At 40.1% G+C, this 72,089-nt stretch overlaps 1 protein-coding gene and 1 pseudogene across 1 annotated transcript; both read right to left on the bottom strand.

The window, feature by feature from the left end:
- Window positions 1–38,895: 38,895 nt before the first annotated feature.
- Window positions 38,896–46,308, bottom strand: LOC131257735 (probable glycosyltransferase At3g07620). The gene is made up of 5 exons (XM_058258561.1): window positions 46,221–46,308; window positions 44,835–45,932; window positions 44,570–44,700; window positions 41,147–41,495; window positions 38,896–40,193 (listed from the first exon to the last, which is right to left on the bottom strand). Exons 2-5 carry the CDS (start codon window positions 45,861–45,863, stop codon window positions 39,528–39,530), a joined length of 2,175 nt encoding a protein of 724 aa, XP_058114544.1. The 5' UTR covers window positions 45,864–45,932; window positions 46,221–46,308; the 3' UTR covers window positions 38,896–39,527.
- A 3,538-nt stretch (window positions 46,309–49,846) lies between these two features.
- On the bottom strand, window positions 49,847–52,695 carry LOC131257754 (probable glycosyltransferase At5g03795; annotated as a pseudogene).
- Between the last annotated feature and the right edge of the window lie 19,394 nt (window positions 52,696–72,089).

Raw genomic sequence — 72,089 nt, 5'->3', positions numbered from 1 at the left:
CCTGATTATCCAAACAAGCTCTAAACTACTCGTTAGTGGGCCACTAAACCCGAGGACTCGTGAGTCACGTGATATGGATAAAGACTCGTAATATAACATTGGTATCCTGGCTTCGCCAATCAATTGTATGATTGAAATTAATAATCACTAGGTTAATCATACATACCCTAGGATAAGTTGCGATTTGGCATTGGAGTCGCTGGTGAGGGAGTGTTAAAATTTACAAAATAGGCGTTGAAGTCACTTCTGAGAGAGTGTTGGATTGTAAGGCGCATGCATCATTTCGTAATCTCAGTTGTACATTTAACAAGAGTATTTAGGAAATGCTTGAGTGGTTGTTTATCGTTAACTGTGTTAATTTAGTCAATAACATGTGTAACTTAGAACTAATAGAACCACTAGGTTAGCTACTCACTCCCACCCGGGATGGTGTTTTAAAACACCAAACAGGCATTGTTGTTAATGTAGGTTCTATCGAGGCCTCCGGTAGGTATGCTTGTATTGGCTTGTACTTTCGCCGTTATACCTTGGGAGCGTTGGGCGAAGGTAGAAGACTTTGCTTTTATTCTTATTTCGTGCATGTATATGTTAGAGTCCCCGATTAGGCATGCTTTATATGTAAATTTTGTTTTATGTTTATCGTGACTTGTATAATCTCCATTTTGGGCAATCCCCACTATTGGAATTGTATTTTTGTCTCTTAGTCCTATATTTATAGATTTTTGTTATCTCTAATTCGCTTTGGATATGCTAAATTAAATTGTAGTTCTCTGATTATTTATGTGTGGAATAAATATGAATTTGAATGATGACACATGTGCATTTTATTACGTTAACACCCGAGAACTCGTGATTAGAGTCTATGTACTCGGGTGTTGATTTTCAGGATGTTATAACATGTAATACGATGCCACCGTGTATAAAAAATATACTCATTTTTCAAGTGTCCAACCTTGGACATGGACAATACATCACAACCACTGATCTCCTTGATGGATTCCACTAAATTTGCCTCTTTGGGAGAAGTATTTGATTTATCCTCTTTCTGGGTTTTAGGGTTTGCGAAGTCCTTTACGTTACTCATTCTACTATAATTCCAATACCTCAACTTTCCTTTACCCTTTGACTTGGACCTCGATCGCGATTTCCCTTTCTCTCGCTTAGACGCTTTTCCCCTTACAACTAGTGCATCCGTAGATGTACCTTCCCCACCGTTCTTCAAAATTAATTGCTTCAACTACAGCAATGAGATAACAATGTCTAGGTCCAAGGTATCTCTACTATAACATAGTAGCCACCGGATTTTCATAGGAATCTGGAAGGGACACTAACACGATCAGGGCTTTATCTTCTTCATCAATCTTCACCTCCACGTTCATCAGTTTGCAAATTATTTTGTTGAAGGCACTGATGTGCTCATTGAGATTCGATCCTTACACCACCTTAAGAGTATGCAATTGTCTCTTCAGATATAGGTGATTAGAGAGTGATTTCATCATATAGATACTCTTCGACCTTGCCCATAAGCCTACAACGGTCATCTCATTGATCACATTGTATATGACATCATTGGCTAAACACAATTGAATCACGATCATCACATTCTCATTTAAGTCTTCCAATTATCCTCCTTCATATTTTCAGGGCATCTCGCTTTCACAAGGAGTGCCTTTGGTAGTCCTTGCTGAATTAGGATGGTTTTCATCTTCAACCTCCATAATTAAAAGTTATTATTTTCTATAAATTATTTCATATTGTATTTAACATTTGATCCCTTAGAAGTCATGTCTCAGATTTGATCTAAAATCCCAATATAATAGCCTATGCCTTGATACCACTTGTTGTGCATAACCACCACACGTTAGGCGCAGAAGCAACTTTAGAACGATACAAACATGCAATAGAGTAACAAAAATAGGAGCAAGATAATACAATAATTTACAAGGAAAAACCTTTTTGAAAAAAAAAATCATGGCACTAAGCGACAAAACAATATACTATTAATGAAGAATTACAAGAGATAGACAACTTACAAATTCTTGAAACCCTCGCCTTTCAAGACAAAATTCTCTTTCAAAACCTTAGAAACTCTTTAGGACTCTCACATGTTTGTTTCTTAACCCTAATCCCGTATTACACATGTTTAGATAAGGCTATGTACATGCTACATATAGAATTAGAAACAAATCATGCACTTACGTAGAAGTTACGTAAACAGTTGATCGAACCTTTAATTGATCGACGTCTTAATGTTCGATCAATCAAACATGCTCAAAGTATCTAGAAAACAAACATGTATTTTTCAAATAATCTCAATCAATCTAGCCCTGATCTTCGATCAATTGAACATGTCCAAAATTGTCCAAAGAGTTAACTGAAAAATTTGAAATTTCCTTGATTGATTGAGGCTAGCGTTGATCAATCGAAATCCCATGTTTTTCACCAGATTAAAGGCATCAATTTTAACAGTGACCACCGATGAAACATTCGTAATGCCACATAAATTTTACATCAGGCTAAGTTTTTTGTGTTTTCAATTCATCCTAGTGGGAATGACCTTATAAATGGTTTGGATGGCATATAAACATCAAGGTGGGCCCAGGAAGGCTCATGCTCTAAAATGAGAGAGCCTATGGATGAACGACATGGGTATACAACACAGTAGGCCCGCGGTGCACCCATTCGCCACATCAACACGGCCTCAACCTAGGTGATGTGAGCGGGGATGGATCCTACCCCCACATAGCGAGAGATAAACGGTCCTATCAGAGACTCTGTGAGCCCCACCGTGATATGTGAGTTTTATCCAAGCCGTCCATCCATTTTGAAAGACCATTTTAGGTCATGATGCCTAAAAGGAGGCGGATCAAATCATCAAATATAGCACACCACTGGAAACAATGGGGATTGAATGGCCACTACTAAAAATCTCTTGGGGCCACGGGAGTTTTGGATTAAGATGATGTTGAAGGTTTCCCTTCATCTAGATCTATGTGACCTTATGAATGGGTATATGTCAAATAAAAATCATGGCGGACCCTTAGAAGGTTTCAACGATGGGGTCTTTAATTATATCCATTGCTTTCATTGTTCTGGTCTGATCAAGCCTTCTATCTTCCTCATTGTCATCATGCCCTAAAATGATTTTTCAAAACAGAACTCATATATCACTATGGACTCAACATAGCCCTGGCAGGACAATCCGTCTCCAACTAGGTCGTGGTGGGACACAAATTAGATACTGACCTAGATACTGACAAGGTCAGTAGCCCAATCATTACTGAAGTGACGCCACCAAGCTCTGTGGACCCCACCATGATGTATGTGGTGTATCCATACTATCCAACCATTTGTAGAGATCGTTTATGGTATGAGAAAAAAAAATGAGATACATCTAAAGTTCAAGTGGACCCACCACTTTCTGTGGGAGCAGTCACACCCACTGTTGGTCTGTTTGGGAGCATGGATTTGGAACCCCCTGGATTCGAAAACCTAGGGATTGGAAACCCCCTGGATTTGAAATCCTCCCAATGTGTTTGGCATCTTGGAATGTGAATCAACTTTAATACAAAAGTACCTGTGCATGGTATATTTATAACGATTTGAATTTAATTACCAAATCAACTTTAACATCTCTAATTAGTGAGATATGTAATTTTTGACATAATGGTTGTGATAAGCATGCTGAAATATATGCTTTGCCTAAAAATGATGAAATTCCAAGTCTCAGATGGGCCACAAGCAAGATCATGTCTGAGTGACTAGCCAACGATTTTTAATCGTTGATTTACATGGACAATGTTTGGACGGTGCTGGACAATGTTTGGATGATGCTGACTTACATGGACAATGTTTGGACGGTGTTGATCATTATCAATGGGCCACGTGCCCAATAAAATGATAGTGTATAGTGACACAGTTACACCTGCAACTATTGAAATGATTTTAGGTGTAATCCAAGCTCTTGCCGTGGATTGCAAACCCCTTCAAAGAGGGGATTTGAAACCCCCGGTTACTTTGACCTACCAAACAACCGGGAGTTTTGAAACCCCCTCCAATCCACGGTGCCAAACGACCCCTGCCCAGCATGATGTAATTTTGAGATCCAACCTATCATAAGTTAACATAGAGATAGATGAAATGAAAATAAAAATATCAGCTTGATCGGAAACTTCTATGGCTAGTAAGAAGTTTTGAACGAAGGATGTCACTATCCCCGTTGTTTTCTATGGTGGGGTCCACTTGAACTTTAGATCTACCTCATTCTTTTTCTAATGCCATAAAACGATCTCTCCAAAAGGATGGACAGTATGGATACAACACACGCATCATGGTGGGGTCCACAGAGCTTGGGGACGTCACTTCAGTAGCCCTTGTCAGTATCTAATCCGCGTCCGTCGTGGTGGGGTAGTAACCAATCTGCACCAGGTGATGTTGTCTACGCTGGACGCGAATTTCCTACGAAATCCTTCCACAGGAAGTTCCTGTGATGGAAACCTAGGTGGGGCACACCCTGATGTTTGTCCCCGTTCATTCGTTTTGTGAGTGTATTTCAAGTGGGCCGCACAAAGCAAACGGTGGGTAGGGAAATTCCTACCGTTGAAATATCCCCGGGGTTGATGTTTAACTTCCATCCATACCGTTCATAACGTCATTACTACTGGGATAAACTAAAAACACAAATATTACACTGATTCAAAACTTCTAAGGCCCCACGAATATCTCAACTGTGGACGTTCAATCCTCATGTTCTAGGCTCACTTGAGACTTGGATCCGGTTCATTTTTTTGGTCCGATGCCTTAAAATCATCTCAAACAACGGATGAACAGAGTGGATTTCTCACAAACATCATAGTGGACTCCACCTAAGTTTCTAGTGCAGGTACTTCCTACAAAAGCCTTTAGCAGGAAATCCGCGTCTTACGCAGTGCGAGTACGACAGGAGCAGAATAGGAAGCAGATTTGCTGGCGTACCACACACCAGCTGTATAGCTGCTTTAGGTACATGTCGTGCGAAGACGAGCACTGATGCTCCTCGAGCTCTGAGTTGTACGAACGGTTCAAAGGAGATCAAAGTTACATGGACCCATACTAATGTATTTAAAATAAATAAAAAAATTTTAAAAAAAATTTGATTTCATTAGAAGAGAAAATACTTACGGAACCTGCTTTTGGAAAACCCAGGAAAAAAGAACCTAGAGAAACCTATCGTATGACAAAAACAGAAAGGAAAACTCGGCGAAGGACAACCGAGCTGCAGAAAAAAGGAAACCAGAACCTCACTGAGCGGCTCTGATTGACCTGAGCCCCACCTTGTCCAAGAAGAGAAGCCCGCAAACACAAAGAGGGAGATTGGCGTATCTGTTAAATGAAGGGGAGATCTGACCTTCGCTCCCAAGCCGAGCAAGAGCGTCCGCTGGAGCGTTTCCTTCCCTGAACAAATGTGCGAATTCAATGCGACCTCTACTCTTCAGCCTTTTTATTCGGTCCAACCAGTAGCACCATTTCCAGCTCGGGCGGGACAGCCCATTCAGTAGCTTGATCGTCTATAAAGAGTCAGACTCGGCGATGATCTGGGTGTAACTACTAGCAAGGCCAAAAGAAGGCCTTCGTAAATCACTCGCAGCTCCACATACGAGTTGGAGCTAACACCGTATCCCGAAGAAAAGGCGCAAATGAACTTACCTGAAGTATCCCTGCAGACTCCTCCGCCACCTGCTAGACCCGCGTTTCCTCTAGAGGATCCGTCTACGTTTACTTTGATCCAGCTAAAGCACGGTCGAACACTAGTACTGGCCTTTGGAGGGGAGGCCTGAGAAGGTGAAGGCCAACACCGCTGGTCTCTGCTGATGCACTCTACTCTGCTGAACCGTTCATCCATTTTTAGAGATCATTTTAGAGCATTAGCCAAAAAATGAATCATATCCAAAGATAATCTGGACCACACTATAAATAACAGCAGAGATAATGATTTTCACCGTTAAAACATTTTTAAGGCCTACCATAACGTTTATTTACCATCCAATATGTTCATAAGGTCAAAAAGACCTGAATGAAGAGGAAAAATAAATTTCATATTGATCCAAAACTTCTGTGACTCCAAAAAGGGTTTCACTGGTAGATGTTCAATCTCCCACTATTTTTTACAGTGTGGTCCACTTAATAGTTAGATCGGTCTTATTTTTAGTCTCAAGCCTTAAGACAAGCTCTCCAAATGGATGAACGTTTGGATATAATACATACCTCATGATCAGACCCACAGAACTTGCTGACTACAGCCAATCCGCTTCCAGCGGAATAGGTGAAGACAGCGGAAACGGACTGGCTAGTCCCCGTGCTACCAGCCAATGGCTGGTAGTCGGTGCTCTATGAGCCCCACAATGATGTATGTGTTTCATCCATGACGTCCATCTATTTTTCTAGATCATTTTATGACATTTTACTAAAAATTATGTATATTCCAATCTCAAGTGGAGCGCATTACAGGAAACAATGTTGAATGAACTTCGACCATTAAAAACTTTATGGAGGCCATAAAAGTTTTGGATAAAGTTGATCTTTGTTTTTCCTTTCATCTGGGTCCGTATAACCTAATCAAGAGATTTGATGTCAAATAAACAGTACAGTGAGCCTTAGGAGGATTTTAATGGTGGATATCCAATCACTATTGTTTTCCTATGGTGTGGTCCACCTGAGATCTATATCCCTCTCATTTTTGGGATCAAGCCCTAAAATGATCTGTAAAAATGGACGAACGTAATGAATGAAACACATACATAATGGTGGGGCCCACAGAGCACCGACCATCAGCCACCGGGCTTGTGGCAGAAGGAGTAGCCAATCCGTTTCCGCAGCCAGCGGGCGCGGCTTCGGTGGATCCCCGATTGTAGGCCCATCTCAATGTATATGCCTTACATCAACAACATCCATCTTTTTTGACAGCTCATTCTACAGTGTGATTAAAAAATGAAGCAAATCCAAATTTCAGGTGGACCACACCACTGGGAACAGTGGTGGTATTGGCCATTAGAAACTTTCGGTGGGCTACAAAAGTTTTGGATCAAGATGATATGTGTGTGGTCCTTCATCCATGCCTTTGTGACTTTATCAACTGGTTGGATGACAAATAAACATTCCGTTGGCCTTTAAGAAGTTTTTAAGGGTGGGTATTTAATCACCACAGTTTCCTGTAACAAGAATCCAGGTGGGCCCCTCCGTAATTTTCGTGAGAAATCTTTCTGTCCATCTGATTTTTTCAGATCATTTAGGTCGTAAGATTTAAAAAATAATAATAATAATAATTTAAAAATAAATAGAGAGAGAGAGAGAGAGAGAGAGAGAGAGAGAGAGAGAGAGAAGAAGAAGAAGAAGAAGAAGAAAGAAAAAAAGTGAATCCAGAACTGAAGTAGGCCACACAAGAAACAATGGGGATCAAACGACCACTATTGGTACATTTGCATGACCACCGGAGTTTTGCATCAGGCTAATTTTTCCGTCATTTTGGATGGCATGTAAACATCAAGGTGAGCACTTCAATGGTAGGCATTTCTTTTTCCACTTTTCCATCTAGTTTCTCCGGTAGGAACTTCGTAGGAATGCCTTTGCAGGTAACCTGCGGTGCAGCTAGCCTTTGGGCTGAAAGTCGGGCGGCTTCAACCTGACCGATCGGACATTGGGTTGGGCTAAGGGATGATGTATCAGGTTTGGTCTCGAGGTTGGGCTATATAAACACCAATTCAATAAAACTTGGGCCATGCTCAGGTTGCCTTACCCAACCCAAACCCGATCGATATATAAGTTACTATAAATTATAATTGAGTGTGGATTGTCTATGTTGAAGGCACGGGAAATTCAACCCAAACCCGATCGATACATAAGTTACTTATAAATTATAATTGAGTATGGATTATCTGTGTTGAAGGCACATGAAATTCAACCCGACCCGATATATAAGTTACTTATAAATTATAATTGAGTGTGGATTGTCTATGTTGAAGGCACAACAAATTCCAGCACCGTCAAGTCTCATTGGTCCACACAATTTCCGATGACTCAAGCTAACATGATATGCTAGACTTCTATCTCCCAAATAGATTGCGTGCTACACCACGACTTTTAAAGGAGTAGTTGTCAAGTTCTTTAAGATAAATAACTGCAAATATAATTAATAAAATATAGATACAAAGATAAGACCGGTATTGAAATATTATAGACTAATGTAATAACGAAAATATTAGCATGTATCCACCCAACCAACCTGACCAAGCCCGCTTAGGTTGAGAATTCCCAACCCGAAGTTGGGTTGGGTTAAGGTTGAGGTATAGGAACTTATGTTGGGCTAAGGTTGATCATCACCAACCCAGCCCAACCCGCCCGACTTTCAGCCCTAGCCAGCCTCACCCAAGACGGGGAAGCCCTTACCGTGGGGCCCACCTTGATACATGTATTATATATATCCATGCTGTTCATATGTTTCTTCATATTGATTTAGGGCATGGGACTAAAAACAAAGCAAATCCAAATCTCAAGTGAAAAATCTCATAGGAAACAATAGTTATTTGCCATTAAAACTTATATATCATAGACAACAAGTTTAGGATTTTCCCATCATCCAGTTTCATGTGCCCTCTTCAGTAGGTTGGATGGTTGGCAAATAAACATTACAGTGAGCCCATCGATCGTTTCTTGTGTTGTGATTGAGATTTGGATATGCTTCATTGTTGGCCTCATGGGAGCTACTTCGATAGTTTATCATAATGTTTAAAATAGTGGTGGGCTTGTACATAGGAGTTGTGTTACATGAATATATGTAATCCAAGCTATGACTTGCCTCAACATACAAAGGTTAACAAGATTATTGAGCTAATACATGGAGATTAAAATCATTCAATCATTATCAATTCATATTACAACATATGGCAATCATAAAAGATGATTATTAAAAAAAAACAACCTTAGTGTGGGCATGGACAATCCACGGTTGATCTGAATTGTTCATCAGGTCCACACGCATTTCAGGTTAGTTGGGTCCATTCATGGATTGCTTGTGTCTGAAGAACTGTTGTTTAATTTAGGCAATCATAACCATCTCTGATCCATGGCTTGGAAAAAGGATGGCTACAGAAAATAAGGCACAATGATGGATGGATTAGATCGTTTGATTAGTGTGATATTTTCAAGGTAGCCCACAAAATATGTCCTGAACTTAATGGACAATTTGGATCCATCGATTAGAGTGTCCAATTATACAGATTCAACTAGGAGCACTATAACGTACCCTGCGTTTATCCACTAAATGTGTTTGGTTAGATTACAAACCTAGTTAATTACTTATCAAGCGCGCTCCAATGGTACCTGTGGTACCGGGCAGATCCTATGCATCCCCTCAGGTTAACCCCACTGCCTGAAAATCAGCTCAATCCAAGGAACAAAGTGGGAGGGTAAGCCCACCCTTGATTTTCACTAGGACCCGCTTGAAATGGGAAACAACATGTTTTATGTCTGACCCTTTGTATATTAATAAATGAAGGGTCTCCTGATTTATGTCTGACCCTTCTTATATTAATAGATGAAGGGTTATGATGACATGGATTCTGTAAACACAACATGTTGGGCCCCACGCAAATCAATGATGGGCATGCCATCTCAAGTTGTCCCCTCTTTTGTGGCCCACCTGAGTTTCCTTTGGGCTGAGTTTTGGGCAACATGCATAACATGTTACATATGGTGAGGGCTGTCCATCTGTTTTGCTAGATTATTTTAATGCAAGATCCTGAAAATAAAACAGATCCAAACCTCAAGTCAACCATTCCATAGAAAATGGTGACGGTTGACCATTATAAACTGCTTGTAGGCAGAGGTGTACATGAGTCGAGTCGAACCGAGTCGATCTGGCACAACTCGACTCAGCTCGGCCACTAGTTGACCCCAGCTTGAACTCAGCTCGACTCGGTTCATGAGCCTAACTTTGCAGCTTGGCTCGGTTCAGTCAACAGCTCGGGCCAGTTCAAGCCAAGTTCGAGCCAAGATCGCGCCTCTGCGACATTTTCTAAAACACATGGAGTGCACCTTCAATTTCTCACGGAACGTAAAGTAGCAACATTGGTTTACAGGTATTTCATCAAACACTTGGTAGGCAACATAAAAATCAAGATACAAGGGTATATATTTCATATCCATACCTTCCTCGCCACTAGTCGACACTTCGTTGAGTCATTTCATCAAACACTTGCTGAGCAACATCAATATCAAAATAACCGAGTCACCAAACTGGTTCGATCCGAGTTCGATTCGAGTTGGGGTTCCATCCGAGTCGAGTCGAGTTCGAACTTGACTCGAAATTTTTTGAGCTAAAAAAATCAGCTTGACTCGGCTCGAACTCAGTTTCGAACCGAGTCAAATCGAGCTTATTTGAGTCGAGTCGAGCGAGCTAACCAAGCTAACTTGATTCGTGTATAGCTCTACTTGTGGGTCACAACAGTTTTGGATTGACCTTATCAACAGGTTGGATGGCAAGTAAGCATTGGCCCCTAGTAAGTTTTTAATGGTGGGGCATTTAATCACCACTGTTTCTGATGGCATGGTCCACCTGAGATATGGATCTTCATCATTTTTGGCTCATGCCCCTAAAATGATATGGAAAAATGGATTGCCGGTGTGGATATAAAACACCTACATTAAGGTGGGCCCTAAGGTAAGGGCCAAGCTGCTTTGAGAGGAAAGCATGCATTGAAGTGGGACGTGATACCAGAGGAGCAAACAGAAAAATCCTATTAGCATTGCATACATGTTTGTATTCCCTGCTTGCTACATACAGAAAAATCCTGCTAACATTGTGTGTAATGACATCCTGCTAACATTGTGTGTAATGACATGATCCAATTAAATTGGAACAAGCAAGTTTTTTAGCTTGTGGCAAACAAAGGATCCAGATCCTGGATTCTGAAGGCTATGAACTTTTTCTGATCAATTTATTCTACTTGATCAGATTGTTAGCAGTCGATTGAGTTTGATAGCATGGCCTATAATATGAAAGGCAACCAAAATTCAGTTATTTCACTAACAATTATAATTCAAATTAGTAATCCCCAAGGTAGAAAGAATTGCACAAATTCCAAGAAATTAAAAGCATCACATAAATTCATGAAATTAAAAGAACATGATTTCAATCAATAATGAAATTGTAGAGAGCTAGCTAGCAAAGAGATTGATTTTGCAAAACATTTTTTTCTAATTATCAAATGTATTAGTTGGAATTTAATAGTTATTGTTTCAAGAACCATTAGCAAGAGGAAATAAAACATTAGCAAGCAGAAATAAAACATTAGCAAGCAGAAAGGAATTAATTAATAGATAACAGAATCCCAGTTAATGTAGGTTTCAATTCATATATGCTGATTTGAAGGGCTTGCCAAACACGCCACTGAAACTTAAAGCTCCAACTTGGATAAAAGTGGTACGAACCATTCCGGCATAGGCCCCGAAGAATTGCAAGAAACACGGCTAGGCTTGTAAGAAATCTTGACATTACTCGCAGGGCAACACCTGTTTGTCACCATATGGTAATAACAGTTTTCCTTTGGATATTTGTAGAACCTAATCCATCCAGTGCCCCTTTGCTTAGAGAAGGGACGGAAGTTTTTACCGCCCAACTCAAAATTCAAGCTTGTCAACCAAACAATCTCCTTTTCCCAAATATTATTCTTAACATCTCTCAAGATCCACACCATCATTTGCTTCTCAACAATGCGACCAATAGCAAAACACCCTTCCCACCACATTGGATAGTTGTCCACCACGAATCTTGAAAGACATCTAGGAGCTATTTTGACATTGAAATTCTCAAACAACGGATTCAAAGATACCGCATTGACATTGCTAGACAGGCTCACTTACCTTGTGTAGTTAGTTTCCATATGTAGAGGATTCCGATTTCCGATTTCATTATTTTCCTTATATAGATGATTGTAATCTCTATATATTCAACCCCTTTGGGTTGTCTTAAATACAGAAAAGCTTCAGCTCCTCTCGGTTGTCTTGGTATCAAAGTTGCACTGATCCGAAACCGCTTCTGCATCGTCCGGCCCCCATCCATGTTGCGTCTGACCGTCCCTACGTTGTCCAACCGCCCCTGCTGTGTCATCCGATCATCCTTGCTGCGTCCGGCCACTGTACCTGGTCGTCCGACCGCCCTTATGTCGTCTAGCCGCCCCTACTGCGTCGTCCGATGACCCCTCTGCTCGTCCGACCCCTCTGCCCTCTGAATCGTCTGGTCCCTTTGCTCGATCCCAATGCATCTGTGCATCTGGTTCTGTTCATCTGCGTCACCCGGTGTCTCTGCTCGACCCATCTATGCATTTGCATCGTCCCGATCCAGATCCAGATCCGAACATGTTGCTGTTGGTCCCGATCCAGATCCAGATCCGATCCGCTCCAGCGCCCCTCTGATCATCTCGCTCCAGATCCAAATTCAATTCGCTCTAGTGCCCCTCTGAGCATCTCGCTCCAGATCCAGAACCAGATTCAGATCCAGATCCAGATCAGATCCAGATACAGAACCTGCTGCTGTTGCTGTTGTTGTGCAGTACATCTAAAACTCTATTCCATTACAACACCTTAGGTGCTTTATAATGCTTCAGCTCAATGGACAAGAACTCATCACATCAAGAGGCCCCACGTTATAGTTTTGATGGCACCAACTATTCTCTATGGGCCATCCATTTTCAAAACTTCCTTAAGGGTCGTGGTTTGTAGAGACTAATTGATGGATCTGTTACTATCCCTACTTCCACTGATGCCGACAAATTAGCTGATTGGGAAATGAATAATGGACGGATTATTACCTGGATTCTTGAATCAGTCGATCGTTCCATTACTGTTGGCCTCACACCTCATCGCACTGCTAAGGCAATATGAGAGCATCTCTAGACAATTTATCAACAGAATAATGCGATCCAGTTATACCTCCTGGAACAGGATCTCGTTAACCTTACTCAGGGTGATGACAGTATTAAATCATTTTACTCCAAAATTGTCACTATTTAGACGGAGATAGCTATGATGGATCCAACATTTCCTCATGACTTTAAAATATTTCAATCTATGCGCGAGAGTGTGCAAGTAAGACAATTTCTTATGAAGCTGCGTCCGGAATTTGAGCATTGTCGGGATGCTCTCTTGAACCGTAGTCCTCCTCCTTCCTTGAATTCGGTTATTAATGATTTATTAGCTGAGGAACAACGACTGAAAGTTCTTTCTCTTCCTTCCTCAACTCCGGGATCATCTGATATGGTACTTACTGTGTCCACTACTACACGTGGTTCCACTCCTCTGACTTGTCACGGCTGCAACAAGGTGGGATATGTTGTTGCTTAATGCAAAGAATGGTGCACTTATTGTCGACGGACTGATCATGGTATTCAGGACTGCCGTACATGTGCCTATGCATCTTCTTTTGGCCGTAGACATGGTGGTCGTAGTCGTGCTCTTTCTGCTACTGCTACTACTATTTCTTCCGAGCCGTCTGTTAGTGATTCTGCATCTACTGTTTCTGCTGAAGGTCTTTCATCACCTTTAACTCCTGCGATGATCCAGCAAATCGTTCAGGCTCTTTCTATGGCTGAGATGTCAGGTATATCCTCATCTTTTACATGGTTCTTCGATTCGGGTGCTTCAAATCATATGACTGGTGCTGTATCTCATCTTCATGATATTCATCCATACACCGGAAATCAAGCTATTTTTACTGCGGATGGCACTAGATTACCTATTCAGTCCGTTGGATTATTGACTTTCTCTTCATCTGCTCATCGCCAGTTCACCCTTCATGATGTGTTTCATGTTCCTAACCTCTCCTCCAATTTAATTTCAGTTAGTCAACTTATAGCCAATAACTGCTTAGTCATATTTCTTCCCAACTATTGTTTTGTGCAGGATCTAGCAACGGGGAAGGTACTTGGGATGGGTAGGCGGCATGGTCGTCTGTACGTGCTGGACTTTGATCGATCTGTCACTCCGGCTCGTTGTTTCTTTTCTCCATCTTCATCAGATATTTGTTCGGCAAATAAATTGTGGAAACTGTGGCATTTTCGCCTGGGTCATCCACATTTCGATCGGTTAATTCAATTATTTTCTTCTGGTATGTTAGGGAATGTTTCTCTAAATAAAAATGATTTGGATTATTCTTGCTCATCTTATTGTCTTTCAAAAAGTAAGTGTATTCCTTTTCCTTTAAGTATTTCAAAATCATTTTCTATATTTGAACTAGTGCATACAGATCTCTGGGGTCCTTCACCTATTATGTCTCTCTCTGGGTTACGTTACTATGTTATATTCATTGATGATTTCACACGTTACACTTGGATTTACTTTCTGCACTCAAAGTCACAGGTTTTTGAAAAATTCAAGATATTTCACTCTATGGTGAAGACTCAATTTCGGGTTCCAGTACAAACTCTTCGCTCTGACTTAGGGGGAAATATCTCTCAACCAATTTTCGTACATTTCTTTAGAGTTATGGGATTATTCATCAGACCACTTGTTCTGATACTCCACAACAGAACGGGGTGGCTGAACGAAAAATTCGTCATATTGTTGAAACTGCCAACACTCTGATGCCAGCTATGAGTGTTCCTCATTCTTTCTGGGCGGAAGTAATGTTACATTCAGTCTACTTGATTAACCGAATGCCAACTAATGTTCTGAACAGTAAATCTCCATACTTTGTTCTCAATGGCTCACCTCCTACATATTCTACATTTCGTATTTTTGGTTGTGTCTGTTATGTTCACTTGGCTTCACGTGAGCGTAATAAACTATCTCCAAAATCGATGGAATGTATGTACTTAGGATTTGGAGAAACTCAGAAGGGTTTTCGATGTTATGATCTGGTCGCACGTCGTGTTCGGGTTTCACGACATGTTGTTTTTCTTGAACATATTGCCTTTCATTCAAATCTTCCTCCTGCGCACGTCCCAAAATCTCCTGGTCTAACCACCTTTCCTGATATTCCTTTTGCCTCGAGTACTCTTCCTCGTCCATTGCAGGTTTACTCACGTCGACCACGTTCAGATCTGCCACATATTACTCAACCTGAACCCATTGTACCTGTTGTAGATCCTGAACCCACCTCGATACGTCGTTCCGATCGTGTACATCGAGCGCCTGATCGCTTGATATGCTCTATGTCTGCCATGAATGCTACTCTAGATACTGTTTCTATTCCTACTTCATACTCTTAGGCAGTCACTCATGATTGTTGGAAGAAAGCTATGGCAGAAGAACTTGCGTCATTGGATGATAATCATACATGGAACATTATTACTCGACCTGCTGACCAACAGCTAATTGGTAGCAAATGGATTTATTCTGTCAAACTTAAGTCTGATGGATCATTGGATAGATACAAGGCTCGACTTGTCACTCAGGGATACAAACAGGAATACGGAATTGATTATAATGAGACATTCGCTCCCGTGGCCAAGATAAAAACTGTTCGTACTCTTATGGCAATATCGTCCGTCCGCTCTTAGCCACTTTCTCAAATGGATGTGAAAAATGCTTTTCTTCATGGAGACCTCCAAGAAATAGTATATTTGAAACCTCCTCTTGGTTCCTTAATCCCTAACAATAAGGTATGTCGCCTAAAGAAAGCCCTGTATGGCCTCAAACAGGCACCTCGGGCATGGTTCCAACACTTTCATAATGTTGTTACAGGTGCCGGCTTTACTCAAAGTGGTCATGACCTATCCTTATTTTTGCGTACCACTACTCGCAGAATTGTCATTGTCCTCGTCTATGTTGATGACCTAGTTCTGACTGGTAGTAATGCAACTGGCATCTCGGCTTTAAAGAAAGTTATGCAATCCTCCTTCAAGATAGAGGATCTCGGCCATCTCACATACTTTCTTGGGCTTGAAATTTCACGTTCTAAACGTGGGATCCTGGTCAGCCAGCGTAAATATACTAAGGATCTTCTTGCCCTAGTATCATTAACGGATCAGAAGACAGTTCAGACTCCCTTAGAACTTAACGTTCAATATGGCCGTGATGATGGTGATCTACTCACACAGCCCGACTTATACCGCTATTTGGTTGAGAGTCTGGTTTACTTAACTATGACTCGCCCTGATATTGCTTACGCTGTTCAAGTCGTCAGTTAGTTTGTTTTTGCTCCTCGGACTCTTCATATGACTGTGGTGTTGCGCATCCTACGGTACTTACGTGGAACCCTAGATCGATCTCTATTCTTCTCCTCCACAGCGAATCTGAATCTTCGTGCTTATTCACATGTTGATTGGGCTAGTTGCACTCTCACACAACGATCTACCACTGGCTACTGTGTTTTTCTCGACACTTCTCTCATCTCTTGGAAGTGTAAGAAGCAGGCCACTTTTTCCAAATCAAGCACGGAAGCCGAGTATCGGGCGATGTCCGCTGCATGTAGTGAGCTTGTTTGGCTACGTGGACTTCTTTCTGACTTGGGTGTTCTTCTGCAGAATCCTACTCCGCTCCATGTTGATAATTTAAGTGTCATTCAGATTGCCTCTAACCTGGTTTTTCATGAACGGATAAAGCATATTGAAGTTGACTGTCACTTTATCTACGAGAAATTTCAGTCTGGGCTCATTTCTCTTACATATGTTGCATCCCATGATCAAATTGCAAACATTCTCACCAAGTCCCTCACTTCTGCACGCCACTCATTTCTAGTTGGCAAACTATTACTTGTCGAGGACCAGTATTAGTTTGAGAGGGGATATTAGACAGGCTCACTTACCTTGTACAGTTAGTTTTCATATGTAGAGGATTTCGATTTCCGATTTCATTATTTTCCTTGTATAGGTGATTGTAATCTTTATATATTTAACCCCTTTGGATTATCTCAAATACAGAAAAGCTTCAGCTCCTCTTGGTTGTTAGACATCACCGGTGTAGGACACTGTTTACATTAAGTGGTGGATAAAATCTAGTTCCACCACAGTGATTTGGAATGAACCCAAGATCCTTATAAGATGAAGTGGGGGTTCCCACCACTAATACCAGGCATTGATTTTCCGGTGTGGTAGCTACTACTTTATGTTCCGATACATAGGATATTTGGAGATAGGTAACGCCCCCTCGTTTATTCAGCGGGAGTTGAAAGGTCCGGTGGATCGAGGGGTTGCATACGTAACATCGCTTTTCTTTATTGTTTGTGACAAGTAACAAGCTCTCACAGACACATGGTGTGATTTGTAGATTTACATCATCACTGCGAAAGTACACATGTTTGGATCGTTCTACTTGCAGACTAATAAACATTGATCTAATAATAAATTGCGCCATTGGTTACATACACACCTGAATTTAATAAGTGATTTCACGGGCAGCCAAGCTAATATCTCCACCACTAGATCGAATGGCAACCTTTCATTTTCTCCTTTCTCTACTTCTCCTGAATTCTCTACTTCTGAACCCCACAAACAGTTCAAGATACTGGCCAAGATCAACCTCAACAGGCCACGCCTGTTGACAGCCCTAATTTCTCCCATGAAGTTTTTCTTTTCTTTTTTTTTTTATAATTATGAAGTGTGTTTATATAGGGTAGGGATCTTAAGGTTACGTGAGGCCTAAGTGATATTGCGTTAAAATCTTTAAAATATCTTTAAATTTTATTTTATTTTATTCCTATCTTTGCCATTTTAGCATAGTAACTTACTATGTTAAGTTGGCAAGGACTTCAATGAAGTGGCAAATTTACATCCTTACCGTCTATCTATTTTTTCAGATCGCTTTAGGGTATGGTTGAAAAAATGAGGCAGATCCAAATCTCAATTGAACCACATCATAGAAAGAAGTGGGATAATGACATCTACCATTGAAACCTTCCTAAGGTCCACCATAATGTTTATTTGCCATCCAGCCTCTTCGTAAGGTCACAAAAACTAGCTTGGTCCAAAAATTGTGGCCCAAGAAGTTTTAGTGTTCAATGCCTACTGTTTTCTACTGTGTGGTCCACCTAAATTATTTTTAAAATGGATGGATGGTGCGGATATAAAACATATCATGGTGAGGACGACAGAGCTTTGCTACGTCAGCACCAACACCGCAGTAACTCTAGAACCGACTCAGGTGGTGTTGGACGCGGATTTCCTGCCAAAGCCTTTCCTGTTCTACGCTGGAAACCTAGATGTGTCCACCGTGATGTTTGTGAGCCATATCCACTATCCATCTATATTTTGAGCTCATTTTAGGATCTGGATCTGGATCTGGAACATTTTTAGCCCCATGTCCTAAATTAATCTAGAAAATAAATTAATCTAGAAAATTGATTAACAGGGTGGATTTCTTACAAATATCCCGGTGTGCCGCACCTAAGTTTTCAGCTCTGGAACTTTTACTGCCAAAAACTTTGGCAGAAAATCCGCGTCCGATTGGTGTTATACGCTAGGAAGCCGATAGCAGAGTGAGTAAACTCTGTGAGGTTCACTATGATTTATGTATTTTATCTACTTCGGCCATCGATTTTATCATATTATTTAAATGGACTACATCACAGGAAACAGTTAAATTGAACATCTACCATTGAAAATTTCTTGGAGGCCACAGAAGTTTTGGATCAAGCTTATATTTGTGTTTCCATTGATCCTTGTTTGTACGATCTTATGAACAGTTTGGATGGCAAATAAACATCACTGTGGGGCCTATCAGGGTTTCAACGGTGGAAATCATTATCTCCACTGTTTCCTATGGTATGATGCACTTGATCTTTAGATATGATTCAATTTTGGGCTCAACTCATTAAATTAGATGAAAAAATGGATGGACGGTGTGGATAGACCTCGTACATTTAAGGTGAGCCCAACTGAGTTTACTCAGTACCATAAGAGCAGACTGAGTAACTCAGTAGACAATCCGATTCCGATTTCTATACTGCTACGCAATCCAAAGTCACCAAAGGTTGAAGCTTAAAGCAGAATATTGCCATGAATATGGACCCAATCTAATGTATGTGTTATATATGTCGCCATCTATCAGTTTTTGTGGGGGCCACTTTCATGAATGGGTTTTATGATAAGTCCGTCCATTTTTTTCATATCATTTTAAGTTATGCCAAAATTGAGGGAGCAACATGGGTCCACCATGATGTTTGTGAGAAATCCACCCGGTACATCCGTTTTGCCACTTAGATATGATGTGAAAATTGAGCCAGATCTAAAACTCAAGTGAGCCAAACGACATGAAACAGTAGAGAAGAAAATGTCTACCGTTGAAACCTTTTCAGGGTCAACTATAATGTTTATAAATAATCAGAACCGTTGATAAGGCCATTCCTACTGGGATGAACTCAAAACACAAAAATACTAGCTGATTCAAAAATACTTTGGCACAAATGTTTCAATTGTGGGCATTTAATCCGGCCCCACCGCTTTACGCCTTTTAGATTTCTCAGCCTCACCCTGCAGTAATCAGATGGCGTGTACTTGGGACAGTTGTAGCTCCGTAGAAAGTGCTCCAAATATCTTGGAGGATCTTTCTAAACGCTATTTTCTCTTTAATGCGATAAGGCGTACACTTATCTGATTGATTATCAACGGAATGGCTAGAAATACGGTACGTAAGTCCAATTCATTGATCTGGATTGTTCATCAAGTCCACACATTTCAGGGCTATCATGGAAACATCAAATTGATCTGACAAGTACTAACCATTTGATCAATGTCCTTAAAAATCGACAGTCAAGATCATTTGCATGAAATAGGTCCAATCAATAGTTTGGTCCATCCATTTGTTAGGGACGATCATGGATTGCATACGTGTCTGAAGAACTGCTGTTTTAGGCAAAAGTAACCATCTGTGACTCATGTCTTGGAAAAAGGATAACTACAGAAAATACTGCACAGTGATGGATGGATTAGATCATCCGATCAGCGTCATTTTTTCATGGTAACCCATGAGATACGTCGATTAGAGTGTCCAATTAAACAGATGCAACTAGGAGCACTATAACTTACAATTTGTTTTTCCACTACATATGTTTGGTTAGATTACAAGCGCAGTTACTGGCGCTCCAATGATATCTCTACTAGGTTAAGCTTATGGTGGTACCGGGTAGATTGAGGCCTACATGGTGTGTATTAAAATATTGAAAACAAAAGTCTTTGACGTGTATATATACAATCTCATTTTAAATATTTTTACAGAGTAACTGCCTGATTGCAGGATTACAATTTATAAAAAAAATTAAAAAATTAAAATAATAATAATAATAATAATAATAAAACAAGAATTTTTTATTTAAGATTACAAGAGGCAAAACAAATTAACTTTCTAAGGCCTTCTGTTCTTGGATAAGGTAGGATTGAGTAACGAGATAATTTTTCCTTGTCTATCCTTTTGATAGGCGGGCCCGTGTCTATTTTTCCTTGTCTATCCTTTTACGATAGGTGGGCCGGTGTCTATTTTTTGTTTTCGGGCCTGCCCGAATGTTCTCCTGTAATATCTCTAATCAATGTATATTTCTCTAATCAATGTATAGATTTTCTTCCAAAAAATTTTTTTTTTTTTTTTTAAATTCTAAATATAAGAATGTGCAAACTCACGGAGAACTAGAGATGGTTGAAATGGTGTTTGAGTCAATACTGCTATTACACCTTCTCAAGCTAATAGGTCATGAGTAATGTATGAAAATGAGCAGTAGTAAGGACTTTGGTGAAAATTTGGGCCACTTAATCAACTGTATTAATGTACCGAATAGCAAGTTCCTCGAGCATGACTCTCTCAAATGTAGTGATAATTTATCTTTAGATGCTTTGTCCTTGTATGAAATACAGGAATAGAGGCAAGAGAGACTGAGCTAGTGTTGTTACACTAAATTAAGGCACACCGAAAAGAAAAATCTGTAAGTCTTTAAATATTAAAAAAAAAAATTACCAAGATATTTCGGCAGCCGTGTAGGCTAGTTGATCCGATAATCAGACTCAGTTCTAGATCGAGTGTGAGAAACAGTTAGGAATTCTGAATTCTACTATATTCTTTTTGATATATGATTACATGTAAAGGTAATTTTAGAAGATATTGAGGCAGCTGTATCTAATACAACTAATACAAGAGATGAGGAAGAGAGTCCTAGCTAGAGATAGAGGGATGGAGATAGAGTCCTAGAAGTCCTATACACGTATATTCTTCAACACTCCTCTTTAAGAAACTTTGCACCTATAGCTAAGATGGCCTCTATATGCATCTTGTTGTCAATTGCAGCTAATTAAGATTGCTATATCAATTAGAACTTTAAAACATCCGTATCTCACGAACTGGGATGAGTTTTTTGACATATTATATATGATTTTGGGTAGGAGAACCTACTTAAGCCAACCAACCCCACCATGCTGGGTTTCCCTTGTCAAATTTGTGAGATTTCATTAGATCAACAGTCGAAAGTCCTATTTATTTTGTTTTTACCATAAATAATAAGTTTTAGTTCGAATATAACTTTTGATCCTTTGAGTTGTAGAAGTCGGGCCCAACATGAAAAAAAGCTTAGAAAAGTTAAGAGAATAACTTGGTTGGGCCAAATTGGACACTTACTATTTTTGGCCAAAAAGCATAAAGTCTGGTAGGAATAGAGGTCATCTATAAATAGTAAGATTACTATTTATAGTAATTCATGTTTTTAGGGCGTTTGAGTTGAAGTTTGAGTCTAAAACTCCATTCTAGGTTTGAGTTCCTTTTATATATATATATATATATATATTATCAATTAAGTTATTTCGAATTTATTAGATATTATTTCTACTTTTATGATTTGAGGAAGCTCTGCGAGGAGTTTAGAGAGAGAGCTCCATGGATTTGGAGTAGATATCCCTTGAGGAAGACGGTGATCAACCTCATCACATCCTTCCCTACATCAATGTGCCATCTAACTTGTTGACAGGGTAGAATAGACCTGGATGAAGGGAAAACACAAATCTCAAGTTCATTCAAAAGTAGCCCACAAAACGTTTTAACGGTCAATCACTATTGCGTCTTGTGGTGTGGTTCATGACTTGAGATTTGGATCTACTTCATTTTTATGCCTTGAAATGAGCTGGCAAACTGATGGACGACATGAATATACTATACATACATTGAGTTGGGCCTTGCAGTAAAGGTCACACTCTAGTTGGATCCAAGGTTGCAGCTAATCCATGTTTACTAAAGACTACTTTGATAGTTTGTCACAATGTTTAAAATGGTGGCAAGTCAGCTATCATACATATCACGTTGCATGGATGTATGTTTGTCCAGACCGTCCAAGCTATAGGTCCCATTGTAAATTGATTATAGCATCAAAATCAAAGTCATTCAGAGATCTAACAATTCGATTTCTGATTGTCAAATGGATGACAAAAACTAAATTGGCTAGGGTACAATATGAATGTGCTATTTTGGATGAATTAAAATCATCCAATCGATATCAATTCTTGTTACTACTATACGTGGCAAACATAAAAGATCCATACCATTCATCTTCTTTGCTTTATTTGGTGGGGAAAGTATTGAGATTTTATTGGATTGAATACGGGTACTAAATTTGATGGCATGGCAATAATAAATTTCACCATATACTTTACAAAAAAGATAGAAATTTAGATAATAGGGGCAAATATGAAAAATTGTCAATTTTCAGACATTTGTTGTTTGTGTTTACAAAATAAGATTTTGTGGGAAAAAAAAAGTACTCTTTCAGATATTAGGACCTGTTTTAGACAAATTACCAAACAGATTTTTCAGTACAAGTACTAAAATTCAACACTTCTAAGCTTTCCACACTTATATCAAGTTTTAGACCTTAATTTTCAGTTTACCAAATGACGCTCAAGCCAAACTATTCCACACTCTCAAGGGGCCTACCTTCAAATATTACACCATACTTCACCTCCCTATAAGAAAAACTAATAAAAGAAACAAAAGAAATCGACAATATATTTGATCCATCGGGACTTGTCCAACATGCGAATTTAAATGTGAGTCAAGGCAACAGCCATTGGATAGGATGTGGACATCATAAATTAATCTCACATATAATATCTCCTTGATTGGAGAATTATAGCCATTCAAATATGGGCCGGCAAAATGCTTTTACTCTTGTAGTCCATAATGCGTTCCATTAATTACATAGTAATTATTGGTATGCTAGATCCAAAACAGATACCTCCAATCCAACTGTCTTTTCCATTTCCACTGATTTCCATGGAATAGGTGATATCCAAAAAATACCCAAAGAAAAAGTGATGATTATTCAAAATGGAAACATTGACCCATTACCTCCTTTCTTGTCCATTTACAAGTCTCATAGTGTCTATTCTCTCTTCTTCTTTTTTCTTGGCTTCTTTCGACAGCTTTGATGCTATGAGTGTTTAAGTTTGATAATCCAAAGCCAAGGAAATCCACATGTATGATGCTCTTCTCTTTGGACAGCCTGTCTCCCATCTTCATTGAACCTGATTCTATACACATGGTGCCCATGCTTTACTGATCCCAGCTGTTGATCTGATATGCACACCATCAGTTGGATAGGGACACCATGAAAAATCTCCCAGACTAGAAGGTCCCAAGCATCCTGCATAGACCTACAATAATCGTCCACTTCCAATGGAAAATAGGCTAATGATCAAGGAGTTATAATCTATGGAGCTAGGTGACTTTTGAGGCAACCCGGCACACATCCATCATGTGGCCCATCAGATCAACACTCTAGATCACTGAGCCATGGGTCCCACATGTAAGGAATCCCGTGCCTTGGTGGACTATATCTTTGCTGAGGCTCAGCAGCACCACATAGTTCCCTTATTCGGATTCTTATCTGATGCAACCTACTCAACCAGATTGAGTGAAGAATCATGTGAAAGATGTCATACTTCACAGGCTTAATTACTGTGCCATAGAAAGAGGGGATAAATCGAGATGGCATGCCCATCATTCATTTGCGTGGGGCCCACCATGTTGTGTTTACAGAATCCAAGTTATCAAGACCTTTCATCTATAATATATGAAGGGTCAGAAAAAAATCCGGCTGTTCCCCATCTCAAGTGGGCCCTAGTGAAAATCAAGGGTGAGCTTACCCTCCCACCTTGTTCCTTGTTATGTGGCCCACCAGAGTTTTGGATTGCGCTGATTTTCAGGCAGTGGGGTTAACCTGAGGAGATCCATAGCTAGTACAGGTACCATTGGAGCGCGCTTAATAAGCAATTAACTAGGTTTGTAATCTAACCAAACATATTTACTGGAGAAATCCACTGTAAGTTACAATGCTCTCCTAGTTGCATCTGTTTAATTGGACACTTTAATTGATAGATCCAAACTGTCCATTAAGTTCAGGACATATTTCGTGGGCTATATTGAAAAAATCACACTAATCAGATGATCTAATCCATCCATCATTGTGCCTTATTTTCTGTAGCCATCCTTTTTTCCGAGCCACAGATCAGAGATGGTTATGATTGCCTAAAACAGTGGTTCTTCAGACACACAGGCAATCCATGAATGGACCCAACCAACCTGAAATGCGTGTGGACCTGAACAATCAAGATCAACCGTGCCCACCGTACAGTCTGCAGCCACTGTGATGTTTATGAGAAAATGGAGTATTACACAATAATCATTGAACCCTAAACATGGAATCCATGTTTCAATTATAGCCTTCACGGAATCACTTTTTCTTTCATGAGGATAAGATCTTGGTATATGAAAATAAGCATTTTTCTTTTCACAAAAACTTATTTAATAAACACAAATCATGAATATTCAAAAATTGATGATTTATCATTTTTTTTTAACATTTATTTTTTGTAGAGTATAAAATGAAACTTGTTATTGTAATAGTCTAATAAAATTTTAATACTTTTCCCACTAAATAAAGTCAAATAGATCATAAGCAGCCGATCTTTTATACTTCCGGATGTAGTAATTATATGAATTGATAATGATTGAATGATTTTAATCTCCATATGTATTAGCTCAATAATCTAGTTGACATGCATTTGTATGTCGAGGCGATGATCCATTTATAATTGGACCCATAGTTTGTATATCATATATCCATGTGGGGCAATTTTTTTTTTATTTTTTTATTTGTTAGCTTCTTAGTATGTACACCCCACTGTCAGCTCACACATCACTGTTAGCCACCCCCACTAGGGAATCGTTACCAAGACCTCAGTGTTGAAACCAGGTATCTTTCACTCAGTCTATCCATATCGCGCAATGTGCATGATGGACGAGTCACAGCTGCTATTTTAAACATTATGACAAACTATCAAAGTAGTCTTTAACCAATGTGGATTAATTGCTAGTCTGGATCCAGCTAAATTGATGCACCGCAAGGCCCAACTTGATGTGTGTTGTATGCTCATGTCATCCATCCAAAGGTTAGCTTGCATGAGCTCAACAATAAAGCATATGCAAATCTCAAGCACAACACAAGAAACAACGGGCCCACTGTAATGTTTATTTGCTATCCAACCTATTGGTAAGGTCACGTGAACCTTGACGATGGAAAAAAGACAAATATAAACTTAATTTACTATTTCCTATGGTATAGTAAATAATCTCGAGAAACAGATGGACAAGGTGAATATATAGAATACATGCATCAAGGTGGCTGAATCTATCTTGAGTGAGGCTCGTCAGACGGCAGATTACCTGCCCATCCACCTTGCCGGGTCATTTTATAAAGCAAGACCAAAAATGAAATGAAAAAGTAGTAAAAGAAATACATACCGTTGAAGCTTTCTTAGGGTTTATATTGATGTTTATATGTCATCAAGACCATTTATAAGATCATTCCCACTGGGATGAACTGAAAGCACGAAAAACTTAGCCTGATGCCAAACTTTAGTGACCATATGAATGTTTCAATGGTGGTCGTTCAATCCCCACTTATTCTCCTTGGGTGGCCTACTTCAGTTTTAGATCTACTTCAATTTTTGTTTGTCTTATGTCTTAAATGATCTGAAAAAACAGATGGATGGAATGGATTGATTTTTCGCAAACATCACGGAGGGCCCCACCTAGCTTCGGGAAGCCTTTGGATCCCGACTATGGAGCCCACAGTGATGAATTTGCCTTACATAGACGACCTCCATCCTTCTATGATAGCTTACTCTATGTATGATTCCAAAACTGAAAGCGGATCCAGATCTCAAGTGATGGAATATCCATCATTAAAAACTTCTTGAAGGCTGCTGGAGTGTTTATTTGTCATCCAACCAGTTGATAAGGTCAAAAAGACATGGATGAAGGGACTACACAGATTTCAGCTTGATCTAAAAATTCTGTGGCCCACGCGAAGTTTTTAATTGCCAAATCCATTGTTCCCAGTGGTGTGGTCCATCTAAGATTTGGATCTACTTCATTTTTGGAATCATACCGTAGAATGAACTGTCAAAAAGGATGAACGTTGTTGATGTAAGGCATACACATTAAGATGGGCCCCACAGTCGGGGATCCACCCACCCCGGTGGATCCGGGGAGCCACCGAAGCTACCTAGTCCGCTCCCGCTGGACTCGGATTGCGTAGCGTAGACAACATCACCATGGAGCAGGTTGGGTACGGGACGGACGCATATTGCGTACTGACTGCGTAAGTAGCTAGTGGCTACTGACAGTGCTTTGTGGGCCCATGATGATGTATGTGTCCTATCCAAGCCGTCCATCTATTTTTTCATACTATTTTATTGCATGACCCAAAAATGAGTTAGATCCAAATCTCATACGGCCACTCCTAGTACATTTTAAACATCCCAGCTATCAAAAATCAAAATAGCACACGTGTTTGTTGAAAATAGACTACTAGACTTCTTCTTTTTTCCCTGATGGCCCATTGATTCTACAATTTATTCTACTGGATCAGATTGTTAGCCGTTGATTGAGTTTGATAGCGCGTCCTATAAAATGAACTCTATAAAGGCAACCAAAATTCAGTTATTTCACTAACAATTATAATTCAAATATTTAATTATCCCAAACGTAGAAAGAATAGCACAAATTCCAAGAAATTAAAATCATCACATAAATTCATAAAAATAAAAGAACAGTTCAATCAGTAAGGCAGACTGGATGGGATTAGATTGTAGTGGAAGGGATTGGAAGGAGCAATCCCGGGATTGGCCGGGCGTACCAAACGGGGGCACGTTGAACTTCTGCCTGGATTGGAGCAATCCCATGGGATTGCCAGCAATCCACTGACATCACCATCATTACCTTGAAATCCACCCAATCCCTCCTAATCTCATCTATTTTGCCTGGGACATGTTTGGGCGGACGGATTGGAAGGGATTGGCTGGGCGTAATCCCGGAATTGGCCAGGCAGGCCAAACATACTCGGTGGTAGATTCCCTGGATATAGCAATCCCATGGGATTGCCAGCAATCCACTGACGCAGCCATCATTACCTGCCATCCACCCTAATACAATCTAATCCCATGGGATGGGCCTGTCCAAACATGCCCGGATTGAAATTGTAGAGAGCCAGCAATGAGATTTTGCAAAACACTTTTCCAAGTATCAAATGTATTGGTTGGATTTTAATAGTTAACATTAGCAATCAGAAAGAAGGTAGATAACAGAATCCCACTTAATGTAGCTTTCATTAGCAAGATGAAAGAAAGTAGAGAAGAGAATCCTACTTAATGTAGGTCATATGAATCAAAAGGCTTCAGAAACCCCGCTGAACTTGGATAAAATTGATAGGAAGCAATCCGGCATAGGCCCATCATGCCCCGAAATATAATTGCAAGAAACAAGGCTAGGCATGTAAGAAATCCGGCCAGATTCCGCATTACTCCTAGGGAGAGTCTTGTTTGTGACGATATGATAATAATAGTATACCTTTGGTGAATTTTTGAGGAAGGTAATCCATCCATTGTCCTTATGCTTATAGAGAGGACGGAAATTTTCACCGCTCAACTCAACATTCAAGTTTGTCAACCAAATAATCTCTTTTTCCCAAATCTGCTTCTTAACATCTCTCAAGATCCATAATACCATTTTCTTACCTATAATGCGACAAACAGCAAAACACCCTTCCCACCACATTGGATAGTTATCCGCTGCGAATCTTGAAAGACCTCTAGGAGCTATTTTGACGTTGAAGTTCTCAGATAACGGATCCAAAGATACCACATTGACATCACCGGTCGAATTTTTAGTGAAAACCCAGTATAGGACATTGTATACATTAACTGCATGATAAAATCTAGTTCCGCCACAGTGATTTGGAATGAACCCAAGATCCTTCCAAGATGAAGTGGGGGTTCCCACCACTGCTACCAGGCATCGATTTTTCCGTGTGGTTGCTACCACTTTATGTTCCGGTACACATGATATGTTGAGATAGGTAACACGGTTGGATGGGAACAAGGGAGGATTAAGAGGTGGGAGTTGAAAGGTCTGGTGGATCGAGGGGTTGCATACGTAACTTCGCCTTTCTTTCTTGTTTATGACAAGTAACAAGCTCATACAGACACATGATGAGATATGTAAATTTACATCATGGCTGTGAAAATATATATGTTTGGATCGTTCTGCTTGCAGACTAATAAACATTGGATCTAGTAATAAATTGCGCCATTGGTTACATACACACCTGAATTTAATAAGTGATTTCACAGGCAGCCAAGCTAATATCTCAACCACTAGATCGAATGGCAATGGCAACCTTTCGTTTTCTTCATTCTCTACTTTTCTTGAATTTTGAATAGGCCAGGCTCGACGAACACACCACAAATAGTTCACTTCTCTTGAATTTTGAATAAGCCAGGCTCCTCGGACATACCACAGATAGCTCAAAATCCAGGCCAAGACCAACCCCAACATAGGCCAGTCTAGACGGCCAGACCACAGACAGCCCAAAATCCAGACTAAGATGAACCCCAGCAGGGTAAGCCTGTTGACAGGCCTAATTTCTTCCATGAAGCTTTTTTTTCTCTTTTTTGCTTTTTTTCTTTTTAAAATAATAATTTATGAAGTATGTTTATATAGGGTAGGGATCTACCTTACGTGAGGCTTAAGTGATCTTGCGTGATTTTATTTTATTTCATTTCTATCTTTGCCCTTTTCATTAGCAAAGTCACTTACGATGTTCAAGGTGGTAAATTTATATCCACACACCGTCCATCTATTTTTCCAGGTCACTTTAAGGCATGGGCAAAAAAATGATTTAGATCCAAAGCTCAAGTGAATCACACCACTTAAAGAAGTGGGATAATAACATCCACTATTGAAATCTTTTTATGGGCAACCATAATGTTTATTTGTCATCCAACCTGTTCATAAGGTCACAAAAATCAACTTAGTCCAAAACTTTTATAGCCCAAGAAGTTTTAGTGTTCAATTCCTACTGTTTTCTATGATGTGGTCCACCTATATGATCTAAAAAACTGGATGGATGATGCTGATATAACACATATACGGTGTGGTCCACCTATATGATCTAAAAAAAAAAAAGGATAGATGATGCTGATATAACACATATATCGGAGCTTTACTATATCAAAACCAACACTGCGGTGATCTGGAAACGAATTAGGTGGGGTCATACGCTACGCAATTCAAGTCGGCAAAGGTTGAAGCGGAATGTTGGCATGAAAATCTAATATATGTGCTGCATATACACGACATCCATTGTAAATTGATTATAGCATTAAAATCAAAGTCATCCAGAGATCTAACAATTCAATTTCTGATTATCAAATGAATGACTAAAACTAAATAGGTTAGGGTAAAATATCAATGGGTTATTTCAGATGAATTAAAATCATCCAATTAGTATCAATTCCTGTTACTGCACGTGGCAAACATAAAAGAAAGTATTAAAATTTTATTGGATCGAGAATAGGTGTCAAATTTCTAAATTTAGATAATATTGATACAAAACTCCTATTACCCTCGAAAGGATTTTAACGGTAGACATTCAATCCCATGCTACTTTTTACCGTATGGTCCACTTGATCATTGGATTTGTCTTATTTTTCCGCTGAATTCTTACAATTAGCTTACCAAATGGACAGATGGTTTGGACATTCCAGGTGATGGGACCCACAGAACTTGGTGACGTCGACGAACGCAGATTGCATCCTGCCCGCTGGACGGACCATCTAGGCAGATCTACGGAGGGGCCCACCGTATCTGTTCATCCACGCCGTCCATCCTTTTCCTCGGACGAATGAGGCAAACCCAACGCCCCAGTGCACCATAACAAAGATGACTCTTGCATTTAATGCAAAGCATTAAATGCAACCCAAACCAAGTACCCAATTTGGTGTGGTCCACTTGAGCGTTGGATCTGATCTACATTTTTGTCTTGTACTTTAAAATTATTTAAGAAAAGAGATGGACGGCGTAGATAAACAGATTCATCACGCTGGCCCCTCCACCGATCTTCCTGTACGGTACTCTGTCCAGCGGGTGCGGGACGCAATCCGCGTTCGTTGTTAAAGAGCTTTGTTATAATACATCTCCACTTGCTTACTTTTTTTTCTTTATTCTTTTTTTACATCCGTCGGATGTAGTTTCATGTTTCAATGATCCTAACCATTCGTATGATGGGTTCACTGCCAATAGATAATAGCCAAAAAAAAATACGAGATTGAGAAATCCAGTCAGCCGCTCAAACAACAACCGTTAAAGGTCACGATGCCTATTCAAAGGAGAAGAGTTGAATGATCAAATGGTTGAAATTCTCAAATCTTCTCTTTGGGTAATTCTCTCATCCACCATAAGGCCCATCACATAAACGGTTTAGATCACTGAAATAGAACCTTAGATCCAAGGTATACGGTCCACGCCCACTACCTCGGGATGCACCGTAGCAAGTTTGTTGGAAGCGAATGTTAGGTCAACCTTTGCGGCCAATCCTTTTTTTGGGTAGTTTTCATATCAGCTGATTTAGGATGAACTGATTTTTGTGGAATGGCGTCTGATCAACGGTTTGGATCTCGTGTAAATGTTCTGTCCTGGCAGATGCCACTGCCGCTGGGACGCGTATTAGCTACGGGCAGGTTGAATATAGAGATTCGTACGGAAGTGATGTCACCAAGTTATGTGGGCCCACTGTGATGTATGTGGGCCCCACTATGATGTATGTGCTTTATCTACACCGTTCATTTATTTGGAGATTTATTTTTAGGGCATGAGTCAAAGAATGAGGTAGATCCAAAATACGTAGTTGACCCCACCACAGAAAAAAAAAAATGTGGGGAGATTGATTCCTGCTGTTGAAATCTTCTTAAAGCTCGCCGTGATTTTTATTTGAAATCTAACCTGTTCACGAGTTAACACAGACATGAAAGAATGGAAAAAACAAAAATCAATCAATTTAATCAAAAACTTTGTAGCTTATTTAAGTTTTTAATCGTGGGCAACATTCTCCCCACTGTTTTATGTGGTGAGGTACGCTAGAGCTTTGAATGGCGCGCTGGATTGGCTACTCCCCTGCCATCAGCCAATGGCTAGTGGTCGGTGCTATGTGGGCCCCACCATAATGTATGCAATTCATCTATGCTATCCATTTATGTTTCTAGATCATTTTATGGTATGAGACAAAAAATGAGGTATATACCAATCTCAAGTGGACCACATTATAGGAAAACCTAGTTGAAAGAATGTCGATCATTAAAAACTTTCTGGGGCCGTAAAAGTTTTCGATAAAGCTGATCTTTGTTTTTTCCATTCATCTGGGTCTATATGACATAATCAACAGATTGAAATAAACATTACATTGGGCCTTGGGAGAATTTTAATGGTGGATATCCAATCACTTTTGTTTTCCTGTGGTGTGGCCCACCTGATATCTATATTCCTCTCATTTTGGTATCAAGCCCTAAAATGATCTTTAAAAATGGATGAAACACATATATCATGGTAGGCTCAGAAAAGTGCCTAATGTTAAAAGTTGGGATGTGTATAATGTAAGAGAGAAAATCTCTCTTAAAGGATAATTTTGGATTAAAAATAATAATAATTACATAGCAGGTAAATTTTCAACAAAAAGGACTCCCATCAGTACAAAAATTCAGTGTTAACAAACACGCCCTACAAACCTAGTTATAATTACTTATTAAGCGCACTCCCATGATAGGTAAGATCCTATGCATCCCCTTAGGTTAACCCCACTGCCTGATGAAAATCAGCACAATCAAAGGAACAAAGTGGGAGGGGTAAGTCCACCCTTGATTTTCATGAAGGCCTACTTGAGATGGGAAACAACTTGATTTTTGTCTGACCCTTTGTATATTAATTAGAGTTGTACACGAATCGAGTTAGCTCGATCAGCTCGCTCAAATCCACTTGGAAAAGCTTGACTCGCTTTAGGTCAAAATTGGATTCGGATTGAGTTGAGCTGGTTTTTGGAGTTCGTAAAAATTTTGAGCTGAGTTTGAGCTTGCCCGGGCTCGACTCGACTCAGATCGAACCTCAACTCGAACCGACTCGGATCAAATGAGCTCGGTGACTCGGTTATTTTAATATGAATTCTGCTCGCCGAGTATTTGATGAAATGATTCAACGAAGTGTTGGCGAAGAAGGAATGGATACATCGGCTATTTGATTTTGATACTGTTCGCTCGAGTGTTTGATTTTGATGCTGCTTTCTAGGTATTTGATGAAATACTTGTAAAATATTATTACTATTCTATATTATGTGAGAATTTGAAGACGCATTCTACCTGTTTGAGAAAATACTGAACATGCTCCAACCCGGCTCAAACTGGCCCGAGCTGCTGACCAAATCGAGCCGAGCTAGCAAGACAGGCTCGAGGACCGAGCTGAGTCAAGTTTGAGCTGCCAAGCTTGACTCGGTTCAATTCTTGTACAACTCTAATATTAATAGATGAAGGATCTTGATGACTTGGATTATGTAAACACAACATGTTTCGCCCAACGGAAATCAATGATGGGCATGCCATCTTGATTTGTCCCCTCTTTTGTGGCCCACCTGAGTTTAATTTTTGGGCAACATGCGTAACATGTTACATATGGTTGTGATGCATTTGATGAATGGGTAAGATGCCGTGAATGCATCATGTACTTGTGGTAGCTTACATTGGCACCAGTACCTCTAGGTAACTGGCCATAGCTTATTGTCACACCAGAAGATTAGGTGCGGCCCTTACCTGGGGCTACCTTAATGTATGTATTGTATATCCATGTTGTCCATCCCTTTTGCCATATTTTTTTAATGCATGAACTTGAAAATAAAACAGATCCAAATCCAAGGACGTCCATTTCATAGAAAATGGTGATGGTTGACCATCAAAAACTTCTGGTGGGTCGCAAAAGTTTTGGATTGACCTTATTAACAGGTTGGATGGCAAGAAAACATTGGCCCCTAGTAGGTTTTTAATGGTGGGGGATTTAATCACAACTGTTTCTGATGGCATGGTCCACCTGAGATTTGGATCTGCATTAATTCTGGCTCATGCCCCTAAAATGATCTGGAAAAAGGGATTGCCGACATGGATATAAAACACCTACATTAAGGTGGGCCCTAAGGTAAGGGCGAGGAAAGCATCAAAGTGGGACGTGATATGGGTGGAGCAAACCATGTGTTGGATTCATATGTGTATAATACATGTCGGAGATAAGGTCATTCATAGTGCATCTTGAACATCCCAACTAAAAAAAAAAAAAACAGAAGAGCACACATGCTTGTTAAATAAATTCGGATCCTCTTGCAACAAACAGAAATATCCTGTTAGCATTGCATGCATGTTTGTTAAATAAATCTAGATTCTCTACTTACCACAAACAGAAAATTTCTTTCAACATTGTGTAATGATGTGACTCAATTAGATTGGAACAAGCAGGTTTTTTTGCTTGTGGCAAACAAAGGATCCAGATTCTGATTATGAATGAATATAGGCTACTGGACTTTTTCTGATGGCCCATTTATTCTACAATTTATTCAACTGGATCAGATTGTTAGCCGTTGATTGAGTTTGATAGCATGACCTATAATATGAACCCTATAAAAGCAACCAAAACTCAGCTATTCCACTGACAATTATAATTCAAATTAGTTATCCCAAAGGTAGAAGAATGGCACAAATTTCAAGAAATTAAAAGCATCATATAAATTCATGAAATTAAAAGAATATGAGTTCAATCAATAATGAAATTGTAGAGAGATAGTAAAGAGATTTTGCAAAACACTTTTTCTAATTATCAAATGTATTAGTTGGAGTTTAATAGTTCTTGTTTCAAGAACCATTGGCAAGCGGAAATAAAACATTACTAGATAACAGAATCCCAGTAAATATAGGTTTCCATTAGCAAGATGAAAGAAGGTAGAGAACAGAATCCCACTTAATGTATGTTTCAATTCATATAAGCTGATTTGAAGGGCTTGACAAACGCGCCACTGAAACTGAAAGCTCCAACTCGGATAAAAGTGGTAGGAACCAGTCCGGCATAGGCCCATCATGCCTCGAAATTCCATTGCAATAAACAAGGCTAGGCATGTAAGAAATCCGGTTAGCTTCCGCATTACATTTATGGAGAGTCCTGTTTGTGACAATATGGTAATAATAGTATTCCTTCGGTGAATTTTTGATGAAGGTAATCCATCCATTGTCCTTATACTCGTAGAGAGGACGGAAATTTTCACCGCCCAACTCAACATTCAAGTTTGTCAACCAAATAATCTCCTTTTCCCAAATCTGCTTCTTAACATCTCTCAAGATCCACAATACCATTTTCTTACCTATAATGCGACAAACTGCAAAACACCCTTCCCACCACATTGGATAGTTATCCGCTGCTAATGTTGAAAGACCTGTAGGAGCTATTTTGACATTGAAATTCTCAGACAACGGATCCAAAGATACCACATTGACATCACCGGTCGAATTATTAGTGAAAGCCCAGTGTAGGACACTGTTTACATCAAGTGCGGGATAAAATCTAGTTCCGCCACAGTGATTTGGAACGAACCCAAGATCCTTCCAAGATGAAGTGGGGTTTCCCACCACTACTACCAGGCATCGATTTTCCTGTGTGATAGCTACCACTTTATGTTCCGGTACACATGATATTTTGAGAAATGTAACGCTGTTGGATGGGAACAAGGGAGGTTTAAGAGGTGGGAGTTGAAAGGTCTGGTGGACCGAGGGGTTGCATACGTAACTTCCATTTTCTTTCCCGTTTATGACAAGTAACAAGCTCTCACAGTCACATGGTGTGATTTGTAGATTTACATCATCACTGTGAAAATATATTTGTTTGGATCGTTCTGCTTGCAGACTAATAAACATTGGATCTAAAAATAAATGGCGCCATTGGTTACACACCTGAATTTAATAAGTGATTTCACGGGCAGCCAAGCTAATATCTCCACCACTAGATCGAATGGCAATGGCAACCTTTCGTTTTCTTCATTCTCTACTTCTCTTGAATTTTGAATAGGCCAGGCTCGACGGACACACCACAAATGGTCACTTCTCTTGAATTTTGAATATGCGAGGCTTGACGGACAGACCACAAGTAGTTCAAAATCCAGGCCACGACCAACCCCAACATAGGCCAGTCTGGACGGCCAAACCACAAACAGTTGAAAATCCAGAAGATGAACCCCAAGAGGGTAAGCCTGTTGGCAGGCCTAATTCCTTCCATGAAGGTTTTTTTTTAAATTTTTTTATTTTAATGAAGTATGTTTATTTAGGGTAGGGATCTTAAGCTTACGTGAGGCTTAAGTGATCTTGCGTTAAAATCTTGAAATTTTATTTTATTTATATCCACACCCTCCATCTATTTTTCCAAAGTCACTTTAAGGCATGGGCGAATAAATGGGATAGATCCAAAGCTCAAGTGAATCACACCACAAAGAAGTGGGATAATGACATCCACCATTGAAACCTTTTAGGAGCCACCTTAATGTTTATTTGCCGTCCAACCTGTTCATAAGGTCACAAAAACCTAGAGTGAGAAAAAAAATACAAAATACAAAAATCAGCTTGGTCTAAAACTTTTGTGGCCCAAGAAGTTTTAAGTGTTCAATTCCTACTGTTTTATAAGATGTGGTCCGGCTATATGATCTTTAAAAAAAATGGATGGATGATGCTGATATAACACATATACGGTGTGGTCCACCTTTATGATCTAAAAAAAGGTTTGCTATATCAAAACCAACACTGCGGTAATCTGGAACCGATATAGGTGTTGTTATACGCTACGCAATCCAAGTCGGCAAAGGTTGAAGGGACGCGGATTGCGTCCTACCCCCGCCCGGACGGTAATCCGTCTGGGCAGGGCTCTGTCGAGCCCATAGTAATGTAAGTTTCTTATCCACGCCGTTAACCGTTTTTATCAGATAATTTTAAGGTATTATCCTAAAAATGAAGCAGGTTCACAGCTCCAGTTGACCACACCAAAGGAAGCTGCAGTGATAATGACACCACCGTTGAAACCTTTCAAAGTGCCACCGTGATGTTTTTTTTACCATCCAACCTATTAATAAGGTCATGTAGACGTGGATGAAGTGGAAACACAAATATCAGCCTGATCTGAAACTTCTCCAGCTCCCAAGAAGTTTTTAATGGTGCCCGCTCAATCCTCACTTTGTGGTCCACTGAAGACCTGTACCTGGGTCCTTTTTTGGATAATAACTTAAAATTATCTGGTAAAAACGGTTAACAGCGTGGATAAAACACCAACATCACGGTGGGCCCCACAGATCCCTGCCCGGACGGATTACCTCCGGGCTGCGTTAGGACGCAATCCGCGTCCAGGTTGAAGCAGAATGTTGGCATAAATATCGACCCAATCCAATGTATGTATTGTATATACACGACATCCATTGTAAATTGATTATAGCATCAAAATCAAAGCCATCCAGAGATCTAACAATTCAATTTCTGATTATCAAATGAATGGCTAAACAATGGAATAAACAATGGACGCCGATTTCGTCCTTACCCCCGTCCAGGCAGGTCTCTATGGGACCCACCGTGATGTAATTATTTTATCCACTCCGTTCATCGCTTTTCTCAGATCATTTTAAATTATTATCCTAAAATTGAGGCAGGTAAAGGGATTAAATGGACCACAAAGTGGAGATTTAACGTCGACCATTAAAAACTTCTTGGGAGCTGGAGAAGTTTTGGATCAAGCTGATATTTGTTTTTTCACTTCATCCACGTCTACATGACCTCGTGAATAGGTTACATGGTAAAGAAAACATCATGGTGGCACTTAGAAAGGTTTCAACTGTGGGTGTCATTATCACTGCAGCTTCCTTTGGTGTGGTCAACTAGAGCTGTGGACCTACTTAATTTTTAGGATTATTACTTAAAATGATCTGCGAAAAATGATGAACAGTGTGGATAGAACACTTACATCACAGTGGGCCCCACAGATCCCTGCCCTGATGGATTAGGGTAGGACGTCCACGTCCATGGTATATGGGCTATTTCGGATGAATTAAAATCATCCTATCAGTATCCATTCCTGTTACTGCACGTGGCAAACATAAAAGATCCATACCATCCATCTACTTTTCTTTATTTAGTGGAGAAAGTATTAAAATTTTATTTGGATTGAGCATACATTTTTCAGTACAAGTGCTAAAATTCAACACTTCTAATCTTTCAGCACTTAAATTAAGTTTTAGAATTTAATTTTCAGTTTACCAAACGGTGCCTAAGCCAAACTATTCCACTCTATCAAGGGGCATACCTTCAATTATACCATACTTCACCTCCCTATAAGAAAAACTAATATCAATATATTTGATCCCTAGGAACTTGTCCAACATGCGAATTTAATTGTGGGTCCAGGCAACAGCCATTGGATAGGAGGTGGACATCATACATCTCACATTGCTCAGTATCTCCATCATTGGAGAACTATAGCTATTCAAATATGGCCGGCAAAATGTTTTTACTGTTGTAGTCCATAATGTGTGCCATTAATTACATGGTAATTATCCTATTATGGTTATTATTGTTATGCTAGATCTAAAACAGATACCTCCAATCCAACGGTCTTTGTTGGGCCCACTTGGGTCCCACATGCAAATTTGCACACTACAACAAAGCGCTGAGATTTCTTAACAACAACAATAATCATAATAATAAGAACAACAACAACGACCACGATGACAACAACAACAACAACAATAATCATAATAATAAGAACAACAACAACGACCACGATGACAACAACAACAACAACAATAAGAAGAAGAACCATGACAACAACTACGGTGACAACAACAACAACAACGAAAATGAAATGGTATTTTTAACTTATTTTTGTACATTCCTCGTTTCAACACTTAGGTCTTGGTATCGATCCCTAGTGGGGGTGGCTAAAATGGAGCATGTGTACTGACATGGGTGTGTACTAACAAGCTAACCCAAAATAAATAAATAAGCCCATCATCTTTACATAGAATGTATTTGGCTACATTTATTCCTGGGAAAAAGAAAGAAAGGTATATTCATAAACACTACTGAAATATAGATTCCTAGTTTAAGGTTCTTAGTTGGCTAGTAAGTGAAAATCTCATATTTGTGAAACAATAACTCAATTTCTCAAGGCTGAGAACCCAAATTATAGAGAGGTGCAATGATTGCTTTGTGGAACACTAAATTTTCTTTAAATGCAAATTGCTTGTAAGAATCGTCTGTAATCATGACATGACCTGATGAAAAAGATCCACGTGCACCTATCAGAGGTGAGGCTCGCAATGAAAATGGCAGAAACATTATTTCATCCAAGAGGAATCTTTGCTTTTCACCATGGGCCTCACCTCTAACACATGCACATGGCACTTTTTCCATTGGACCATGTTAGGGGTTACAGTAGATTCCTGCATCCCTTAGTTACAGACAATTCGCATCCCTTTTCTTTGCTGTCCAAATATCTCAAACTGTCACATCAATGAAAAACCTTTTCCATTTCCACTGATTTCTATGGAATAGGTGGTATCAAAAATACCCAAAGAAAAAGCAATGATTATTCAAAATGGGAACATTGATCCATTACCTCCTTTTTTTGTCCATTTAGAAGTCTCACAGTGCCGATTCTCTCTTCTTCTTTTTCCTTGGCTTCTTTCAACAGCTTGCATGCTATGAGTGTTTGAGTTTGATAATACAAAGCCAAGGAAATCCAAATGTATGATGCTCTTCTCTTTGGACAGCCTGTCTCCCCACCTTCATTGAACCTGATTCCATAAACATGGTGCCCATGCTTTACTAATCTTGGCTGTTGATCTGATATGTCCCACCATCAGTCGGATAGGGACACCATGAAAAATCTCCCAGATTAGAAGATCCCAAGCATCCTGCATAGACCTACAACAACGGTCCAATTCCAATGGAAAATAGGCTGATGATCAAGGAATGTAAATCTATGGAGCTGGGTGACTTTTGAGGCAACCAACATCCATCATTTGGCCCATCAGAACAACTGTCTAGATCACCGAGCCATGGGTCCCACATGTAAGGAATCCCATGCCTTGGTGGACCATATCTTTGCTGAGGCTCAGCAGCACTGCATAGTTTCCTTCTTCAGATTCTTATCTGATGCAACCTATTCAACCAAATTGAGTGAAGAATCATGTGAAAGATGTCATACTTCACAGGCTTACTGTGCCATAGAAAATGCTGTTGTACTTTCTTCACTGCTGTTTGCATGGTCAGATACCTCTTCTCGGGGATTGATGCGAGTATGTCCTTCAACATGGGAATATCTTTCTCCACTACAAATACCGCGAACACTTCCCAATCCAAAACCTCAAAGAATGGAGGCACGTAGTTGTCAGATATGATCACAGGGACGCATTCATAGAAGATGGCCTCGACCACTCGTGGGCTGTTAACTCCGTGGCCTCTCGGGCAGATGCAATATTTGCTGGTCTTCATGTGACGGATGTATGTCATCTTACTCTCGACCCCAGGAAGCATCGGGCCGATGATTTTCATGTTGGGGTCTTTGTTCTCCCAGTACTTGAGTAGGATTGTACGGAGCCGACCATGCATATTTCCAGCATAGAACGCCAGAGTTGTCCTCTTGGAAGGTGGTTCACCTCCGAGGTCTCGAAGAGGGTTTTGTCCAGAACGCACGTATGTTTCCGGAAGTGACACATCTCTGCCTAACTTGAAGCCTTTGGAGAGATCGGCATTGCAGAGGGCTCTGACAGAACGCTCCATATTGTGCCTTGTTTCATCTGGCGCCTACAAAAGCATCACTCATCATAGCGTTGTTATGGTTCAGTAGAAGCAAGATGTCTTAGGACTTGGGAGGATATCTTGAAATCAACGCTTTCCACACAAATGAATCTAATCATAATTTCAAAACACACACACACACACACACACAAGGAAAGAAAGAAAAGAAAAGAGAATTTGAAATCAAAGGTTTCCACCCAAATGCAAATGTACTTCCTGAGAAATGTGCTTATGCTGCCTTTTGAGCATGCATAAGATCATTTATTCTAGTGCAGGAGTGACAATCCTCATGTGATTTCTAGATTAGATGTATGTTAAGCTGACACGCATGTAGAGTGTAGACCTTGCCCATTCACATGCAAGCACGCATGATACACTACCACACGTGCCAGAACCAAGCTTTCTATCAGGTGGTCTACATGGTTTAGGTTTCTCATCTAAAGGTCAGTGCTATTTCACCCTTGAAGTGGGTCAGTGCACAGAAAAAATGGATGGCTAAAAAAGAAAAATGTTTTCACTTGAGTGAAACAACCTGATCTTAAGACCTAATCACTGTGGCCCACCTGACAGAAAACTCAGATATGGCACACGTGAGCTTGCATGTGGATGAGCAGAAATCTACACATGTGTGGGCTGCACAAACCTCTCTAAATTAAGCTCCCAAGGCATCTTGTTCTTTGACACCAGACAAAAAGCTTAGATATAAAGAAAGACATTTCAACAAAATGCCAAGCTAGGTTAAGATGCTACAGCCTCAAACTTGAATACCAGTCAGAGAAGAATCATAGTGGAAGTACAAGTTGATAATGGTTTTCTAAATTGTATGTTTCACTCGTGCAACTTACCATACTTCCATCAAATTCAGAGATGCTAAAAACATATCAAATTTAGAAAATCAAGTCTCCAATATCAAAATTCAAACTCTCGTAAATTGATTCTCAGAGGGGAAAGAAACGTACCCAGTCATGGCAAGCCACAAGAAAATGATCTGCACCACCAGTTCTGTTCCAGAAGGGATATTTTACAGCAATCTTGTCCACATAATTCTTCAAGTATGCTACTAGGTTCTTATGATCGTGAGACCTGGGTACATATAAAGCAAACTGTAGCAATCGTGAACTAAAAGGCAAGTAAAACAGGTGGGCTTTTCGGGGGTCCTTCACAACATAGTGCTTGTTTCCTTCCATCAGTTTCATAAACCATCCCTCAGAGGCATAAATTCCTTTGAGCAATGGCTTGTGGAAGATGGGTTTTTCTCCTTCCTTGTAGATGTAGACCTTGAGAATGCGTTCCATCAATTCAAAGCTCCTGCAAGCATATGTAAAAATTTCAAATAAAATGATGTTCATGAGAGCACTCACAAGAAATATCATTATCATTTCTAGGCTGGCAAAAAAAATTTACTCATAAACTTTTTTATTGAACATTTTCTAACATTTTGAAATTTGAATATGTCACCAATATTGAACCTGTATGCTGTTATGTACACCAGGATTCTTCAAAACACACAAGGTACTCATGTCAGATATGACATCACATTCGCATGGGTATCAGATCCATGTCAATATGGCTCAATCATAGAATAACAAAAAAAAACTAATAACGTATGTTTAAATTTTAAAATAAAATATAAAAATATCATATATGTATGTATAGAAAGTAGGTCTCACACACAAATACTTCAACAAAAGCACTACCATCCAACTACCACCTGCACGCATGCACGCGCGCGCGCACACACACACAACTACTTGGACGATAGAGCTACCATCCAACTAGCACCCGCATGCACACATGCACACCAACACACATCGCTGCTAGTCCCCCACCTGCACATATGTACAAGCATGTTCCCATGCCCTGAGATTTGGGGCTCATGCAAGTGTGACACCTGGGCCTGCAATCATGCCCGACACCAACACTCACACCTCAGCAACATAGCTTATGAAAGAATTGAACAAAATAAGGATGTATTCAGAGGGATAAGATATAGTTTTTGACTTTTAGGTAACTAGGCAGTTCAGCTACTCATATCAAACTAGAGAGGGAAGCGGGCAAGGCTAATTCAACACGCTACAAACATCTATCTTGCTTTTTTGTCATGAAGCTTCCACTACAATTATCTCAAAGATCACTAGTTGTCATCATCATCTACGCCTTATCCCAATTAATTGGGGCTGGCCACATGAATCTTGTTTTGCCACACCACTCTATCAAGGGTCATACCTTCAGCTAGACCATAGGTCATCAAGTCTTTTCTTATTACCTCCATCAATGCCCTTTTGAGCCTTCCCCTTGTACTTCTGGAGCCTTCAACTTGTACCAACTCGCGCCTTCTAACCTGCAAGGTTCTTGGTCTTTGTTGCACCTAAACAAACCATCAAGTCTACTTTCCCTCATCTTATTACCTGTTAGTGCTGCTCTGAGTTCCCTCAAACACATTCAGTTCTAATTCTATCCTTCCTCATCTTGCCACGCATCCATCTCAATATCCTCATTTCAGCTACACTCATGATTTTTTTTTGAACGGTGATGAATTTATTTCAAAGAGGCCAAAAGCCTAAAGAATACAAGAAAAAAGCGAAGGGAAAAAAAAAAACGAAACAAAAGCTACAAAGCTACCCAATTGGCAAGAAATAGATCCGTCACTATCATTTTGGATTTGATCACCCATTCCGAAACCAGTTCTATTGCTTACTTGCAGACTTCAACAGAAAGACCTATATGGTTCCTGAAGCACCGATTGTTCCTTTACCGCCATATTACCCAGATCCCAGCCAAAAGACAAAGATGTCATATCTTCTTTCCTATCTTGTCCTTATGATATGAACATATTATCCTTAATTGCTCAACATTCTATTCCATAAAGCATGGTTGGTCTTATAGCTATCCTATAAATTTCCCTTTTAAGTTAATTCAAGGCTGAATGTAAACGGTGGATATGCGTATGCACAAAATCTTGGAAATTCAATTTCCCAAAGTGCATAACTTTCCAATACTCTGTCCAGGTGTTATAAGTAGGTATCTTTGTGAGTTTTGGGACAAGATAATACATGTCTATATCAAACACCACATACCAAGAAGTTAAGGGAAGCATTACCATATATTTGTGATTAAACAGTTCTCTTTTCTAAAATATCCAAAACTTTTCGTTCTATTACTGGAACATCTCCTTAATGTTTCCTAAACATAGTTCGGCATGTCCAACTCTTATTCTAGAAGTTTCCCACATCAACTCCCACATAGTTTCTGCCTTCCAAATCTATTTTGCTCTTGGAATCCATGTTTCCACCGCAATTCCTCGAATCATTCTCACATAGTTCTCATTTTAGACAATGATGACATACTTATGACCATGACCATCACAGTCTTGTCTGTGATTGGCTGATGATGTAATTTTCTGCAATAAAAAAGAGAATCTTATAATTGAATTAGATTATTAACTTATAAATACAATTTAGGACTACCAGTTGCCATTCAAAATTAGACAAAAAAGAGATTTAAAAAAGAAGAAGAAGAAGAAGATGAAGATAATAAACACACGCACCATGCACACACAACAAGGAGTTGATGGCAAAGCTGCCAATTCCACTAGGTAGATGATCTTCCAGGGGTCATTTGGATGCCCATGAAATCCTTAGTTGTGAAAGGTTTACAGGTCGGTGTTTGGATGGCAAAATTTGCCTATAAAGTGTTAACGAACTCCCCTTTTTTCCAGGCAAAAACCTATGTCTAATATTAGAAGTAAACTCTTTACACCTAAAAAGACATTATAGATATTAGAGCATGGTGGTTGATGCACATGCATGCTCTGTGGGGCCCACAGTGATGTCGACAATACATTCATCATGTGTGTCCCTTGATGCTTTCATACGGACCCCAAAAAATAGGCCGATTGATCATTAGGGGGGCCACTCGACAGCAAACAGTTGGGATGGGACAATCATCAAAGTGGGGACCACTATGATGGGTGCAATACATCCAATCTGTCTATCATGTACATCTCTTTATGCTACCCTACTACCTGAAAAACCAAGCTCTTTTTATGTGATTTGAAGATTTTGCTGGTATTTACTACTCCAAGCTCTAATTGGTATGAATACCCACTTTATACATTGTACACACTTTACTAGTTAGCCAAACTTATAAATTGTTTGCCCATAAACACTTCACCACTTAAAAGCCAAACAGGATAGCTTGTACAGAGTTTACACCTGAAACTCTTCAGGTGTAAAGTGTTCACAACTACTAGCATGCCTCTCCCATCACTAATTTATTTTTATTCAAAGCTTCAAATAGAAAGCTTAGAGAAGCATCAGTTAAAAGCTCTCCACACCTTAGTAAAGCTATTGTCTCAATCCTGAACCTTTTAACAGGCTCACCTTTTAAACATGGAAATATTCCGAAAAGCAGGAGCATGGAGTTCACGATCATCCTTCAAAATGGGAGCATTCTCAATCTGTTTCTTTGCAGATAAAAGCTCCCGATCACGTACAGAAGACCACCTTGGTTTCTACAACAGAGAATTAAAAAAGAAGTTATGAAAGAAAAAAGAAGTGAAGAACACATCAAAGCAGCTCATTATTTTAAAATTCAAGTAATAAGATTCTCTCCTATCAAACAAGATCTCTGACTATGAACCCATACCATTGGATGTGAAGAAACTCGCCTCCGAAGCAATAAACAGTTCATCTCAGATATGTTTAACAAAGAAATCCCCTGCTTCTTCTTCATTATAGGAATGATAGCTATTGTAGAATTATCATTTGTACTGACAGAACTCCTTTGCAATGGCCCCATATTTTCACTTTTGGAAAGCATTTTTGTCCCTTGTTTGTCCATAAAAGATACATTTGAGGGAACAGGTTTTGCAAGCTCACTCGAATTTGCATCCGGCTTTTGTAGTACTGACCTGTTTGTATCCAATGTGAAAACAGAACCCGACTTTCCAACATTAGATAATGCAAAATCCTCACCCAGTTTTCCAACATTCTCTACTGAAGACTCATTTTCTGGGTCTCCAGCCTTTTCAAGTGTAAAACCTTCATCTTGGTTTGTGACCACCTCTAACACGAAATCATGACCTGGGTCTACAACATTCTCAACCAAAAATCCATCATCTGGGTCTTGATCCACGTTCACTGCAGAATCATCATCTGGGTCTTCATCCTTCTCTATTGAAAACTCAGAGTCCAGGTCTCTGTCCTTTTTCAGTACAAAATCATCATCTGGGTTTATATCCTTCTCCAACGCAAAACCATCATCTGGGTCTCTATCCTTCTTCAACAGAGAATCACCATCTGGCTCTCTTTCCTTCTCCAACACAAAATCGTCATCCGAGTCTCTCTCCTTTTCCTTCACATCATTACCGCCTTCAATTTCTCCCCCAATTTTAGAACTCTCAAAGTTTTTACCTGCTCCAAGAACTACCAAATCGCTCAAAAGGGAAAGCTCACCGACCCTCATAGATTTGGGAAGAGAATCCTCACCTCCAAAGCTTCTCATTACAAGCACCGGAAACTTAACAGTAGAAAACAGAGACGATGAATCACTTCCATGAAATAAAATGAAGGACTGCAATACTAAAACAACACTGGCCATAATTCCCATCACCATAACCAATCTCCAGCTGTAATTTTTGCATAGATTTCGACATCTGACGAAAAAAGACTCCATACCACCAAAAAGATCAATTACAGGAACTACCCAAAACCAGTGAGAATCAGATTCCTCTCCCTCTCCCACCTGAAAGATTACAGATATATGGCATTCGAACATGAAATGTACGATATCAGGAATTTCACGAAGTGCAAAAATGCAAAAATGCATTTATTAAAAAAAAATGAAGATAAGAAAAGGAGGAAATTGTCACTTTATACTTGAGGAGTGAGACATAAGAGATGGGGAAAAGAAAAAAAGAAAAAAAAAGGCTGGTAGAAATTGAGAAAAATGATATTTGGAATATTGGGTTTTTGTCTTTGCAAGATTAAAAGAGAAGAAAATGGTTTCTGTTTTGAATGTAGTCAGAATTACCTCTGGCTTTCGATCTTGCCATTTCTTGGAAAAGGACGAGCTGCTTTCAGTGAGCTTGAAACTGTTTCTTCTCTTCCTTATCAACTTCGGCGGACGCCGATTTCCTGCGAAAGCCTTTCGCAGGAAGTTCCTGCGCAAGGATTCTGGATGGGGCCCACTGTAATGTTTGTTAGAAATCCAACCCGTCCATCCGTGTTTTGAACTCATTTTAGGACGTGAGACCGAAAATGATTTGGATCCAAAACTCAAGTGGGCCATACTAGATGAAACAGTGGGGAAATGAATTCCTACCGTTGAAACCTTCCCAGGAAACACCTTGATGTTTATATTCCATCCAAACCGTTTATAAGGTCATTTTCACTGAGATGAAGTGAAAAGACCAAGAAATTAAATTCGATACAAAAATTTTGTGGCCATATAAATGTTTCAACGGTGGTCACTAAATCCCCACTGTTTCCTCTCGTGTGGCCCACTTGAGTGTTTGATCCTCCTCATTTTTGGTGGAATATCCTAAAATGAAGTGGAAAAACGGATGGACGGAGTAGCTTTCTCACAAACATGCGTAGTGGACCCCACACAGAATCTTGCGCAGGAACTTCCTGCGAAAGGCTTTCGCAGGAAATCCGCGTCCAACTTCGGCAGAGGAGAAGTGGCAAGCTGGTCGGAAATGCCCTTGGTGTTGCAGAGAATTACAATAATGCCACATCATCATCTAGTTTGTAAAGGACAATGTATCTCCATTTTATAAAATTTATTATCCCATCAACGTTATAATTGCAAGGGTGGGGGACAACAAATTTAAGAAAAATTATCACATACAGCCGCTGCATGTGATCTACAAAACATCCATTTCTTTTCCGAAAATATTTCAAATATGTGGAATATCCAATCCGTGCAAAATGTGGGCCATACCATGATGATCATTTGCTATGAAAATCAGGATGAAACACTCATCAAACAGTAAACAATGAAAAAGTCATTAAACAACTGATGGTATGACTCGGCATATTGATGTGGCTCATACAATAAGTAGATTGAAAATATTTACATATTAAGTGGTTATCTTGGTGTAGCCCACTTATTGCATGGATTAGATACAAGCGGAAGTTATGTGATACTCGGGCAGAGTGTGATGGCTCACACGCATACAGTCCATACTGATATGGCTCATACGATAAGTTGACACGACTTCTTTTTTTTTTTTAATAAACACACGCACACACACTCACACCCCAACTTCAAGAGTCTTCCACCCGAGCAAGAGTAAGGATCCAGGTTGACAGGACTTATTTTCATATCAAGTGGTTATCTTGGCGTGAGCCACTTATTGCACGGATTAGATATAAAAGAGAGTTATTTGATACTCATCAGAGTGTGATTATTCGCACGCATGCAGTCTACTGTAGAGGGGCAATAATCTCAAAACTAGATTGATTGGACAAATGCACTTTCCTAAATTAATTAGACGTTTGTTGAATTTTAATAGTTCTTTTTTCTTTTCCTTTTTTTTTTTTTTTTTTGGATCATTTTAATCATCCACCAATCAGCTTCTTAGGATCACTAGTTTGGGGTAATTTTTAGGTTATGGCCCACTTCTTTTTCTTTTTCTTTTTCTTTTTTGTTGGGACCTTCTAGATGAACCGTCTGGATCATCTCGTGGCAATGCTGAAATGGTCCCACCCTCCAATGCTAGACTTCGGACCTCGAATAGGATTCCTCACTCAACTACAGCTTCCCCTTTCAATCCAAGAAAAAGTCGGAGATAAAGAAGAAATGGGAAAGGAAATGAGGCATGATCGATGGTGTTGTTTGTGCACCATGTTGGAGGGAGTCATGCTTGTTGTGGATAGGTGAGCACCACCTTTATTTGAATTGGACCGTTGAATAGGTATGCCCCACCTTCGATTGGGGTGACTGCTCATGGTCAGAAAATACACTCTGATCAGACAAGCTTAGGGGTCGTTTGGATGACTGTAAAAGCCATTAAGTTGTAAAGGGATTACGGGTAATCTAATGCCGGCTGTTTGAATACATGTATTGGCAGTTTACGGGTAAAGTCTTTACAAGTTAAAAGGCATCATACATGTTAGAACACAATGGTTAATATACAGTCATGATATGTGGGGCCCACCATAATGTGTATGTCTCATCCAATATATTCATCATGTACTTCCCTTGATGCTATCCATTGGCCTTCAAAAAAAAAAAAAAGTTCATCCATTATCAAATAGACCACATGAGGGAAGGATGAGATGTCGACCATTAAAAACTTTTAGATTGCATTTGGGGCTCACTATGATGGGTGGAAGACATTCAATCTGTTTAGTGTGTGCATGCTTTAATGCCCTCTCTTAGGGCCCTAAAAAGAATATAGTCTTTCGTATGTGATTTGCAGATTTTGAAGGTTCCCAAGCTCTATAATATGAATACCTACTTAATTCATTGTAAACACTTTAGAGACCAGCCAAACACACAAGATTACCGCTTAAAAGCTAAAGGGAAAGCATGTAAACCGATTACACCTGAAGCTCTTTTCAGGTGTAATGTGTTTACAACTAAAAAAGTTACAGGCATCCAAACAACCCATTACATTTGGACCTGTTTGTTTTGCAGTAATCCACAGTAAAAGATTTATTTTTTTCACAAGATTTTTGCTTTCTGTTGTTTGCATTGCTTGAAATGGTGAGAAATCCTCAACACAACATTTTCACCTTTGGATTGCAAGGAACAATGAGGAATCCTTAGTATCAATTCAACTGTATTGATTGTGATTTGAAAATCAAAATTGCATTTTTCCATGTTCTCACCTTAAATTTCTCCAAAATAAAACTACTCATGGTAAAACCCCATATAGCTATTTTCTCTCCCATTATCATGCCATACAAGAAAAAAAAAAAACCATCCTTTATACATACAAAAGAAAATCAAATGGTTTTTTCACCTTTGGATTGCAAGGAACAGTGAGGAATCATCAGCATCAATTCCACTGCATTTGTTGTGATTTGAAAATCAAAATTGCATTTTTTCATGTTTTCACCTCGGATTTCACCAAAATAGAACTACTCCTGGTAAAACCCCATAGACACAAGAAACCCCATATGGCTATTTTCTCTCTCCCATTATCATGCCAGAATAAAAATTAAAAATTAAAAATTAAACATCCTTCATACATACAGAAGAAAATCAAATGGTTTTTTCACTTCATCTTTTTAAATTCAAGCCCAGTCTCACCTTTCTATTATCCCGACATGAAGAAGAGATTATAACTTTCCTCACATTTCTAACTTCAGTGTCTCCCATCTCTTTTGTTTCCTTCTTGTTTACCTTTATGCTCTTCTACCTTAGTATCATGTCTACAGAAGAAAGGAGACTTTCTGTACTAGGATGACAAACCCCCTGCAATGCAAACCCATTATGTCTACTAGAGGAACTAATGGTCAATTGTTTGATAATGCACATGATTTCATACATGTATGGCCTATAGTCCGCTGATCTGAACAGTTGATTTGAAGTCGCTCACTCCGCATGTGGATGACACAGAAATCTCCCATATCAGAAAATCCTATGGTCCTTTTCAGGTTGAATGGGGATGGTTTTTTTTTTTTTTTAATTCCCCTTTCCATCTATTTGCAGGACACCATAATAAACAGATGAGATCTTCCAATATGGAAAACCAGCATTTGATGGCTTGGATCACTGATCTGTGGATCCCACGTGTACAGAATGTAACATTTCAGAAAACAGATATGTTGGTTGATGAGTAGGCTGCTATAATTCCTCTCTGTCTGATTCTCTTTGGACTGCATTTCTTCTATCTATCCCAAATACCCGAAAATTCTGAAACCTTTTACATCCTCTCCGATTCATATCTGATGCAATCTGTTGAGCCAAACTGAATGAAGAATCATGTGAAAGATGTCATATTTCACGGGCTTCTCATGCCACAGAAAATGCTGTTGCACTTTCTTCACACTCATCTGCATTGTCAGGTACCTCTCCCCAGGGATTGATAGGAGTATGTCCTTCAATATGGGAATATCTTTTTGTGCTACAAATACTGCGAACGCTTCCCAATCCAAAACCTCGAAGAAGGGAGGCACGTAATTATCAGAAATGATCACAGGAACACATTCATAGAAGATGGCCTCAACTACTCGCGGGCTGTAGACTTCGTGGCCTCTCGGGCAGATGCAGTACTTGCTATTCTTCATGTGTTGGATGTATATCATCTCACTATCAACCCCAGGAGGCATCAGACCCATGATTTTCATGTCGGGGTCTTTGTTCTCCCAGTACTGACATAGGATTGGACGGAACCTCCCATGCATGGTTCCAGCATAGAAGGCAAGAGTCGTCCTCTGAGAAGCTGGTTTGCCACCTACGTCTCTTAAAGGGTTCTGCCAATAACGTAAGTTTGTGGCAGGAAGAGACACATCCTTGCCTAATGTGAAGTCTTTGGCAACATCAGCATTGCAGAGAGCTCTGATTGAATTATTCATATGGTCTCGGGTTTCATATGGTGCCTGAAAAGGTGTGGTTTATCAGAATCTCAAAATGGTTTAGATTATGTACAGTTCAAATGGGTTAGGACAAAACTTTGTAACCTTTCTTCAATTGAAATTTCTGCTGAAAGTGTATGTGATTGTTCTAAAAAAATGCACTTGCAATACTTTGAGATGCATTTTAAGTTTATATTGGAGAGTATATAGTCCCAGCCCAATTGGAGTTTCAGTTTGTACAAGTGGGCCCCATGTTTCAGGGATCTAGTCTGTTGATATGTTGGACCCAGTTTGGATGTTCCATCAACCAATAAACTCCCACATAGGAAAATCCTAACCTAGAAAAATGCTGAGCAAATAGAAGGTTGTGAAAGAAGACAGAAACAGTTCATGCTCAGCCAAAGAAATGCCAAATATTCAATGACTAGGGTCTTCCTATCTGGGGGACTTGTACATGGACCATCCACAGTGGGACCCATCATATCAATGGCTTGGACCAATGAACTCGGCCTACTTGAACACACTGAAAACCGAATTATATCTCCCAGACTGAGCATTTATATACCTCTTCAATATAGTTTTCCAAGCAAAAATCACTAATTCAAACCACAACTGAATTTACCACAAAAACTAGCTATAATTGCATCTGCAGAAGCCCATTTTGAATGTCCTTAATGTTTCACTTGGAAAAACTACCACACTTTGGTGGAGCTATAGGCTGCATTTGGATGCTCTAAAAGTCGGTCAGGCTGCTATCTTTTCTGCTCAAACAAATTTCCAGACTGCTTCAAGTCCAACATGAAACATTTTCAAGAGCTTCGCTGAGCCCACACACAAGGAATGCTACCTACATGCCACCACATGTGCCAATGTGGCCGACATGTACAATATCCAAGTTGTCCATCACATGGATCTAATGTTATAAAAAAAAAAAAAAACTGTACCGAGTGGTGGAACGACCTTATTCTTACCGGAGCATCTAAATGGTCGAAACCCTCTGATGAATGGATAGATTGCTTTCCAATGTACCATGCTGGCACATGGATGCAAACATGAGCTGCCTTATACATGGTGTGGACTGAACAAAGCTCCATCTTCAATATTCACTTTGGGCTGAACAGGTGGAAACTAGTGTCCACATAATGAGGTTTTGTTTTCCACTCTACTCAAAATCCACAACAGAATGGATAACCACCTGCTCTTAATATCCATGCCACTTGCCATTTTAGGTACATATAAATGCATATGTGGTGATTAAAAAGGACCACTTTAGATGCTGAAATTTACAAACTACTCTTGCAAATTATTTCCAGAAGGCAAGGAAGCATACCCAATCATGGCAAGCAACGAGAAAGTGATCTGCGCCACCAGTTCTGTTCCAAAAAGGATATTTTGCAGCATCATCCACAGTCCTTCAAATATTTTATCAGGTTCTTCCGACTGTGCAATTCAGGTTTATGCAAGATAGCCCGTAGAATACGTGAACTAAAAGGCAAATAAAACAGGTGGGATTTCCAGGGTTGATTCACAACAAACTGCTTGTTTCCCTCCATCAGTTTCATAAACCATCCCTCGGATGCATAAATTCCTCTAAGAAATGGCATATGGAATATGGGTTTTTCTCCTTCCTCATATACATAAACCTTGAGTTTGCGCTCCATCAACTCATAGCTCCGGTAAGTGTGATAATGTAGAAAGTCAAATCAGATGTTGTTCGTGGGAGCCATCTTGATGATCCTATGGGGTACCTTCTGGTTTTAGCACAAGTGAAATGCATTTTGACATGAACTTATAAAAGCATTGAATAGAATAAGCATGTCTAGGAGGATGGAAATTATTGCTCTTTGTTTAAGTAGCTAAGCAGTTAAATAACACATAGCAGTTCGACCCATATAAAATACTCGCAAAATTCAGTTTGCGTCACTGCAACATGATATCAGAAAGGAATAAAAAGAACCACGAAAACTTTTCATATGTTAGGCTGCGCATGCAAGTTACTATATTTGCATTGAGTGGAATGGCTAGTAATTGAAATTGCCTTTGTGCTCAATTTGGGTCTCTGCCACATTGACTTGCCATTTCAAGCCGGTTTGATGGGATCTTCCCATTCCACTCAGCATCACAAACAAAAGCAAATTTCAAATACAAAGTCGGACCCATTTAAACAGGAATACAGGATACAATGGCATTTTCAGCCTATTCCAAATGGAGCCTTAATCATGGAGCTGCCACCATCCTCTATTGAATATCTGTCTTATCCTGAATACTGCCATGATATATTTAAATCAATCTCAATCCCGAAGTCATAATTTCAGAATAAAACTTGGAGCGGATGAAAATACACATGGTTTCATGTCTTATGCAGTGCATCAGTATGGGCATTAAGGCAGGTATGCAGGTCAGTTGCATTCTCTATGCACATCAGATACTGCCAGAGTGTTTATGAAACACCTCATAACAAGGACCCATTTTACTATTCCACATAGAAGAGTAATGATGTACCAGATGATCCTCATTCTGTTCCCCAGATGTTTTCTATAGTGTTGACCTAACATAATACAGCTTCTTCGAGTCTTCTCTGTAAAATCCCATGGCAATTCCCAGACACTTCAGGTGTTCCAAATCAAGTAAACTCGTGGGGCATTGCGTTTTCGTTGCAATGTCTTCAATTATCCTTGCATGTGATTCCTCTTTCTACTCAACACTTGCTTATGTTTTTACATCAGGAAGTACGAATTGAACATTCTAAAGAATCAAACAATTACATACAAATTATTTCCTTCTTAATAATAAAATTTAGGATAAAATACAAGGTTTCCAATCCTAGCAGGAAAATGAGAGAAACAGATACAAAATTAGAAGTGAGCAAATTGAATTCCATAAGGTTACAAAAAGAACAGAATTCCATATTACATATAGAAGTATGTGGAAAACTGGAAATCAGTATTCGATGGAAGCTTTGCATGGCTTGGAGGGAGATCTTTTGTATTTTTCAGGATCCGTCAAAATGCCAAAATAAGTTATCTTTAGCCCTTACAAAAAGAGGGCTGATTTGTCAACCTCCTTCACAGTCATGTAATGCAGAGGTACAGTAGAAAAACTATAAAATTGGATCCAATTTATCGTAATCATATAGTTAATATATTGGTTAACCATACTATGAAAAAAGGGGGGGAAAAAACCATTGTCCTAGCATTTAAAAAATTATCTATCAAGCCATGAAAGAGATTCAACAGAAGATAGAAATATATCCACTATCTGTTTTACATCAAGCAATTTGATTACTGCATCATCATCATCACAGCCTTGTCCAACAATTAGGGCTTGGCTGTGTCAATCCTGTTTTGCCAAGTATTGTGAGAAAGCAATTCTAATTATTGCTTGGGAAAAGTTCTATGATCGGTTTCCCACCTGAATCAATCCTACCTTACCTGGGCTTGGGACCATCTGGGATATTGCTTCCAGATGGGTTCCCACACTAAAATTAAAATGAAAGATAATTAATAAATCATAAAGAGAAAGAATGCATACATGCAACAATGTGTGGTTGGTGAAACCGCATATCCCATGAGGCAGATGATCTTCCAAATTTGATCACAGCTTCCAGCCAACCCCTCCCATCGTTACTATCTTCTTATCTAAAGCTACATAAAGCTCACATGGAAAGCATCTTTCAATATCCAGAAGCCTTGGTCGTTTGACAAGTGAAATTTTGCTGCAAGATTGCAACTCAACATGATTCAATCAATTCATCTTGCCAAGTCCAACAGGAATCATTCTTAGGCTTACATGATACCCAAAACCGATATAGACAATCGATTATCATTGTAGTCTGTGTGCAAAATGATGAAAAGTTGCGAGAAATTTTCATGGATGGAGAACCTAACCACAATATGACTAATTAAAGTATCGCACGTTGTAAATTGACTTAACCAGTTCTGATAGTAAATTACCTTTTAAACATGGAGACGTTCCGGAAAACTGGGCTATAAAGTTCATGATCATTCTCCACAAGAGGAGCATTCTCAATTTGTGTCATTGAGGACAAAAGTTCCATGTCACAAGCGGAAGACCATTGTGGTTTCAGCAAAGACAAAAAGAAAGGGTTGGGATGAGTTTTCACAGAGACATGTAGCTCACAAATTCTTTGTTCAAAGGAATTTTCAATGTACAGTTCCATACCATTGAACGGGAAGAAACACGGTTTTGTAGCAATACACTGTTCATCTCAGATATTGTAATTGGTTGTTTCCCCTTCTTCATGATAGGAATACTAGAGATTGTAGAAATATCATTCAAAGTAGCCGAACCACTTTGCAATATCCCTGAACTTTCACCAGTGGAAAGCATTCCTGTTGTTTGTTTACTCGTAAAAGACACATTGGAGGCAACAGATGCAGCAGAATTACTAAAAGTTGTATCCAATTTTCCCAAAACAGTATGTTCCATATCAGAAACAATTGTCGACAACGAGACTGGAGGGGATATAAGATCATTATCCAGGCTTCTAACCTTCTCCAGAGCTGAAATGCTATCCGATTTTATAATAACATACGACACAGAACCATCGCCTGGCTTTCTAACCTTCTCTAGAGAAACAACATTTTGCAGTTCTCTAGCAATTTCCACCATAGAATCATTATCGGGATGAATTACCTTCTCTACTTTGAAATCATTACCTGCATCTAACTCAAAATCATAATTTGTATCTCCATCCTTCTCCAATGCAAAATCATGACTCGAGTCTCTCTCCTTTTCTCTTATCTTGTTATCTTCCGATGTTCCTACCCCAGTATCAGAAGCCTTTGTGATTTTTAACACTCCAAGAACTAGGAGAAATCAGTTGAGTTTATCAAGTTGCTTGACTGGGGAAGCTCACTGACCCTTGTAGATCTGTGTGAAGAATTTTCACTCATGAAGCTTCTTTTCATAAGTACCGTTACCTTAACAGCAGGAAAGATGGACGAAAAGGCATTTCCATGTGGAAGCATGAAAGACTGGAAAGCTAAAACAACAGTGGCTAATATACACATCACCATAACCAATCTCCTGTTTTCCATTTGACATAACTTTTGACATAGAACAGAATACCCCATATCATATCAATATCTGAAACTTTTCAACTGACATATCAGAACATCTATTCTCTCTTTCGGCCCTGCAAATTTACCAGAAGCCCGAGACATCATTCAGAAGAATAAAAGAATCAGCCATAAATCAGTAGGAATCTACAGATTTACTTCATCCAATCCTGAAAAGTACTGAACAAACCTAATCCAAAAGCATTTACAGAGGACTGAAAGTTGATCTTGGCGTACCAAATTGGGTTGATATGAGCTGATACAGCCGTATTTTTTTATGAATGAAACCAGTACAAATCAGGCAATACATATTGTACTGGTTTCTGGTTCCAGACAATATTTTAAACCTTGGTTATTTAGCATTTAAAAATACGAAAGAAAATTCCTAGCCATCCAATTTTCTCTGAAAAACATGATACTCCAATACTTCAAAATAGGTAATGCATCCATGTTATATCGCGTTCGAACTTCAAATGTCTGAAAATATCTGGTAGCATAGTCCATACAAAAAATGAGAAGTATGGATAGAGAATGGACCGAGCATTTTAATTTCAAGTAATTAACAATCCACCCATTCAGAAATTCTAAAATAAAGCATCTACAGCACCACCCTCGAGAACACAAACACAGAAATGAAAAAACCAATTTCCATTCACACCTCACTAGAGAAACCAACTCTGTAAGGGTCCATATGGTTGACCCACCAAATTGAATTGCAATTTCCTAAGCTCTGAATTGCATTGCCTTACTTTCAAGCTGGACCCAAAGAAACAAAACTGCATTCAACGAATACTGAGAAAAACCATTATCTTTTGCAATTTCCTCTTTTACCAAGATGAACACATTCAAAATTCACATGTGCATCCAAAACAATAGAGAACAGAAATAAATAATTTCTAACAAGTTATTCAGAAAATCCATACATGGGACGAGAAAAGTTGCATTTTAGGAGAAAACTGTTACACAGGAAACATGCCTTGTATAGCTAATTTCCATGTTAGACAGGCCACATGCCTTGTATAGCTAATTTCCATGTATAGATAGATGATTCTATTTTTATCATTTACCTTGTATAGAAGATTGTAGATCTCTATATATTCAACCCTTTAGGGTTGTCTCAAATACAAGAAAAACAAAGGAGGATTGTCTTCTCTTTGTTTTCATGGTATCAGAGCCATACCGATCTCTAGCAATCTAACTCTGCTCCACCATCTTCAGCTACACATCCTGATCTGGCACCTCCTTCGTCATCAGCACTACCTCCTGACAGATCTGGCCCCTCCTGCGTCAACAAACCCTGTTCCGGCCCCCTGCGCCCCTGCTGCGTCACCGGCACCACCCCTGCTGCCTCAACCACCCCTGTTGTGTCACCCAGCCCCCTCCGACCATCCCTGCTGCGTCAACCGCCCCCGTCCGACCACCCCTAACCCCTTTCCTGTTGCTGTTGTTGTGTCCAGATCTTCTGTTGTTGTTGCCATTGCTGTTGCTGCAACCAGATCTTCCGTTGTTGCTGCTGTTGCTGTTGTTGCGACCATCTCTTCCGCTACTAGGTATATCCTTCCTTGGCGTAGTTTACGTCACTTCAGATCTATGGACAAAGACTCCTCCCGTACAGAGGGCCCACGTTGTGGTTTCGATGGTACCAACTACAATCTATGGGCAATACACTTTCAGAGTTTCGTCAAGGGTCATAGTTTGTGGGGACTAATTGATAGATCAGTTACTGTCCCCACTTCCACAGATGCCGACAAAATAGCTGAGTGGGAAATAATAATAAAAAATGGACGGATTATTACCTGGATTCTCAATTCGGTCGATCGGTCAATTGCTATTGGCCTCACGCCACACTGCACTGCTAAGGCAATGTGGGAGCATCTCCAGACAATTTATCAACAGAGTAATGCGGCTCGGTTATACCGCGTGGAACAAGATTTGGTTCACCTTACTCAGGGTGACAAAAGTATTCAAACATTCTACTCTACGATTGTTGCAATTTAGACAGAGATGGCTATGATGGATCCAGAATTTCCTCATAACTTTAAAATATTCCAAACAATGCGCGATAGTGTGCAAGTTTGACAGTTTCTTATGAAGCTACGTCCGGAATTTGAGCATTGTTAGGCTACTCTCCTGAACCGTAGCCCAACTCCTTCATTGAATTCGGTTATTAATGATTTATTAGCTGAGGAACAACGACTGAAAGTTCTCTCTCCCACTTCCCCACCTTCGGGACCATCTGATCTGGCACTCGCTGTATCCACCTTTGCACCAAACCTTGGTTTCACTCCTTTAACTTGACGCGGCTGCAACAAAGTGGGACATGTCGTTGCTCAGTGCAAAGATTGGTGTGCTTATTGTTGACAGATTGGTCATGGTATTCAGGACTGCCGTTCACGTGCCTATGCATCCTCTTTCGGCCATGAACGTGGTGGTCGAGGTCGTGATCGTGCTCTTTCTGCTACTTCTGCCACTATTTCTTCCGAGCCTTCTGTTAGCGATACTGCATTTACTGTTTCTACTGAAGGACTTTCCTCACATTTGACTCCAGAGATGCTCCAGCAGATCGTGCAGGCCCTTTCTACTGCCGATATGTCAGGTATATCCCCATATTCTACATGGTTCTTCGATTCTGGTGCTTCCAATCATATGACTGGTGAAGTATCACATCTTCGCGACATTCGTCCCTACATTGGCAATCAGCCTATTTCTACTGCGGATGGAACTAAACTACTTTTTCAGTCCGTTGGTTCATTGACTTTCTCTCCTTCTACCCATCGCCAGTTCACCCTTCGTGATGTGTTTCATGTCCCTAAACTCTCCTCAAATTTAATTTCTGTTAGTCAACTTACATCCAATAACTGCTTAGTCATATTTCTTCCAACCTATTATTTTGTGCAGGATCTGCCAACGGGGAAGGTACTTGGGAGGGGTAGGCGGCATGGTCGTCTGTACATGCTAGACTTTGACCCATCTGTCACTCCGGCTCATTGTTTCTTTTCTCCTTCTTCCTCAGATATTTGTTCGGCAAATAAAATGTGGAAACTCTGGCACTTTCGTCTGCGTCATCCACATTCAGATCGGTTGATTCAATTATTTTCTTCTGGCATGCTAGGGAATATTTCGCTTAATAAAAGTAATTTAGATTATTCTTGTTCTTCCTGTTGTCTTTCAAAAAGTAAGTGTATTCCCTTTCCTTTAAGTACTATAAAATCATCATCTATGTTTGAGCTAGTGCATACGGATGTCTGGGGTCCTTCACCAATTATGCCACTCTCTGGACTACGATACTATGTTATATTCATTAATGATTTCACACGTTACACCTAGATTTACTTTCTGCACTCTAAGTCACAGGTTTTTGAAAAATTCAAGATATTTCACTCTATAGTGGACACTCAATTTCGGGTAAAAATTCAAACTCTCCGCTCTGACTTTGGGGGAGAGTATCTCTCCACAAACTTTTGTACATATCTTCAGGGTCATTGGATTATTCATCAGACCACCTATTCTGATACTCCACAACAGAACGGGGTGGTTGAACGAAAAAATCACCGTATTGTTGAAACTGCCAACACCCCGCTGACAGCTATGAGTGTTCCTCGTTCTTTTTGGGTGGAAGCTATGATGCATTCAGTCTACTTGATTAACCAGATGCCAACCAAAGTTCTGAACAGTAAATCTCCCTGCTTTGTTCTCATCGATTTACTCCCTACATATTCCACATTTCATGTTTTTGGTTGTGTATATTATGTTCACCTGGCATCACGAGAACGTAACGAACTCTCCCCAAAATCAGTCAAATGTATGTACTTGGGATTTAGAGAAACTCAGAAGGGTTTTCGATGCTATGATCCGGTCTCTCGTCGTGTTCGGGTGTCACGACATGTTGTTTTTCTTGAGCATATTGCCTTTCATTCATCTGTTCCTCCTCCGCATGCACCAAACTCTCCTGGCCTTATCGCTTTTCCTGACATTCCTTTTGCCTCGAGTACACTCTCTTGTCCATTGCAGGTTTACTCACGACAACCACGTACAAATCCACCACCTATTCCTCTCCCTACTGTACCTGTTGCCGATCTAGAACCCACCTTGATACGTCGTTCCGTTCATGTACATCTACAACCTGATCGCTTGATATACTCTATGTCTGCCATGAATGCTACTCTGGATACTGTATCTATTCCTACTTTATATCCTCAGGCAGCCACTCATGATTGTTGGAAGAAGGCTATGACAAAAGAACTTGAAGCATTGGATGATAACCATACGTGGGACATTGTTAATCGACCCATTGACCAATAATTAATTGGTAGTAAATGGATTTATTCTGTAAAGCTCAAGTCTGACGGATCATTGGATCGATACAAGGCTTGGCTTGTCGCTCAAGGATACAAACAGGAACACGGAATTGATTATGATGAGACATTTGCTCCTACAGCCAAGATGAAAACTGTCCGCACTCTTCTGGCAATATCATCCGTTCGTTCTTGGCCACTCGCTCAGATGGATGTGAAAAATGCTTTTCTTCATGGAGACCTCCAAGAAACAATATATTTGAAACCTCATCCTGGCTCTTTAATCCCTGCCAATAAGGTATGTCGCCTAAAGAAAGCTCGGCCTCAAACAGGCACTTCGGGCATGGTTCCAACGCTTTCATGATGTTGTTACGGGTGCTGACTTTACTCAAAGTGGTCATAACCCATCCTTATTTTTGTGCACCACTGATTGCGGAATTGTCATTGTTCTCGTATATGTTGACGACTACTCCTGACTGGTAGCAATACTACTGGCATCTCGAAATTAAAGGAGGTTCTGAAATCATCCTTCAAGATGAAGGACCTCGGCCATCTGACATACTTTCTTGGGCTTGAATTTTCATGTTCTAAATGTGGGATCCTGGTCAGCCAGTGTAAATATACCAAGGATCTTCTCGCCTTGGCCTCATTGATGGATCAAAAGACAGTTCAGACTCCCTTATAACTTAACGTTCAATATGGCCGTAACGATGGTGATCTCCTTGTGCAGCCCACATTATACAGTCATATGGTTTGGAGTCTGGTTTACTTAACAATGACTCGCCCTAACATTGCCTATGCTGTCCAAGTAGTCAGCCAGTTTGTATCTGCTCCTCGGACTCTTCATATGACTGTGGTGTTGCGTATCCTACGGTACCTACGTGGAACTTTAGATCGATCACTGTTCTTCTCCTCCACGGCAACTCTAAATCCTCATGCTTATTCGGATGCTGACTAGGAAGGTTGCGCTCTCACACGAAGATCTACAACTGGCTACTGTGTTTTTCTCGGCTCTTCTCTCATCTCTTGGAAGTGTAAGAAGCAGGCCACTGTTTCCAAATCCAGCACAGAAGCAGAGTATCGAGCGATGTCAACTGCTTGTAGTGAGCTTGTCTGGTTACATGGACTCTGGTTGCATGGACTTCTTTCCGACTTGGGCGTTCATCTATAGAATCCTACTCCACTCCATGTAGATAATCTCGGTGCCATTCAGATTGCCTCTAACCCTGTTTTTCATGAACAGACAAAGCATATTGAGGTTGACTGTCACTTCATCCGAGAGAAGTTTCAGTCTGGGCTCATTTCTCTTCCACATGTCGCATCTCATGATCAGATTGCAAACATTCTCATGAAGTCTCTCACTTCTGCACGTCACTCATTTCTAGTTGGCAAACTGTTACTTGTCAATGACCAGCATCAGTTTGAGGGGGGATGTTAGACAGGAAACATGCCTTGTAGAGTTAATTTCCATGTTAGACAGGCCACATGCCTTGTATAGCTAATTTCCATGTATAGATAGATGATTCTATTTTTATCATTTACCTTGTATAGATGATTGTAGATCTCTACATATTCAACCCTTTTGTCTCAAATACAAGAAAACCAAAGGAGGATTGTCTTCTCTTTGTTTTCAAAAACAACATGGCTTAATTTCAAGCAGAAAATATCCATGTACTAAACAGAATAAATAACAGAATTTTAAATAGCCACGCTATGTAGCATGTAGCTTAAGCTACGTAGTGTAGCTCATCTTTAATGCTAGCTCATAAAAATAGCTCAAGTCCCCAGTAGCCTACACTACATGATAATTTGCATATGCTACATACTACATAGACTATGCTACACACTCCATATCTCAACATTACAAGTTATTTTTCACTAAAACATTAAAATCAATTAATATTTCAATGATTTGTTACATTTTTATATTTTCATTGAAAATTAGTTAATTTTGTCAATGCTTTTAGTAAAGTAATATAAGTAACAATATTATATCAGCTTCGTCGCTCTTTTTTACATTTATACTCAATCATTGCTAGCACTATTCATATTACTTAGGTTGTGTTTGGTTGCACCAAAATCATGAAATTTTGTTAAATTTCATTATTAATCAGTCTCATTTGGTGCAAAATATCATGAATTGATGCAATCACGTACAACCTTGATTTAAAATCTAGTACTAGCATATAGCTTATGCCTCACGCTTCAAAGGGGTGAACTGTAAGCCCCGTATCCTAGACCGTACCTTTCCTTAGGCTTCCGCGGTCTTCCCGGTCGAATTCCGGCAACCTTCGACCCTTAACCGGTATTTGCGCGCGACCTGGATTCTCGTGCCGTCAACCCGAGTCGACTCGACCCTGGGCTTGTACCTTAGCGACCGCGTCGTCGCCGCGGTTCCGATGCCGCGACTCGCGCGCTAATGCGATGCTCTGGTCGGGAGTTGTGGGCCAGCGTTCAGTGCGAGGAAACGCCGCGCGTGCGAATTTCGAGGGAATCTCTACAAGGTGTCACATCAATCAATCAATCTCATCAATCCCATCATGTCAAGTACACATCAACTTTCACCCTTTCCCAAGCAACCCCCAAAGTCAAAAAGCTCTTACACAACCCATGCTTTTTTTACACATTTTGTCAAAAAAGTCATAAAGTTCTTACACCCCCATCCCTCTCTCCCATGCCTCTCTCTATAAAAGATGGGCCCACTCTCTCTCCCTTACAAGTCTCTCTCTCATTCCATACTCTCCCATAAGCAAGTCCCATACGTATGAGTCCCCCATGGTGAGAAAATGGCATTTGTGAGGCCCACCTTTCCTACCCCTTCATCTCTCATCTCAACCATCCATTTCTCATCTTCCTCCATCAAAGTGTAGCACAAGGAGCTAAGGAAGCCAAGGGAGTAAGAAGATCAAGTGGTGGGTGCCTTGATAGGGTAGATTTTGATATTTTTAAGATGGGCCAAGTGAGGCCAACCGATCAATGATTTGGATCTCACTTTGGACCCTAAGATGTGGCCGATGGCCCACTTGGATCATCATGATCATTCCATGATGGGGCCATTCTCCATGGACCCCATCATGATGTTTATTTCTTTATATACTTAGGGTCATCTAGACCATTTATTTTAGTGGAGAAGGGATCTCCACCGTTGGATTTCGCTTTCATGGATCCACATGTAATGGGACCCACTTGATGTATGATTTAGTGCAAGGGAGGGCCCATAGTGCCGGGGTCCCTCCATTACGCGGGTCTCACTCTCTATCTCTCTCCCTTTTTATTTTATTTTTATTTTATTTTATTTTATTGTATGATGATAAGGTTGTGTGGCCCACTTGAATGGACCCACCATGAAGTAGGTATTCTATCCGGCCCATTTATAAGTGGGGCCCACCTTATATATGTAGTACCATGCCCTCATCACTTGGTGGCCCACCTAAGCAAGGCCCACCTCCAACCAACATAGAAAGTCCAACGTCCAGGGACGGTGGACGTTGCTGGAAAGACACAAATATCAGCCTTTTCCAAAGGTTTGGGGTGGTCCACTTGTGTAGGCCCCACCTTGATGTATGTGTTAAATCCACACCATCCATTCCTGTCTCAAGCCATTTTTAGGCGTTGAGCCCAAAGATGGGACCGATTAGATTTTCAGGCGGGCCATAACAGGGTAAACGGGGCTTACCATTGAAACATTCCATATTGCTTCTATACACTGAGAAACAGTCCCAATATTGGGCTTGTTTTTGTCAGTATTGAGCCATGGAGCCATTGGACGGAGTGGTTTTGCAAGATGTGGACCCCACTTGTAAAATCCATGAAAGCAAAAATCAAAAAAAAAAATAAAGTGAGCGGCTGACACGCACTGTGAAACAGTCGGTATTGAGACGCCCGTCACTTCGCTGAGTACATTCATGTTCCTATATTGATCTATACTTCAAATAGGTCCAACGTCTGGACCTTCTCAAAATCGTGATCCAAGATGGGTGGCCATACTTAGGGACCAGTTTGGGATTGAACCACTATCATAAATCCCATTTGTGGGCCCACGAGTTTAGGGAACGCATGAAATTTGTTTTTGCCCTTCACCTAGGATGCACCTTATCAACGGTTGGATGAAATATAAACATTATGGTGGGCCCCACATGGAGCCCACATGATGTAAGTGTTTTATCTCCACCGTCAAGCAGTGGAGCCCATTGTGATGATTGTGTGGGCCCACGGTGATGTATGTGCGCATAAAGATCTACGTGGTGTGTGTATATATATATATATAGATATATATAATATTATATTTCATGTAATATTATATGTATTATGCATATGTATATTTTATACTATATTATATATATATACCTATATGTATATAAATATTTTACTTACTTTGAGGCCCATGATTGAGGCCCACTTTGATATATAGGTAAGGCCCACCTCAGTTGCTTGTGGCCCATGAATGAGGCCCACTTTGATGTATATGTAAGGTCCATGGGTCGAGGCCCATTTAATGTATTAGGAGCCCATGGGTCGAGGCCCATTAAGTTGTAATGGGGCTAATGGGTTGAGGCCCATTTGATGCACGTATGGGGCCCAACTGGCGAGGCCCATTTGATACATATAAGGCCCATAAGATTAGGCCCATTTGATGCACTCTAAGGCCCACGGGTTATAGCCCATTGCAATGAACATAAGGCCTATTGGTACGGCCCATTGATGTGACCCACTTAATGAATATAAGGCCCATGTGATTTGGCCCATTTGATATATTTAAAGCCCAATGGGATGTACCTAAGGTTCATTGCAATGTGTAGTCCCAACATGATTTATGTAATGATGTTTACGTCAGGGCTATGCCTTGGGAGCAATGGTGGTTTGACGTCCACATTGCAAATATAGTGTGGTTAAATGTCCGCATTATAACTTTTTCCTAGGGCCCATTGTTAGGCTCGTACGTCTGATGTGTAGGCCGTCTAGGCCCATCTTTGTTATGATTATCATCCATCCTATATAACATGCTTAGTTCCATGATTCATGATCATATGCATCATACGTATGCTTGATATGAGAAATGACTGATCATAGCATATGTCTTCGGACAGATTGTCTAGGGGCCCCGTACAGGGGTGTTGCCCTACATGAGCGCACGATACGCGCAGGATTGCTGCATGACTGGATAGTGTGATTCATGCATTCGCATTGAGTGATATGGTTACTATACGCCCTAGCGACATCAGGGCCGTAGCCTCCACAGACGTATCGTGGTTGGCAGGATTGGATACCGGAAATACTGTTCTACATGGGGTGCGATAGATATCCCTGGGTGAAAGTCCCTAAACCCTTATGGTACCAGGAGGTTGCTCCAACGTCTAGACCGAGTGGATGCATGAGCGCTGAGTGCCGATTACCAGACGGTTGCGCTTTCCACTGTGTCGTGGTCGGTTGGAAGGGGGTGCGGCCTTACCCGCCCGAGAGTAGGGGGCAATGCTAGGCTGAGTCTGACCAGCTCGAGGAATGGGTCCGCTATTGATGAGCCGAGCCCGATATTGGCAGGCGGATAGTGAGGTCTTTTCCACTCACCTTATTGCGCGCGATGGGGCGGCAATCTGGCTTGGAGTGTACTAGACCCCGGTGATATTCCAGATTTGAGCCATATTGACATGTGAACTTAGACGAGGATTTGTATGCTTGACTTGCATTTCGCATTGCATGGCCTTGGTATGGCCGACATCATTCCTTGCGCCGCATGGCCTTGGTACGGCTATAGTATTCTTGGCATTCATCGACTTGTTCCGCATTACCCTGATACTGTATAGCTGCATTACCACCTTGAGCATACACTTTCACCACCCTCTAAGCTTTCTATAAGCTTATGCGCGATTGTTGCGTGCAGGTGACGTTGGATCGCAGCAGCGCTGAGGCTTGGGCACGTGGCAGATCGTTTTTTTGGAGTTTTGTTCATCTTCATTGTATTTCCCTTATACTCATTGTACTTGTAAAGTTTTTAATTATAGTGGAAATGTGATGGAGTTTTTGGTTGTTGTGTGTGGGTTATGCCTTTGGTTATGCTTATTACGAATTAAACTGATGTTGAAAATCCTCCTTGTAGCATCCCAGGATCGGAATCTGGCGAATGGGCGCTGGGAGCAGAGAATGGGGTTCTACGGAGGCTGTCGGCGCCAGATTCGGCGATCGGGAATTTTGTGAGCCCGGTCTCCGAGTTTGGGGTGTGACATGAACGCTACGCTACATGCTATATGCTATTCGCTATTTAAAGCATTGATAAATAATAGCCGATTTTTTAGAAAATCACTAACAAGAGACTAAAATATCAAGGTAGAGCCTTTCTTAATGGATTTTCATACCCTCCTTTTGGATCAAGCTGATATTTGTGTTTTCCTTTCACCAAGGTCTACATGACCTTAACAATAGGTTGGATGGCAAACAAACATTGCGGTGGGCCCTAGCAAGTTTTTAATGGTGGTGTTCAATCAACATTGTTTCCTATGGCGTGGCACACCTGGAATTTGGATATGCTTCCTTTTTGGGCCCATTCCCTAAAATGAGTCGGCAAATCTAATGGACAGCAAGGATGTATGTTATATGGGCCCATCTTCATGGCCTCACTGAATTGGGGCCGATTCAATTGTAAAAACAGACCGAAAAAAAAAAAAGACATAGCCCTACCGCTCCAACCAACTGCAGAGGGAGGGAGGGAAGGAGGGCTCATTGGGTAAGTGACTTCTCACCCCCAGCCCAAGTTTCCTGCCAGTTTTGCTTGTAAGTGACTTATAGGTGAATTCCTCCCCAAAACACCACCTATAAGGGCCCATTTGGATACAATCAAATAAGTTGCCTTTTGAACTCATGTAACTTATGTAATAAGTTACTTTTCTAGTTAAGTTAGATTGGTAATTAAACTTAAATAAGTAGTTTATTAGACTAAGTAACTTATTTCCTTTATACGCCCTAATCCATAACTAAAGTGGTAGACTGAGTGAAAGATACCTCGTTTTAACACTGAGGTCTTGGCATCGATCCCTAGTGGGGGTGGCTAACAGTGAAGTGTCAACTAACAGTGGGGTGTACTAACAAGCTAACAAAAAAAAAAACTTATTTCCTTTATAAAAAAAAATAAGAATTAAAAAAAAAAAAATCAACTTCTAAAAAGTAACTCAACGGACTGTTACATTGAGTACTGAGTAATGTGCTCCACGTGATGAACACGTGATGAATGGATGGGATCTCTATCTCTGCCATGTTGGGAGATCCACCTCGAAATGTTCTATAAAAATCCACCATGTCAACCATTTTGTTCAGCTCATTTTAGGGGGTAGGCCCAAATATGAGTTAGATCCAACACTCAAGTGGGCCACACGACTTGCAACAGTGGTATTAAACGCCCACTATTGAAACAGTGCCCATTGTCGCATGATCCACTATGATGTTTCTGAGAAATCCACCCTGTCCACCATTTTTTTTCCAGCTCATTTTAATCAATAGGACCAAATATAATGAAGATTCAAAACTCAAGTGAGCCACACAGCTTAAAACAGTGTTATTGAACCCTCACCATGGAGGAGCTCGAAAAAAGGGTGTCCCACTGTGATGTTTTTGAGAAATCTACCTTGCCCATCATTTTCACCATCTCATTTTAGCTTGTGGGCCTAAATATGAAGCAAATCCAACATTAAAGTGAGCCACACCACTTGAAACAGTGGTATTGAACCCCCACTGCTGAAATAGTCATGTTGCCCATATTGATTTTTTGAAATATCCACCGTCTACCGTTTTCTTCGTATGATCTAATGGGTGGGAATTAACTTATGACCAGTTTTGGATGGCATATAATCAGCATGGTAGGCCTCTAGAAGATTTCAGTGGTGGTCATTCAATCTCCATTGTTTCCTTCAATGTCACCCACTTAAGATTTGGACATGCCTCATTTTTGGGCCCACCCATTAACATAAGCTGAAAAAACGGATGGACAGGGTGGATTTATCAACATGCATCACAGTGGGCCCACCCATTAACATAACTGGGTTGTTCCAGGGGATTTCAAATCCCCGGATACATTTGGCACCATAAAGCAAAATCCATTAAATCCCCTCAAAGAGGGGGTTTGAAATCCAAAGTAGAAGCTTGAATTACATTTAAAATCCTTTCAAGAGTTGCATGTGTGTCACTGTGCTACTAATCTATTAGACACATGGCCCATTGATGATATCCCAAAACAATAAGATTATTAACTGCATCACTATACTTACTTTAATAGGATAATATGTGTCGTCCCAACATTGTCCATGTAAATCAACGGTTAAAAATCATTGATTAGTCACTCGGATGTGATCTTGTGCTTGTGCCCCATCCAAAACTTGGAATTTCATCATTTTCAGCCAAAGTATATATTTAGACCGGCTTATTACAACCATTGTGACAAACATTACATACGTATACTAATTAGAGATATTAAAGTTGATTTAGTAATTAAATTTAAACCCTTGTAAATATACTATGCATAACTACTTTTGGATTACAAGCAAGTTTGAATCCAGGGTGCCAAACACAACGAGAGGAATCCAAATCCAAGGGGTTCTGAATCCTCACTCCCAAACAGGCCCATGTTTTCATAATGTGTGGCCCACTTTTGTTTTGGAACTGTCTCAATTTTGGGCTAACCTCCTAACATGATATGGTGAAATGGATGGATAGGGTGGATTTCTAAGAAACATCACGGTGGGCCCTAGGTACGTGCTTTTGGGTCCAACCCGCAATCAGGGTCTGGCGAGACGAGTGATAGGACTGTCAATGGCCGGAATTTGGCCTGTCAAAATCAAGATTTTGAATAGGGTAATAACGTGGTGTGACCGTGGGCCCACCTTGATGTATTTTCTATAAATCCATGCCGTCCATCTGTTTTGCCAACTCCTTTTTGGACATCCAAGTTCCAAGGACCGCACCATAGGAAACATGGTGATAGACCACCCACCGTTAAAAACTTCTCGGGGGCAACAAAAGTTTTCGATCAAGCTGATATTTGTATTTTCCGTTCATCCCAGTCTATGTGACCTTATCAACAGCTTGGATGGAATATAAACATCACGGTGGGCCCTAGAAAGTTTTTAACGGTAGGCATTCAATCACCATTGTTTCCTGTGGTGTGGTCCACCTGAGATTTGAATTAGTTCATTTGTTTTGGCCAATATCCTAAAATGAGCTGGCAAAAACGATGGACAGAGTGGATACATAACACAAACATCAAGGTGGGCTCACAGTCACGGCATTACCATACTGGGTGTTTCAACAACGCATATTTTAAAAACATAATTATCTAGAAACCAAGATAAGATACCTGAGTCATAAGTAATTCATGTAAAGTAACTTATCATCCAAACGGGCCTCAAGTTACCCGTAAGTCACTTCTCACCCAACTTACAGGCATCCAAACAACTCTTGGGATGGAAATACATACACACACACACACACACACACACACACACACACAGAGAGAGAGAGAGAGAGAGAGAGAGAGAGAGAGAGAGAGAGTGCAATTTTTAACATTTATTTAAAAAATAAATAACATACCTGTGGCCTGTGGGCTTCGTATATATCCATGATTGAGAGATTTTTAGAGCTGGCGACCCTTCGTTTGCTGATTCCAGCTCCAGTTGCAGCTGCAAATAATCAGATTTCACAATTGCTAGTGATGTATTCTGCCAGTGTTGTTACAAAGACCACAAAAATGTCTCTATAGATTTTTAAAATTATGAATTCCAAAGTGCCAAACGTTAGCACGTGGAGAGAAAGGTGGATCTCGTCATCCGTTTCAATGTGGCGATTTTTTAACGAGAAGGTCGTAAATACAACCGGTTGCACTATGTGCTATGGTCCACTTCTAACCTTTCATGTTTATGTGAAATCCAACCCGTCCAATACATTATTCCCCTCATGGGGATTACCTTATTTAAAAATATCCGGTGTCTATTCATCAAGTTAACCACATATTTATTTTACTATTTATCAATGGATAAAGATTATTTGCATGGAGTGGCACATTTATTGAGTAGATAGTGCAGAATTTTGAATTAACTGATCCTTATAGTTAGGCCAAGCTATTAGAATGGCTGGATTTCTCATGCACCTAACAATTAGAAGTTATCCACTGGATGGACCTTACGTTTGCAGTCCAGCTTGTTGGACATGATACCTTCTCATTTTTTTTCCGGAGACTCTCGAGTGGAACCGGTTGGAGTTTCCCACGAGCTTAGATTCTAGTGATTAATTAATGTCATTATATAATAGATAATAAGCACATGATTAATTAATGACTATAAATAATTAGCAGGGAAAGGAAGTTATTTCGGACGCGGATTGCGTACTACCCTCGCCCATTTCCAACTGGGAGCGGGCAGGAGCTTTGAGTGGCCATCGTGATGTATGGGTATTATCCACACCCTCCATCCATTTTCCTGTGGCATTTTATGAGATAGGACCTAAATTTAGGCAGATCCAACGCTCAAGTGGACCACACCACAAGAAGCAGTGGCTGATAATGATTCTCACCATTGAAACTTTTTTTAAAGCCCACTGTGATGTTTATTTTCTATTCAACATATTCATAAAGTTATATGAACCTGGATGAAGAGAAAACACAAATATAAGCTTGATCCAAAACTTCTATGACCGTAGGAAGTTTTCCAATGATAAGAGTGTAATCCCCACTGTATAGCGTATCTCCGTCTGGGATCTGCTTCAGTTTTCGGCTAATATCCTAAAATGATTAAGAAAAATGGATGGACATTGTAGATAAAACCCATACATCATGGTGGCCACTCAAAGCTCCTCCTCGTTCCCATCTAGAGAGGGTGTAGGATACAATCTGCATTCAGTTATTTAAAATAAAAAAGTCAGGGATGGTTCGGTTAATTCCCACCATGATCTTTATATAAAATTCACCCATACCACTGGATGTGTCACCCCAAATTAGGCCAAGAGGTAAAAAGTCGGCCTGATTTGTGATTCATGTGGACTAAACAAGAGTTTTGGTGTGACATCTAATGGTTGGAGTGGATTTTATATATTCATTACAAAGAATCCTGTAAAAACAAAAGGTGGGCATCTCTCTCCGAACTGTTTGGGTTGTTGAATGGCAAGTTAGTTTGATTTATTTTTATTTGTCTGTGGCCCAACATAGGATTATACATCTAATGAGTAGAGTGGATCGATCTCACATAGACATCACCAGTGGGCTAATAAAAAATCAACGGCCCACCTCATCAGAAAGCCTCAAGTCCAAGTCCAACATGTTAGACTATGAATTAAGGTCCAACCAATAGATTACTTCCAATCTTTGTGTTTACAACATCCAACCATCTAATAGGTTTGCTCCGTTATGCCAATAGCATTTTAGAAAACTTACCAACATCTCATACTTGTGTTTCGTTATTTACCTGGATCATGTTTTATGCATTGTGGCCCACTTACTTTGTAGATAAGACTAGCCATTATACCAGAGATTCTCGTGGTGGGGCCAACCTATTGGAAGGTCTAAATGTGAGATTCACTTAATACTTCGGATGTTATGACATGGGTAAATGCATTTTTGGAGAAGATATTGATTTCTTCTTGGTTCGAGAGACAGACACCCACCTTTTATTTTTTTACGGGCTCAACGTGTATGTGAGATCTACTTTAACCATTAGATATGTAATCCTATATTAGGCTCATCAACAAAATGCTAGCTATCTTGTTGTTAAAGTTGGCCACACCAAGTGAACAAGTAGGAGAGAGATGTCTCTTTGATTTTTACAAGCCCACTGTGATGAGTATATGAAATTCACTCCAACTATTAGATGCCATATCAAAACTTGGGCATGAGGCCAGGCTCACCCACAATTCAAGTGGACCACATGAAGAAAATTAGTTTGGATGGTGAGCATTGCAATTGTGTGGTCCTCCTGAATCATGAATCAGATTGATTTTCGAGCCCCTGGCATAACGCCGGGTGAT

This window comes from Magnolia sinica, chromosome 1, assembly GCF_029962835.1.
Source record: "Magnolia sinica isolate HGM2019 chromosome 1, MsV1, whole genome shotgun sequence".
Taxonomy (NCBI): Eukaryota; Viridiplantae; Streptophyta; class Magnoliopsida; order Magnoliales; family Magnoliaceae; genus Magnolia; species Magnolia sinica.
Note: the sequence above shows the minus strand (reverse complement) of the source record. Positions and strands in the feature narration are given on the sequence as shown.

Coding starts and splice junctions, on each gene's coding strand:
- LOC131257735 (XM_058258561.1), bottom strand. CDS start 45,863: ATGGAGTCTTTTTTCGTCAGATGTCGAAATCTATGCAAAAATTACAGC. Junction 41,496..44,569: donor AATATTTCCATGTTTAAAAG/GTGAGCCTGTTA, acceptor ATATGCTTGCAG/GAGCTTTGAATTGATGGAAC. Junction 40,194..41,146: donor TTGTGGCTTGCCATGACTGG/GTACGTTTCTTT, acceptor ATGCTTTTGTAG/GCGCCAGATGAAACAAGGCA.